This window comes from Arachis stenosperma, chromosome 1 (genome assembly GCF_014773155.1).
Source record: "Arachis stenosperma cultivar V10309 chromosome 1, arast.V10309.gnm1.PFL2, whole genome shotgun sequence".
Lineage (NCBI taxonomy): Eukaryota > Viridiplantae > Streptophyta > Magnoliopsida > Fabales > Fabaceae > Arachis > Arachis stenosperma.
The window spans coordinates 135,967,961-136,040,049 of record NC_080377.1 but is presented as its reverse complement, the minus strand read 5'-3'; the positions used below and the strand labels follow the sequence as shown (position 1 = coordinate 136,040,049).

Sequence of the window (72,089 nt, the reverse complement as noted above, 5' to 3'; positions counted from 1 at the left end):
ATCAGCACTCTCAGGTGTCTGATTCCCCATTGGTGTTTGAACGCCAGGGTTGGGTGGAAAATGGGCGTTTAACGCCAACTTTTCTCCCTTTTCTGGCATTTGAACGCCAAAATTGGGCAAGGAATGGGCGTTTAACGCTAGCTTTCCCCCCTTTTTTGGCGTTTGAACGCCAAGAGTATTCCTCTCTGGGCTCTTACTGTCCTCAGAGGGATTTTGGATAGTGGTTTGGCTATCCTCTGTCAATTGCTCCTTTATTGGCTTTTTGCTACTTTGAGTAGTGTTATTCAATGTCTTCCCACTCCTCAGTTGAACTGCTTAGCATTCTTCTGTTATCTGTTTAGATAGCTGCTGTTTTGCCTGATTCAACTGTGATTCTATGTTCTTGTTAGCAATTTTAGTTTCTTGGAGCATCTCTTTAAATTCTGCTAACTGTTTTGTCATCAGGTGTAATTGCTGATTAAGCTCAACCATCTGTTCTTGAGGATTAGGATCATTGGCTACTGCCATAACTTCTTCTTTTGTAGAGAACTCATTGCTAGAGTACAAATGTTGATTTCTAGCAACAGTATCTATAAGCTCTTGAGCCTCCTCAATCGTCTTCCTCATATGTATAGATCCACCAGCTGAGTGGTCTAGAGACATCTGAGCTTTTTCTGTAAGCCCATAGTAAAAGATGTCTAACTGTACCCACTCTGAAAACATTTCAGAGGGGCATTTTCTTAGCATACCTCTATACCTCTCCCAGGCATTATAAAGGGATTCATTATCCTCTTGTTTAAAGCCTTGGATGTCCAGCCTTAGCTGTGTCATCCTTTTTGGAGGGTAAAATTGATTCAAAAATTTTTCTGATAACTGTTTCCATGTCTTTATGCTTGCTGTAGGTTGGTTATTCAACCACCTCTTAGCTTGATCTTTTATAGCAAATGAAAACAGTAATAATCTGTAGACATCCTGATCCACCTCTTTATCACGTACTGTGTCAGCAAATTGTAAGAATTATGCCAGAAACTCAGTAGGTTCTTCCTGTGGAAGACCGGAATACTGGCAATTTTGCTGCACCATGATATTGAGTTGAGGGTTTAGCTCAAAACTGCTTGCTTTGATGGGAGGTATACAGATGCTACTCCCATATGCAGCTGTAATGGGGTTAGCATATGACCCCAAAGTCCTTTTGGACTGCTCAATTCCACTTAGGTCCATGATGGAGAAAGGGAATATGATATGGATTCACAAGTAAAGTAGATTTTTTTTTGTTTAAAGTTGACCAAAAAAAAATTAAAATAAAATAAATGGAAAATAAAATAAAATTTCGAAAACTAAAAGAAAATAAGATCAAAACAAATTAAAAACTAAATCAATTAGTTAACTAAGAAGATTTTGGAATTAACAATTGAAAAGATATGATTGAAAATTATTTCGAAAAAGATTTGATTTTTGAAATGAGGAAAGAGAAAAAACAACAAGATGACACCAAACTTAAAATTTTTAGAAAGTCAAACACAAATTTTCGAAAATTTTAAAGGAAAACACAAAGAGGACACCAAACTTAGAATTTTTAAAGAACAAGAAAAGACTAAGAACATGCAAATTCGAAAAATTAAAAGAAAACAAAAACATGCAATTGACACCAAACTTAAAATGTGAAACAAAACTCAAATAAAAGACTCTAAACCAACAAAAATAAAATAGTCCTAATCTAAGCAACAAGATAGACCGTCAGTTGTCCAAACTCGAACAATCCCCGGCAATGGCGCCAAAAACTTGGTGCACGAAATTGCAATCACACTTTTGCAATTCCGCACAACTAACCAGCAAGTGCACTGGGTCATCCAAGTAATACCTTACGTGAGTAAGGGTCGATCCCACGGAGATTGTCGGCTTAAAGCAAGCTATGGTTATCTTGTAACTCTTAGTCAGGATATCAAAAATTACCAGGATTGATTGTGAAAAGCAAAAGAACATGAAATAAGTACTTGTTTTGCAGTAATGGAGAATAGGTTGAGGTTTTGGAGATGCTCTGTCTTCTGAACCTCTGCTTTTCTATTGTCTTCTTCTTTAAACACGCAAGGCTCCTTCCATGGCAAGCTATATGTAGGGTTTTACCGTTGTCAATGGCTACCTCCCATCCTCTCAGTGAAAATGTTCAACGCGCTCTGTCACAGCACGGCTAATCATATGTCGGTTCTCAATCGGGTTGGAATAGAATCCAGTGATTCTTTTGCGTCTGTCACTAATGCGCAGCCCTCAGGAGTTTGAAGCTCGTCACAGTCATTCAATCCTTGAATCCTACTCAGAATACCACAGACAAGGTTTAGACCTTCCGGATTCTCTTGAATGTCGCCATCAATTCTAGCTTATACCACGAAGATTCTGATTAAGGAATCCAAGAGATATCTACTCAATCTAAGGTAGAACGGAGGTGGTTGTCAGGCACACGTTCATAGTTGAGAATGATGATGAGTATCACGGATCATCACATTCATCAAGTTTAGGAACAAGTGATATCTTAGAATGGAAGCAAGCATGATTGAATGAAAAACAGTAGTAATTGCATTAATTCATCAAGACACAGCAGAGCTCCTCACCCCCAACCATGGGGTTTAGAGACTCATGCCGTAGAAGATACAATGAGAAACGTGTAAAGTGTCATGAGGTCCAGATACAATGTCAAAAGATCCTATTAATAGTGAATTAGTAACCTAGGGTATACAGAAATGAGTAAATGACGTAAAAATCCACTTCTGGGTCCACTTAGTGTGTGCTTGGGCTGAGCATTGAAGCTTTCATGTGTAGAGACTTTTTCTGGAGTTAAACGCCAGCTTTTATGCCAGTTTGGGCGTTTAACTCCAATTTTTATGCCAGTTCCAGCGTTAAACGCTGGGAATTCTGAAGCTGATTTGCAACGCCGGTTTGGGCCATCAAATCTCGGGCAAAGTATGGACTATTATACATTTCTGGAAAGCCCAGGATGTCTACTTTCCAACGCCATTGAGAGCGCCCCAATTGGGCTTCTGTAGCTCTAGAAAATCCACTTTGAGTGCAGGGAGGTCAGAATCCAACAGCATCTGCAGTCCTTTTCAGCCTCTGAATCAGATTTTTGCTCAGGACCCTCAATTTCAGCCAGAAAATACCTGAAATCACAGAAAAACACACAAACTCATAATAAAGTCCAGAAAAGTGAATTTTAACTAAAAATTAATAAAAATATAATAAAAACTAATTAAAATATACTAAAAATAATGTCAAAAAGCGTATAAATTATCCGCTCATCAAGAACCTTGAGTTGGAATACTCAAGTGTTAATCCTAATTGGGAGTTGTTGGCCGACTCTCTAGTCTCCGACTCTAATCCTTTCTTAGGAAAGGATTAGGACGCGAGCGATAGGGTTAGTTGGTTAGCTACTTGACTTTCCCTTATTATATAAGGGATAACCAAGTAGAACAACAACCTTTTATTATTACACTTGGAAAAATTTGACAAAGATAGAACTTCCAATTAATCTCCTCCCGGTCAAGACTTTTAATTGAATTATATAAATTCTCTTGTTAATTTCTATTGCTTGAATTCACTATTAATTATTTTTCTGTTTCTCAACTCAAAATTTTCTTGAAAAACCTCTGACCAATAAGCTGCACTCTTTTGTCAACTCGTTGGGAGACGACCTGGGACTCATATTCCCAGTATTTTTATTCTAAAATTGTGACAACCCTTTTCTAAATTGATAAGCGGATTTTAATCGGTTGAGAACTGTACTTGCAACGCTGTTTTCTCTATAAATTCTTAATCAGCCAATTTTCGCCACGTCACTTTTTGGCGCCGTTGCCGGGGAGTTGCAACAGTGTGCTAATTTATTGGTTGAAATTTATTTATTTGCATTTTATTTTCTTTTATTTTATTACCATGAGCTGTATGTTTCTTTCACTGAATGACGCGTTCACTACCTGATCCGAGCCTACCCGCATTTGATCCTGAAATTGAAAGAACTATTTCACGTATAAGGCGAGCTCGGCGTCGGTTAGTCCTATCGGAGGATGAATTTGAAATATCATTTAAGAAAGAAACAAGCTCCCTTTCTATTGATTTGGTTGATTTAAGTGCAGAGAACATGGCAGCTCCCAGGAGGATTACTCTCCAGGAAGCAGGAGCTCCGAACTTTACACTGCCACCTTTCCAAGCGCGTCATCCAAATCTGGGTACAGATATTAAACTGAAGACTGCACTAATCAGACATTTTCAGACAACCTGTTCTACTGTTAGGCATAATGGTGTAGCCGAGACTTCTATTCTGCTAATTGCCTTCCCGTTTTCTCTTGAGGGAAAGGTGAGGAAGTGGTACTACACTCAACCTGAAGTAGTTGTTACTAACTGGGATACGCTTAGAAGAGAATTCTTAGAAAAATACTTTCCGACTGAAGTTACTAATAGACTGAGAAAAGAAATTTCAATGATTATTCAAGGCGAATCCGAAACTCTTTACAAATATTGGGAGCGCTTCAATAATCTCCTAGACGCATGCCCCCACCACATGATTGACAAGTTGGTGTTGATAAGCTACTTCACACAAGGCATGAAACCTCAGGACAAGACTACATTAGATGGTGTGAGTAATGGTTCTCTGAAAAAGTACAAGACCGCGGAGGAAGCGTGGCAACTGATCAGCGACCTGGCTGAGTCTGCTCGAAATCACAGGCACAGGAACAACCATCCCAAGGCTGTGGCAGAGGTTTCCTCTAGCAGTGAGACTACCGCTCTCACACAGAGTCTATGTGAGATGACCAACCTACTGAAGCAGATACATCTGAGCCAGCAACAGTCTCAACGTCCCTCACCACAACATAGTCAACAACTGGTTCCTCAGAGAATATGCAGAATATGTGCTAATTATAGTCATTACATTGATGAGTGTCCACAGCTCCAACATGAGGATAACACATTGGCAACTACTCACAGTTTCTATGACCGCCCGAATCAAGGATACTATCAATAAGGCGGCAACTATAACCAAGGTGGAAACTTTAACCAAGGTTGGCAAGACAACTCCAACCAGGGGTGGAGAGATAATTCCAACCAAGGCTGGAGGGACAACCATAATAGAAGAGGCAAAGACAACCAAAAAAATCAGAGGTGGAATAATCATAACACCCAGCAAAACCGGTATCAGCAGAATCTTCCATATCAACAGCAGAACCAGAAGCAGCCTTACAGAGCACCTCACCTAAGGCAATCCCAAGCATCTCAGTAGAGCCATCAGATTACTTACCCCCCTTCCTCTTCTAATGAAGAGTTGCTACACTCTATTGATCAAAGACAGAAGACCATGGAGAATAACCTTACTTCTACCTTAAACGGTCTGAATTCTACTTTACAAGCTCTCGTCTCACAGATTAGATCAATGAATGCCTCCAGCAATCAGCCAGCCAGCTCAAATATAATTCCTTTTCAACCCTTACCCAACCCCAAAGAAGGAATCAATGCCATTACTTTAAGATCCGAGACTACACTACAAGAGAGGAATCAGGAGGAGCCAAGCCCACAAGATCACGCCCAGTTGAGGACATGATTGAAGTGGAGGATGTCGAAGAGGAAGATGAAGTACAAGACATGGTTGAGGAAGAAGCAACTCAACCAGAGAATACCGCACCTAAGGTAGCTGAAGCTACCAGAGACGCCATCCCTATTTCATTTCCACACCTTGCAAGGAAGTCCAGAAAGTAGATGGAACTCGATCCCTAAAATGGTAGAAATCTTCAAAAAGGTTGAGGTAATTGTTGCCCTTTTCGATGTTATTCAGCAAGTACCTAAATATGCAAAGTTTCTAAAGGATTTGTGCATGCATAAGGATAAGATCAATGAATTAAAAACTATCCCTTTAGGTAGTTCCATATTTGCTTTAATGGGAGGTATACCTGAAAAATGTAGTGACCCAGGTCCATGCATGGTTAACTGTACTATTGGAGGTGTAATATTTTCTGATTGCATGTGTGATTTAGGAGCGTGCGTGAGTATTATGCCTTTGTCTATATATGATGCTTTGATGATCCCTCCCTTAAAAAGGTCCGCAACTCATTTTGTGTTAGCAGATAAAAGCATTATTACAGTGGTTGGAATTGCTGAGGACGTGCTGGTGAGCATTAAGGGGCTCACATTTCCCATTGACTTCTACATCTTGGAGATGCCCCAAAATGACTCAGGCAGACTGTCATCCATCTTGCTCGGAAAACCATTCCTAAAGACCTCAAAGTTCAAGTTGGATGCATTCTCAGGAACTTATTCTTTTGAGATAGACGGCCGAGCAGTAAGCTTCAATCTGAATGAGGCTATAAAGCACCTTCAAGAAGACCATTCCATCTTCCAGTACGACATTATTGATGAGACCGTAGCTGTCGTTCACCAAGAAGAAGTGGAAGAGATGCACATGGAGCAAGGTCCAAGTGTGGGGAAACCCTCCAGACACAATAAGGATACTTTGCCATCATCACTAGCTCCAAAGGATCCAGTTCCAAGTCAAGAGCAGAGATTGGAGTTAAAGCCCCTTCTACCTCACCTCAAGTATGCTTACCTTGAGGATAATCAGAAACTTCCAGTTATCATTGCAAAGGAACTCACATCCCAACAAGAAGAGTAGTTGCTTAATGTGTTAAGAAGACACAAGAAGGCTATTGGGTGGATCTTGGCGAATATAGTAGGCATCATCCCTCAAGTTTGTGAGCACAGAATATTTTTAGAAGAGGGAGCAAGCCTGTCCGTCAACCACAAAGGAGAATGAATCCCACAATCTTAGAGATTGTCAAGAAGGAAGTGACCAGACTATTGGAGGCAGACATCATCTACCCCATTTCGGATAGCGAATGGGTCAGCCCAGTACAAGTGGTGTCCAAGAAGTCTGGAGTCACTACAGTAAAGAATGAGCAAAGAGAGCTCATAGAAACTAGAGTGCAGAATTCCTGGAGAGTGTGCATTGACTACAGGCGCCTCAACCAGGCCACTCGTAAGGATCACTACCCCCTGCCATTCATTGATCAAATGCTGGATCGCCTGTCAGGTAAATTGCATTACTGCTTTTTAGATGGTTACACAGGCTATTTTCAGATTCATATAGCTCCTGAAGATCAGGAAAAGACAACTTTTACATGTCCCTTTAGAATATATGCTTACAAGAGGATGCCTTTTGGCTTGTGCAATGCACCAGCTACTTTCTAAAGGTGCATGATGAGTCTTTTCTCTGATCTCATTGAGAGCTGTATGGAAGTCTTCATGGATGATTTTAGCGTATACGGTGATTCCTTTAGCCTTTGCTTGGATAGTTTATCTAGAGTATTAGACAGGTGTGTTAGTTCAAACCTTGTTTTGAATTTTGAAAAGTGTCATTTTATGGTCAAACAAGGTATTGTTCTGGGACATGTTGTCTCTAATACTGGTATTTCTGTAGATCCAGCAAAGGTAAATGTCATTTCTAGTTTACCTTACCCCTCCTCCGTGAGGGAAGTCCGTTCGTTCCTTGGCCATGCAGGTTTCTACCAGAAATTCATCAAGGACTTCAGTAAAGTAGCTTTACCCTTATCTAGACTGCTGCAGAAGGATGTTGAGTTCGAGATGAGTGAGGACTGCATGAAAGCGTTTGATAAGCTGAAGATCGCCTTGACTCAAGCTCCAATTGTGAGAGGACCAGACTGGAGCCAGCCCTTTGATATTATGTGTGATGCCTCCAACCATGCTGTAGGAGCGGCGCTGGCCCAGCGCGCAGGTGACAATGGCCAAAAGCATAGGTTAGGAATTTAATTATCAAAATAGAATCGGCGTTGTAAGTATAGTCTTAACCCAACAAATTGACCATCAATCAAATGTTATCACAATTCAAACCAAATATAGACTGGAAGTGTTTAATTCTCGAGTCGTTCTCCCTAGGAATCACTCAATGGCAATGCGTGTGCAAATTTTGGTTGTAGTGATCAAGGGGTTTTCAATGAAGAGATAAACATATAAAGTAATAAAAGGACATGCAAAATTATAATGATTGAACTAATGAAGCAATTAAAGAACCGAGTGTGTAATATAAACAAGTAAAGTATGAAAGAGATTAACATAACAAAATATGAAAGATTGAAAGCATAAAAAGGGGTCTTGGCTTGGAGTTAGCTAGGGATCCTTTCCTTGTTGGAACCACAACTATGACAATTATAATGGATTAATCTCACTTGATCAACCCTCACATTGGAAGATAAGTTAAATGAGCATAAGTGTCCTTAACCCACAAATTCTAAATTGCTTGCTAATTACCTTAGCAACAACTTAGCGTTAGTGGGAACAAGTGCAATTAACAATCCAAGAATTGACACTAAATGTTGGACATCCTAACTCTAGGAACCCAATTGCTCACTTTACCCAAGCCAAGACATGAAATTAAAAGCAACAATTGATCTCAATCAACAAGAATAACATAAGAAAGCATGAAATGAACATCAAACATCAAATTCATTAACAAGAAATTTAAATTGCAAGAGAGAAGTAAAATTGAACTATAACTTGCATTAGAAGAAAATGTAAGAACGAAGTAACTAGAAAGAGTAATAACAAGAGAATACTTACAATGAGACTTAGCAAAATCCAAGATCAAAAATGGAAAATGGCACTTGAATACAAAACCCTAATGAAAACCCTAGTAGAGGTTTAAGAAAACTTAGAGAAAACTAAACTAAAACTTCCTACTACTACTCCTAAAACTACCTTAATGATATGCTATGCTATTCCCTTCATTCTCCATCCAATATGAGCTAAGAGACTTCAGAAATAGGCCTCCAAAACCCTCAAATTGTGAGTCACGTACCTTTTTAATGAAGTCATGTGCGAACATCTGTGCGAACGCACAAGCGTGTGCGTCCGCACACTTTGCGAATTTTTCTTCCTGTGCGCACGCACACTAGGCGATGCTTGGCTGGACCACGACATGCTTTGATTGGTCCACGCGCTCTTGATTGGGTTCTTGTCGGACGCTGATGAGCGGATAATTTATACGCTTTTTGGCATTGTTTTTATATAGTTTTTAGCAAGTTTAAGCTACTTTTAGGGATGTTTTCATTAGTTTTTATGTTAAATTCACATTTCTGGACTTTACTATGAGTTTGTGTGTTTTTCTGTGATTTCAGGTAAATTCTGACTGAAATTGAGGGATTTGAGCAAAACTCTGAAAAAGGCTGACAAAAGGACTGCTGATGCTGTTGGATTCTGACCTCCCTGCACTCGAAATGGATTTTCTGGAGCTACAGAACTCCAAATGGCGCGCTCTCAACGGCATTGGAAAGTAGACTTCCAGGGCTTTCCAGCAATATATAATAGTCCATACTTTATTCGAAGAATGACGACGCAACTTGGCGTTAAACGCCAAGTTCATGCTGCTGTCTGGAGTTAAACGCCAGAAAAACGTCATGATCCGGAGTTGAACGCCCAAAACACGTCATAACTCAAAGTTCAACACCAAGAAATGCCTTAGCTCGTGGATTGATCAAGCTCAGCCCAAGCACACACCAAGTGGGCCCCGGAAGTGGATTTATGCATCAATTACTTACTCATGTAAACCCTAGTAGCTAGTCTAGTATATATAGGACACTTATCTATTGTATTAGACATCTTTGGTCTCAGTTTTGTTTTATTCTCCATCTTAGGAGATCATTGATCACGTTTTAGGGGGCTGGCCATTCGGCCATGCCTGAACCCTTTGCTTATGTATTTTCAACGGTGGAGTTTCTGCACACCATAGATTAAGGGTGTGGAGCTCTGCTGTACCTCAAGTATCAATGCAATTCTATCTTCTTTTATTCAATTCCTCTTTTATTCTTATTCCAAGATATTCATTCGTACTCAAGAACATGATGAATGTGATGAGTTAGATAACCCTCATTATTATTCTCACTTATGAACGCGCGTGATTGACAACCACTTCCGTTCTACATGCAAAGAAGCTTGAATGTATATCTCTTAGATTCCCCAACAGAATCTTCGTGGTATAAGCTAGATGGATGGCGGCATTTATGAGGATCCGGAAAGTCCAACCTTGTCTGTGGTGTTCCGAGTAGGATCCTGGGAATCCGGAAAGTCTACCTTGTCTGTGGTGTCCGAGTAGGATTCCGGTAATGAATGACTGTGACGTGCTTCAAACCTGTAACCTGCTGGGCGTAGTGACAACGCAAAAGAATCAATGGATTCTATTCCAGTAGGGGAGGGAACCAACCGGTGATTGGCCGTACTGTGACAGAGTGCGTGAGCATTAGCTTTCACTGCGAGGATGGGATGTAGCCATCAGCCATGGGTGATGCCTCCAGACTGGTTAGCTGTGCGAGTGACAGCCGCATAGGATATTTCCCCACGAGGAAGAAAGTAGCCACAGCTGATGGTGAACCCCAATACAAAGCTTGCCATGGAAAGGAGTAAGAAGGATTGAGTAGAAGGAATAGGAGAGCAGGCGTCCGTGAGCTCTACAGCACCTCCATTCCGCTTATCTGAAATTCCTACCAATGAATCTACATAAGTATTTCTATCCCTTTTATTATTCCCTTTTTATTTAATGATAATCACAATTACTCTTTAATCTCCCTAACTGAGATTTGCAAGGTAACCATAGCTTGCTTCATACCAACAATCTCTGTGGATTCGACCCTTACTCACGTAAGGTATTACTTGGACGACCCAGTACACTTGCTGGTTAGTTGAACGGAGTTGTGAATTTAACCGTGCCAATTTCTAAAATCCAATTACAATGAATAAGAATCACAATTTCGTCCACCAAGTTTTTGGCGCCGTTGCCGGGGATTGTTCGAGTATGGACAACTGACGGTTCATCTTGTTGCTCAGATTAGGTAATTTTCTTTTCAAAAATCTTTTTCAAAATTTTTCTTTTTATTTTTCGTTTTTCAACACTATTTTTTCGAAAAAAATTAATAAAAATACAAAAAACTCATAAAATCATAAAAATCAAAAATATTTTGTGTTTCTTGTTTGAGTCTTGAGTCAATTTTTAAGTTTGGTGTCAATTGCATGCTTTTAAAATTTTTCTTGCATTTTTCGAAAATCCCATGCATTCATAGTGTTCTTCATGATCTTCAAGTTGTTCTTGATAAGTCCTCTTGTTTGATCTTGATGATTTCTTGTTTTGTGTCTTATGTTGTTTTTCATATGCATTTTTTGTTTGTTAAAGTCCATGCATTAAAGATTTCTAAGTTTGGTGTCTTGCATGTTTTCTTTGCATCAAAAATTTTTCAAAATTATGTTCTTGATGTTCATCATGATCTTCAAAGTGTTCTTGGTGTTCATCTTGACATTCATAGCATTCTTGCATGCATTCATTGTTTTGATCTAAAAATTTCATGCATTGAATATTTTTGTTGTTTTTCTCTTTCATAATTAAAAATTCAAAAAATCAAAAAAATATCTTTTCCTTATTTTCCTCCAAATTTTCGAAATTTTGGGTTGACTTGGTCAAAAATTTTTTAAAATTAGTTGTTTCTTACAAGTCAAGTCAAAATTTCAATTTTAAAAATCTTATCTTTTCAAAATCTTTTTCAAAAATCATATCTTTTTCAATTTTCTTTATAATTTTCGAAAATTTCAAAAATATTTTTCAAATTATTTTCAAAATCTTTTTCTTATCTTTTATATCTAATTTTCGAAATTTAGCTAACAATTAATGTGATTGGTTCAAAAATTTGAAGTTTGTTACTTTCTTGTTAAGAAATGTTCAATCTTTAAATTCTAGAATCTTATCTTGCAGTTTCTTGTTGGTTAAGTCTTTTTAAAAAATTAAATCTTTTTCAAAATATCTTTTTCTTAAAACTTTTATCTTATCTTTTTATCTTATCCTTTTTAAAATTTTATATTTTTCAAAATTTGATTTCAAAATATCTTATCTAACTTCTTATCTTCTTATCTTTTTCAAATTTGATTTTCAAATCTTTTTCAATCAACTAACTAACTTTTTGTTTGTTTCTTATCTTTTTCAAAACCACCTAACTACTTTTCCCTCTCTAATTTTCGAAAATACCTCCCTCTTTTTCAAAAATTCTTTTTAATTAATTAATTGTTTCATGTTTTAATTTTAATTACATTTTATTTTTAATTTTCGAAAATCACTAACCACTTTTTCAAAAATTATTTTCGAATTCTCTCTTCTCTTTTCTTCTTCTATTTAATTATTTAATTACTAACACTTCTCTTCACCTCTCTTCATTCATATCCTAACATCTCATCTCACATCTCTGCCATCCTCACAGTTGTGTTTCTTTTTTTCAATCTTCTTCTACCCCCTTCTTCTTCTACTAACATAAAGGAATCTCTATACTGTGACATAGAGGATTCTTTTTTCTTTTCTTGTTTTTCTCTCTTTCATATGAGCAGGAACAGGGAAAAAGGCACTCTTGTTGAAATTAATCCAGAACCTGAAAGGACTCTGAAGAGAAAATTAAGAGAAGCTAAATTACAACAATCCAGAAGCAACCTTTTAGAAAATTTCGAACAAGAGGAAGAGATGGCCGAAAATAATAATAATAATGCAAGGAGAATGCTTGGTGACTTCACAAAACCAACGTCCAAGTTTGATGGAAGAAGCATCTCCATTCCTGCCATTGGAGCCAATGATTTTGAGCTTAAGCCTCAACTAGTTGCTTTAATGCAACAAAACTGCAAGTTTTATGGACTTCCATCTGAAGATCCTTACCAGTTTTTAACTGAGTTCTTGCAGATCTGTGACACTGTAAAGACAAATGGAGTTAATCCTGAAGTCTACAGACTCTTACTTTTCCCTTTTGCTGTAAGAGACAGAGCTAGAGTATGGTTGGATTCACAACCCAAGGATAGCCTGGACTCATGGGATAAGCTTGTCACTGCATTCTTAGATAAATTCTTTCCTCCTCAAAAGCTGAGCAAGCTGAGAGTGGATGTTCAAACCTTCAAACAAAAAGATGGTGAATCCCTCTATGAAGCTTGGGAAAGATACAAGCAGCTGACCAAAAGATGTCTATCTGACATGTTCTCAGAATGGACCATATTAGATATATTCTATTATGGTTTCTCTGAATTTTCGAAAATGTCATTGGATCATTCTGCAGGTGGATCCATTCACCTGAAGAAAACGCCTGAAGAGGCTCAAGAACTCATTGACATGGTTGCAAATAACCAGTTCATGTACACTTCTGAGAGGAATTCCGTAAACAATGGGATACCTCAGAAGAAAGGAGTTCTTGAAATTGATACTCTGAATGCCATATTGGCTCAGAACAAAGTGTTGACTCAACAGGTCAACATGATCTCTCAAAATCTGAATGGATTGCAACATGCATCCAACAGTACTAGAGAGGTAGCTTCTGAAGAAGCTTATGATCCTGAAAACCCTGCCATGGCAGAGGTTAATTACTTAGGTGAACCTTATGGAAACACCTATAACTCATCATGGAGAAATCATCCAAATTTCTTCTGGAAGGATCAACAAAAACCTCAACAAGGTTTTAACAATGGTGGACGTAATAGGCTGAATAATAGTAAGCCATATCCATCATCTTCTCAGCAACAGACAGAGAACTCTGAACAAAATAATTCTAATTTAGCCAATATAGTCTCTGATCTGTCAAAGGCCACTTTTAGTTTCATGAATGAAACAAGATCCTCCATTAGAAATCTGGAGGCACAAGTGGGCCAGCTGAGTAAGAAAGTCATTGACACTCCTCCCAGTACTCTCTCAAGTAATACAGAAGAAAATCCAAAAGGAGAGTGCAAGGCCATTGATTTAATCAAAGTGGCCGAATGCACTAAAGAGGAGGAGGACGAAAATCCTAGTGAGGAAGACCTCCTGGGACGTCCCTCAAGCAAGAAGGAGTCTCCTATTAAGGATCCTGAGGAATCTGAAGCTCATCTAGAGACCATAGAGATTCCTTTAAATCTCCTTCTGCCATTCATGAGCTCTGAAGAATATTCATCCTCTGAAGAGAATGAAGATGTGACTGAAGAGCAAGTTGCTCAATACTTAGGAGCTATCATGAAACTGAATGCCAAGCTGTTTGGTAATGAGACTTGGGAAAGTGAACCTCCCTTGCTCATTAGTGAACTAGATACTTGGATTCAGAGGACTCTACCTCAAAAGAAACAAGATCCTGGCAAGTTCTTAATACCTTGCACCATTGGCACCATGAGCTTTGAAAAGGCTCTATGTGATCTTGGGTCAGGAATAAATCTTATGCCACTCTCTGTAATGGAGAAGCTGGGAATCATTGAGGTACAACCTGCCTTGTTCTCATTACAATTAGCAGATAAGTCCATAAGGCAAGCTTATGGGTTAGTAGAGGACGTTCTAGTACAGGTTGAAGGCCTTTACATCCCTACTGATTTCATAATCCTAGACACTAGGAAGGAAGATGATGAATGCATCATCCTAGGAAGACCGTTCCTAGCCACAGCAGGAGCTGTAATAGATGTCAACAGAGGTGAGTTAGTCCTTCAATTAAATGGGGACTACCTTGTGTTTAAGGCACATGGCCATCCCTCTGTGACAAAAGAGAGTAAGCATGAAGAGCTTCTCTCAGTTCAGAGTCAAGAAGAGCCCACACAGTCAAACTCTAAGTTTGGTGTTGTGAGGCCACAACCAAACTCTAAGTTTGGTGTCCAAACCCCATATCCAAACTCTAAGTTTGGTGTTGGGAATACCACACTTAAGTTGACCTGATCACCTTGTGGCTCCATGAGAGCCACTGTCAAGCTATTGACATTAAAGAAGCGCTTGTTGGGAGGCAACCCAATTTTATTTATCTAATTTTATTTTATTTTGTTTCTTTGTTATTTTTGTGTTTAATTAGGTACATGATCATGAGAAGTCACGAAAAAAAATCAAAAAATTAAAAACAGAGTCAAAACGAAGAAAAAATTTTCACCCTGGAGGACGCACAGGCTGGCGTTCAACGCCCAGAAGGTGCATCTGGCCGGCGTTCAACGCCAGAACAGAGCACCATTCTGGCGCTGAACGCCCAAAACAAGCTACATCTTGGCGTTTAACGCCAGGATGCGCACACAGAGGACAATCTGGCGCTGAACGCCAGAAACAAGCTTGAAACTGGCGTTCAACGCCAGAAACAAGCATCACATGGGCGTTTAACGCCCAGAACATGCACCAATGGGCGTTTGAACGCCAGAATGATGCATGAAGGCATTTTACATGCCTATTCGGTGCAAGGATGGAATTCCTTGACACCTCAGGATCTGTGGACCCCCACAGGATCACCTCAAGGATCTGTGAACCTCACAGGATCCCCACATACCTCGCCCTATCTCTCTATATTCATGGTCATCCCTTCTGTTTTTCATTCACCACTCACCCTTTCCCATAAACCCCACTCACCTCCAAAATTCAAAATTCTTTCCCACCCAATCCCACCCATATAGCCAAATCCATCTCCCCTCACTCTCCTCCCTTCTCACTCTTTCCTCCATTTTCCATTACCATTAATGGCACCTAAAGCCAGAGAAACCTCAAAGGGAAGACAAAAAGCTTCCACCTCTGAGTCTTGGAGATGGAATAACTCATGTAAGCTGGAATAGCTCAGTTGGTTAGAACATGTGGCTGCAAATCAAGAGATCCCTGAGATACCTCAGGGGATAAGTTGTCCTCCACACAATTATTGGAAGCAACTAAGGGTGGAACATCATGAGCACTCCATCATTCTCCAAGAAATAAGAGAAGATCAAAGAGCAATGAGGGAGGAGCACAAAGGCAAGGAAGAGATATAGAGGAGCTCAAGAGCACCATTGGACCTTCAAGAAGGCACCACCCTCACTCAGGTGGATTCATTCCTTGTTCTTTATTTCTTTCTGTTTTCGGTTTTTAATTGTTGTGTTTATCTATGTTTGTGTTCATTTCATGATCATAGTATGTAACCATGCCTTAAAGCTATGAATAAATTCCATTAGTCCTTCACCTTTCTTAAAAAGAAAAATGTTTAATTCAAAAGAACAAGAAGTACATAATTTTCGAAATTATTATTGAATTTAGTTTGATTATATTGATGTGGTGACAATGCTTTTTGTTTTCTGAATGAATGAATGAACAGTGCATATGTCTTTTGATCTTGTTGTTTATAAGTGTTAAAATTGTTGGTTCTTGAAAGAATGATGAACAAAGAGAAATGTTATTGATGATCTGAAAAACATCATGAAATTGATTCTTGAAGCAAGAAAAAGCAGTGAAAAAGAAGAAGCATTCGAAAAAAAAAATGGAGCTAAAAAGAGTATATAGAAAAAGAAGGAGCAGTAGAAAAAGCCATAGCCCTTAAAACCAAAAGGCAGGGTAGCAAGGATCCAAGGCTTTGAGCATCAATGGATAGGAGGGCCCAAGGAATAAAATCCGGCCTAAGCGGCTAAATCAAGCTGTCCCTAACCATGTGCTTGTGTCATGAAGGTCCAAGTGAAAAGCTTGAGACTGAGTGGTTAAAGTCGTGATCCAAGCAAAGAGTGTGCTCAAGAGCTCTGGACACCACTAACGGGGACTTTAGCAAAGCTGAGTCACAATCTGAAAAGGTTCACCCAGTTATGTGTCTGTGGCATTTGTGTATCCGGTGGTAATACTGGAAGACAAAGTGCTTAGGGCCACAGCCAAGACTCATAAGTAGCTGTACGTGTTCAAGAATCAACATGCTTAACTAAGAAAGTCAATAACACTATCCCAAATTCTAAGTTCCCCCAGAGACGCCAATACCTCTAAACTACAAAGGAAAAAAGTGAGATGCCAAAACTGTTCAGAAGCAAAAAGCTACAAGTCCCGCTCATGTAATTAAATTAATATTCATTGATATTTTGGACTTTATAGTATATTCTCTTCTTTTTATCCTATTTGATTTTCAGTTGCTTGGGGACAAGCAACAATTTAAGTTTGGTGTTGTGATGAGCGGATAATTTATACGCTTTTTGGCATGTTTTTATATAGTTTTAGCAAGTTAAGCTACTTTTAGGGATGTTTTCATTAGTTTTTTATGTTAAATTCACATTCTGGACTTTACTATGAGTTTGTGTGTTTTCTGTGATTTCAGGTAAATTCTGACTGAAATTGAGGGATTTGAGCAAAACTCTGAAAAAGGCTGACAAAAGGACTGCTGATGCTGTTGGATTCTGACCTCCCTGCACTCGAAATGGATTTTTGGAGCTACAGAACTCCAAATGGCGCGCTCTTAACGGCATTGGAAAGTAGACTTCCAGGGCTTTCCAGCAATATATAATAGTCCATACTTTATTCGAAGAATGACGACGCAACTTGGCGTTAAACGCCAAGTTCATGCTGCTGTCTGGAGTTAAACGCCAGAAAAAGTCATGATCGGAGTTGAACGCCCAAAACACGTCATAACTCAAAGTTCAACACCAAGAAATGCCTTAGCTCGTGGATTGATCAAGCTCAGCCCAATCACACACCAAGTGGGCCCCGGAAGTGGATTTATGCATCAATTACTTACTCATGTAAACCCTAGTAGCTAGTCTAGTATATATGACACTATCTATTGTATTAGACATCTTGGTCTCAGTTTGTTTTATTCTCCATCTTAGGAGATCATTGATCACGTTTTAGGGGGCTGGCCATTCGGCCAGCCTGAAACCCTTTGCTTATGTATTTTCAACGGTGGAGTTTCTGCACACCATAGATTAAGGGTGTGGAGCTCTGCTGTACCTCAAGTATCAATGCAATTCTATTTTTATTCAATTCCTCTTTTATTCTTATTCCAAGATATTCATTCGTACTCAAGAACATGATGAATGTGATGAGTTAGATAACCCTCATTATTATTCACTTATGAACGCGCGTGATTGACAACCACTTCCGTTTACTGCAAAGAAGCTTGAATGTATATCTCTTAGATTCCCCAACAGAATCTTCGTGTGGTATAAGCTGATGGGCGGCATTTATGAGGATCCGGAAAGTCCAACCTTGTCTGTGGTGTTCCAAGTAGGATCTGGGAATCCGGAAAGTCTACCTTGTCTGTGGTGTCCGAGTAGGATTCCGGTAATGAATGACTGTGACGTGCTTCAAACCTGTAACTGCTGGGCGTAGTGACAACGCAAAGAATCAATGGATCTATTCCAGTAGGGGGGCCATCAGCCATGGGTGATGCCTCCAGACTGGTTAGCTGTGCGAGTGACAGCGCATAGGATATTTCCCCGTGAGGAAGAAAGTAGCCACAGCTGATGGTGAACCCCAATACAAAGCTTGCCATGGAAAGGAGTAAGAAGGATTGAGTAGAAGGAATAGGAGAGCAGGCGTCCGTGAGCTCTACAGCACCTCCATTCCGCTTATCTGAAATTCCTACCAATGAATCTACATAAGTATTTCTATCCCTTTTATTATTTCCTTTTTATTTAATGATAATCACAATTACTCTTTAATCTCCCTAACTGAGATTTGCAAGGTAACCATAGCTTGCTTCATACCAACAATCTCTGTGGATTCGACCCTTACTCACGTAAGGTATTACTTGGACGACCCAGTACACTTGCTGGTTAGTTGAACGGAGTTGTGAATTTAACCGTGCCAATTTCTAAAATCCAATTACAATGAATAAGAATCACAATTTCGTCCACCAGACGCACAGGGGGCTGTACGCACGCACACATCTCAGAACTCTTCTCCTTTGATTCTTCATATTTCCTCCACTTTGCATGCTCTCTTTCCATTTTCTCCAACACATTCCTACCTTATACACCTAAAATCACTTGCAAACAACATCAAGGCATCGAATAGAAGGCAAATGGAATAAAAATAGATCAAATAAAGCATAAAAGAGCATGTTTTCACAATCAAGCACAATTTAGGAGGAAAGATCAAAAGCATGCTATTCAAGGGAATAAGTACAAGTTTATGTGATGAAATCCATTGAATTCTAGCAGAAAATCATCATCAATTATGGATTCATCAATTCTTCCACACTTAAACACTAGCATGTCCTCATGCTAAACACATTCAAAGGAGATAGATGAAAGGAAAAAATGACTTATTCTATAAACTACTTAGATGTATGCAACTATCCTAAGCTAATCACCTACATGCGCTACAATGAGAGTTGGTGGAAACAAACCATGAAATTCCAATCCATCACAAGAAAGCTTTAGGGCTAATACAAAGAGTGCATTCGCTAAGATCAAAATCCAAATAATTGAATTGAAATTTCCAAAATTAAACAATCAAACAACTTGCAAGAAGATACAATATAAGGCGTAAGAACATAGAATTGAGCGATCGAACCCCTCACCGGATGTGTATGTACTCAATTCGCTCAGTGTTTAGGGTTTAACCACTCAATTCTCCTTTTTTTCATGCTTTTCAAAGATTTGCAAGTCATATAACAATTGACTAGTATTTAATGCATGAATAACAATTATCATGAGGTCTTTGGAGGGATGTAATGGGGCTAGGGTTTAGGTAGGATGAGGTATGGTCAAGTGGACTTAAGGAATTAGTTCTCTGATTAGCTTGAATGTCCACCTAATCTTATATCACCTATATACACATATTAGCATACCCTATTTACCCATTTTCTTTTCTCTTCTCTTTTTTTAACTCACCTCACTCATGCATTTTCTTTTCAAACATGGCATATGCATCCTTTATTTAGCTCTTTATTTCATACTTTGTTATGCACAAGTTGTTTTTTTTTTTCTAAATTGAACTATGAATGCATATGTCTTCATTAGTGAAATGCATGAGCTTTACCTAATTGCCAAAACTTTTTGAATTAATGCTTCTATCACCAATGTGTTCCTAAGTTTCCCCTCACACTTAGAATTTACACACTAATCCACCCAAGCTAATCAAAGAGTAATTCAAGGACATCAATGGTTTTTCGCGTAAGGGGAGCAATGTGCTATTATCATAACAAAGGGGATTCATAGGCTCAAAGGGGGTTCACAAAGGTGCATGCAAGGGTTGGCCATCTAGGTTAATGAGGTTATCATCAAACATGGCCTCAATCATGCTAAATACATTCAAACACAAATACAGGACATAAGGAATCATGCAAATCAATGATCACAATAAAAAAGGAGTAATAACCACACAAGAACAACATTATGGTTGAAAAGTGAAACCATCTATTAAGGCTCAAAACTCACAAGGTATGTTGTTCGAGCTCTTTCCCATGTTCTACAAACAAAATACTTCAAGCAAGTTGGAAAACACAACATTTCTTCAATTCAATCAATGGTACGCCCTAGAAAAGATCTCATGGACATTCCTTGGTGTTTCACCAACTTATTCATTCTATCATGCAACATGTAAATACTAACTATTAAGGATCCATACGAAATAGAAATATTTATAACTAACCAAGCGAAATACAATAAAAATAAAACTACTCAAAATGAGGAAAAGTACTACAAAAAGAACATTGCAAAAGTGTTTTGAAAGGAGAAATTTTTACCCCCTTGGAATCATAGATCCTCCCCCACACTTAGTATGTGCACGGTCCTCCGTGCATGCTTATGCTCTAGGAGAGTGAAGAAGGGGGCCACCTTTAGCTGGTGGACTCGGAAGTAGGTTGATCAACCACATCATACTCCTCCCCAGCTGGCTTGAATGAGGATCTAGGAATTGGGCCGGGGTCTCTTCCTTCTAGCCTTGCCGCTATCCACTTGAAATGCTTTTGCTCCAAATGCTCCTTGCAGTGGATATCATGCAAGATGTCTTCGAACAATTCGGGAATAGGACGGAGAATGGGTAAAGCAGTTGATGAGGTTGGTAGACTTGGTGGTGGTGTTGTGGGTGTCTTCCTCTTGGAGGGGCTGGTTAATTTTTCCAAATCGCCCCTCGGGATGAACTTGTTGCCTTTAGGAACCATGAACATGATATCTTGCGGATGCCATTCTACCCCTGCTGCTATTGATAAACGCATCACCATCGATGGAAAAGGAATGCTGACGTTCTTTTTCTCAATCAGTTTCCATATCGATGTGCGTAATAAAGGCACAATGGCTATGCTCTTTCCTTCCATGATAGCCCAAAGTAGCAACGCAGTCTTGAATCTCACATGGGTAACATGAGTACTGAGAATGATATAGTCCGCTACAATTTGATGCCATATATGAGCTTCAGCATTCAAATCAGAGTAAGCTATAGTCGTTGATGAGCGGATAATTTGTACGCTTTTTGGCATTGTTTTTAGTATGTTTAGTAGTTTTAGTTAGTTTTTAGTATACTTTTTATTAGTTTTTAGTTAAAATTCACTTTTCTGGACTTTACTATGAGTTTGTGTGTTTTTCTGTGATTTCAGGTATTTTCTGGCTGAAATTGAGGGACCTGAGCAAAAATCTGATTCAGAGACTGAAAAGGACTGCGGATGCTGTTGGATTCTGACCTCCCTGCACTCAAAGTGGATTTTTTGGAGCTACAGAATCCTAATTGGCGCGCTCTCAACGGCGTTGGAAAGTAGACATCCTGGGCTTTCCAGCAATATATAATAGTTCATACTTTGCCCAAGATTTGATGGCCCAAACCGGCGTTCAAAGTCACCTTCAGAATTCCCAGCGTTAAACGCCGGAACTGGCACCAAAATGGGAGTTAAACGCCCAAACTGGCACAAAAGCTGGCGTTTAACTCCAAGAAGAGTCTCTACACGAAAATGCTTCAGCTCAGCCCAAGCACACACCAAGTGGGCCCGAAAGTGGATTTTTATGTCATTTACTCATCTCTGTACACCCTAGGCTACTAGTTCTCTATATATAGGACCTTTTACTATTGTATTTACATCTTCTGATCTTTGGAATCTTTTGATCTTTAGATCTTTTGATCACTTTGGGAGGCTGGCCATTCGGCCATGCCTAGACCTTGTTCTTATGTATTTCAACGGTGGAGTTTCTACACACCATAGATTAGGTGTGGAGCTCTGCTGTACCTCGAGTATTAATGCAATTACTATTGTTCTTCTATTCAATTCCGCTTGTTCTTTGTCCAAGATATCACTTGTCCTTCAACTTGATGAATGTGGTGATCCGTGACACTCACCATCATTCTCACCTATGAACGTGTGACTGACAACCACCTCCGTTCTACCTTAGATTGGGTGAATATCTCTTGGATTCCTGATACACGATGCATGGTTGATCGCCTGACAAACGAGCCAGCCATTCCGTGAGATCAGAGTCTTCGTGGTATAGGCAAGAACTGATGGCGGCATTCAAGAGAATCCGGAAGGTCTAACCTTGTCTGTGGTATTCTGAGTAGGATTCAATGATGAATGACTATGACGTGCTTCAAACTCCTAGCAGGCGGGGCGTTAGTGACAGACGCAAAAGAATCAATGGATTCTATTCCGGCCTGACCGAAAACGACAGATGGATAGCTGTGCCGTGACAGGTGCGTTGAAACATTTCCACTGAGAGGATGGGAGGTAGCCACTGACACTGTGAAACCCTTGCATAAGCTTGCCATGGAAAGGAGTAAGAAGGATTGGATGAAGACAGTAGGAAAGCAGAGAGACGGAAGGGAAAGCATCTTCATACGCTTATCTGAAGCTCACCAATGATATAATAAGTATCTCTATCTTTATCTTTGTTTTATTCATTCATCATCTATACCCATTTGAGTCTGCCTGACTAAGATCTACAAGGTGACCATAGCTTGCTTCATACCAACAATCTCCGTGGGATCGACCCTTACTCGCGTAAGGTTATTACTTGGACAACCCAGTGCACTTGCTGGTTAGTTGTGCGAAGTTGTAGTGATCACGATTTCGCGCACCAAGTTTTTGGCGCCGTTGCGGGGATTGTTTCGTGTATGGACAACTGACGGTTCATCTTGTTGCTTAGATTAGGTATTTTCTTCAGAGTTCTTAAGAAAGAATTCTAGTGTTTCATGATGATCTGTTGAAGTCTGGCTGGCTGTTAAAGCCATGTCTAATCTTATTGGACCGAGGTTTCAACTGATCATCACAAGAGCTTGTTGATTTCTATCAATCTTGCTATTGGAGCAATGATTGCTAAGGCTTGGCTGGCCATTGGCCATGTCTAGTGTTTGGACCGAAGCTTTTTTTGAAAGCTTGGCTGGCTGTGAAGCCATGTCTAATTCCTGGACCGGAGTCTTAGACTAGCATTGCAATGATTCCTGGAATTCAAATTGAGAATTCTGAAACCTTCATTTCTATTTCATATAATTTTCGAAAAAGCACAAAAAAATCTTCAAAATCATAAAAACCAAAAAATATTTTATGTTTCTTGTTTGAGTCTAGTGTCTAATTTTAAGTTTGGTGTCTTGCATGCATTGTTTATTTGATCTTGGTTCTATTTTCAAGTCAATAGTACAGGGAACTGAAGATTCAGAACATGCAGCAGAGGAATTACACAGAAAAAGCTGGGCGTTCAAAACGCCCAGTGAAGAAGGACAGACTGGCGTTTAAACGCCAGCCAGGGTACCTGGTTGGGCGTTTAACGCCCAAAAAGGTAGTGCATTGGGCGTTAAACGCCAGAATGTGCACCATTCTGGGCGTTTAACGCCAGGATGGCACAAGGGGGAGGATTTTGTTTTCAAATCAATTTTTTTTCAAGTTTTCAAAGTTTTTTAAAACCAAATCTTTTTCAAATCATATCTTTTCAATCAAGTGTTCTCAAAATCAATTTCTTTCCTTTTTCAAAGATACTTGCTAACAATTAATGATTTGATTGAACAATTCAAGTATGTTGCCTTTTCTGTTGAGAAAGGTTTAATTTGAATCATATTTTCTTGTTAGGCAAGTCATTAATTTTTAAAATCAAATCTTTTTTAAAATGTTTTTCAAATCATATATTTTCAATCATATCTTTTTAAAAACCATAACTTTTTAATCATATCTTTTTTTATCACATCTTTTTTTCAAATTAGTTTTCAATCATATCTTTTTTATTTCTAAATTCAAAATCTTTTTCAAAAATCACTTGATTTCTTTTCCACTTTGAGTTTTCGAAAATTATCAATCAATTTTTCAAAATGTTTTTAAAATCTTTTTAAGTAATTTTCGAAAACTCTCTTCCCCTTTTCTCACATCCTTCTATTTATGGAGTACCACTCCTTCTCAATGCACAATTCGAACCCTATTTGACTAAGTTCAAATTCTTCTACCTCTTCCTTCTAATTTTCTTCCTCTGACACCTCAAGGAATCTCTATACTGTGACATAGAGGATTCCATATTTCCTTGTTCTCTTCTCTTTCATATGAGCAGGAGCAAAGACAAAGGTATTCTTGTTGAAGCTGACCCTGAACCTGAAAGGACCTTGAAGCGAAAGCTAAGAGAAGCTAAGGCACAACTCTGTAGAGGACCTAACAGAAATCTTCAAAGAAGAAGAAACCCATGGCAGCCGAAAACAACAACAATGCCAACAATGCAAGGAAGGTGGGTGACTTTACTGCACTACTCCCGACTTCTATGGGAGAAGCATCTCTATCCCTGCCATTGGAGCAAACAACTTTGAGCTTAAGCCTCAATTAGTTTCTCTAATGCAACAGAATTGCAAGTTCCATGGACTTCCATTGGAAGATCTCATCAGTTCTTAGCTGAATTCTTGCAAATCTGTGACACTGTCAAGACTAATGGGGTTGACCCTGAGGTCTACAGACTAATGCTATTCCCTTTTGCTGTAAGAGACAGAGCTAGGACATGGTTGGACTCACAACCTAAAGAAAGCCTGGACTCATGGGAAAAGCTAGTCAATGCCTTCTTGGCAAAGTTCTTTCCACCTCAAAAATTGAGTAAGCTTAGAGTGGAAGTCCAAACCTTCAGACAGAAGGATGGAGAATCCCTCTATGAAGCCTGGGAAAGATACAAACAATTGATCAGAAAATGTCCTTCTGACATGCTTTCTGAATGGAGCATCATAGGTATTTTCTATGATGGTCTCTCTGAACTATCCAAGATGTCTCTGGATAGCTCTGTTGGAGGATCTCTTCATTTGAAGAAGACGCCTACAGAAGCTCAGAGCTAATTGAATGGTTGCAAATAACCAATTCATGTACACTTCTGAAAGGAATCTGTGAATAATGGACAAATCAGAAGAAAGGAGTTCTTGAGATTGATGCTCTGAATGCCATATTGGCTCAGAACAAGATACTGACTCAACAAGTCAATTTGATTTCTCAAAGTCTGTCTGGAATGCAAAATGCACCAAGCAGTACTAAGGATGCTTCATCTGAAGAAGAAGCCTATGATCCTGAGAACCCTTCAATGGAAGAGGTGAATTACTTAGGAGAACCCTATGGAAACACCTATAATTCTTCATGGAGAAATCACCCAAATTTCTCATGGAAGAATCAAGAGAGACCTCAACAAGGTTTCAACAATAATGGTGGAAGAAACAGGTTTAGCAATGGCAAACCTTTTCCTTCATCTTCTCAGCAACAAACAGAGAATTCTAAGCAGAACCCCTCTGACTTAGCAACCATGGTCTCTGATCTAATCAAAACCACTCAAAGTTTCATGACTGAAACAAGGTCCTCCATCAGAAATTTGGAGGCACAAGTGGGACAGCTGAGCAAGAAAGTTACTGAACTCCCTCCAAGTACTCTTCCAAGCAATACAGAAGAAAATCCAAAAGGAGAGTGCAAGGCCATCAACATGGCCGAATATGGAGAGGAAGGGGAGGACGCGAACGCCACTGAGGAAGACCTCAATGGGCGTGCACTAGCCTCCACTGAGTTCCCTAATGAGGAACCATGGGAATCTGAGGCTCAAAATGAGACCATAGAGATTCCATTGGATTTACTTCTGCCATTCATGAGCTCTGATGAGTATTCTTCCTCTGAAGAGGATGAGTATGTCACTGAAGAGCAAGTTACTAAATACCTTGGAGCAATCATGAAGCTAAATGACAAGTTATTTGGAAATGAGACTTGGGAGGATGAACCCCCTTTGCTCACCAAAGAACTGGATGACTTGTCTAGGCAGAAATTACCTCAAAAGAGACAAGATCCTGGGAAGTTTTCAATACCTTGTACCATAGGCACCATGACCTTCAAGAAGGCTCTGTGTGACTTAGGGTCAAGTGTAAACCTTATGCCTCTCTCTGTAATGGAGAAGCTAGGGATCTTTGAGGTACAAGCTGCAAGAATCTCACTAGAGATGGCAGACAATTCAAAGAAACAAGCTTATGGACTTGTAGAGGATGTTCTGGTGAAGATTGAAGACCATTACATCCCTGCTGATTTCATAGTCCTAGAGACTGGAAAGTGCATGGATGAATCTATCATCCTTGGCAGACCCTTCCTAGCCACAGCAAAGGCTGTAATTGATGTTGATGGAGGTGAACTGATCATTCAAGTGAATGAAGAATCCTTTGTGTTTAAGGCTCAAGAATATCCCTCTGTCACCATGGAGAAGAAGCATAAAGAGCTTCTCTCAAATCGGAGTCAAACAGAGCCCCCACAGTCAAACTCTAAGTTTGGTGTTGGGAGGCCACAACCAAACTCTAAGTTTGGTGTTGAACCCCCACATTCAAACTCTAAGTTTGGTGTTCGGAGGTTCCAACATTGCTCTGAGTATCTGTGAGGCTCCATGAGAGCCCTCTGTCAAGCTACTGACATTAAAGAAGCGCTTGTTGGGAGGCAACCCAATGATTATATTTTATCTATTTTCCTTTGTTATTTTATGTTTTTTGTAGGTTGATGATCATAAGAAGTCACAAAATCAATTGAAAAAGCAAAAATAGAATGAAAAATAGGAAGAAAAATAGCACACCCTGGAGGAAGAACCTACTGGCGTTTAAACGCCAGTAAGGCTAGCAGGTGGGCGTTTAACGCCCAGTCTGGCACCATTCTGGGCGTTTAACGCCAGAAAGGGGCACCAGACTGGCGTTAAACGCCAGGAAAGGGCAAGAACCTGGCGTTAAACGCCAGAAATGGGCACCAGCCCGGTGTTTAACGCCAGAATTGGCTCAAAACGTGATTTTGCATGCCATTTGGTGTAGGGATGACTTTTCCTTGACACCTCAGGATCTGTGGACCCCACAGGATCCCCACCAACCCCACCACCCCCTCTCTTCTTTACCCTTCACCTATCAAATCCCATCTTTCTCTTCACCACTCACATCCATCCTTCATAAAACCCCACTTACCTTACCCTTCAAATTCAAACCACTTTCCCTCCCAAACCCACCCATACATGACCGAACCATGAACCCCCCTCTCCTCTATAAACCCTTCTTCACTCCTTCATTTTCACACAACCTAAACACCACTTCTCCCCCTCTTTGGCCGAACACAAGCCATTCCCTTCTTCCTCATTTCTTCTTCTTCTACTCTCTTCTTTCTTCTTTTGCTCGAGGACGAGCAAACCTTTTAAGTTTGGTGTGGTAAAAGCATTGCTTTTTGTTTTTCCATAACCATTTATGGCATCCAAGGCCGGAGAAACCTCTAGAAAGAGGAAAGGGAAGGCAAAATCTTTCACCTCCGAGTCATGGGAGATGGAGAGATTCATCTCAAGGGTGCATCAAGACCACTTCTATGAAGTTGTGGCCTTGAAGAAGGTGATCCCCGAGGTCCCTTTCTCGCTCAAAAAGAGTGAATATCCAGAGATCCGACATGAGATCCGAAGAAGAGGTTGGGAAGTTCTTACCAACCCCATTCAATAAGTCAGAATCTTGATGGTTCAAGAGTTCTATGCCAATGCATGGATCACCAAGAGCCATGATCAAAGTATGAACCCGAACCCAAAGAATTGGCTTACTATGGTTCGGGGGAAATACTTGGATTTTAGTCCGGAAAATGTAAGGTTGGCATTCAACTTGCCTATGATGCAAGGAGATGAACATCCTTACACTAGAAGGTCAACTTTGATCAAGGTTGGACCAAGTCCTCACTGACATTTGTGAAGAGGCGCCCAATGGAAGAGAGATTCAAGAGGGAAGCCGGTTCAATTAAGAAGGCATGACCTCAAGCCCGTGGCTAGAGGATGGTTGGAGTTTATCCAACGCTCAATCATCCCCACTAGCAACCGGTCTGAAGTTACTCTAGACCGGGCCATCATGGTCCATAGCATCATGATTGGAGAAGAAGTGGAAGTTCATGAGGTTATAGCCCAAGAACTCTATAAGGTGGCGGACAAGTCCTCTACCTTGGCAAGGTTAGCCTTTCCTCATCTCATTTGTCACCTCTGTTATTCAGTAGGAGTTGACATAGAAGGAGACATCCTCATTGATGAGGATAAGCCCATCACTAAGAAAAGGATGGAGCAAATAAGACCCCTCTCATGAGATCCCTGAGATACCTCAAGGGATGCACTTTCCTTCACAAGACTATTGGGAGCAACTGAACACCTCCCTAGGAGAATTGAGTTCCAACATGGGACAACTAAGGGTGGAGCATCAAGAACACTCCATCATCCTCCATGAAATTAGAGAAGATCAAAGACTCATGAGGGAGGAGCAACAAAGACAAGGAAGAGACATTGAGGAGCTCAAGCACTCCATAAGACCTTCAAGAGGAAGAACAAGCCGCCATCACTAAGGTGGACCCGTTCTTTAATCTCCTTGTTCTTTATTTTCTTGTTTTTCGAATTTTAGTGCTTATGTTTATCTATGTTTGTGTCTTATGATCATTAGTGTCTTAGTGCTATGCCTTAAAGTTATGAATGTCCTATGAATCCATCACCTTTCTTAAATAAACAATGTTCTTAATTGAAAAGGGAAGAATTGCATGAATTTTGAATTTTATAACAGTTTAATTATTTTGATGTGGTGGCAACACTTTTGTCCTCTGAATGTATGCTTAAACAGTGCATATGTCTTTTGAATTTGTGGTTCATGAATGTTGGCTCTTGAAAGAGAAAAAAAAAAGAAAAAGAAAGAAATAAAGTTGTGATCCAAGGCAAAAAGAGTGTGCTTAAGAACCCTGGACACCTCTAGTTGGGGACTCTAGCAAAGCTGAGTCACAATCTGAAAAGGTTCACCCAATTATGTGTCTGTGGCATGTATGTATCCGGTGGTAATACTGGAAGACAGAGTGCTTTGGGCCACGGCCAAGACTCATAAAGTAGCTGTGTTCAAGAATCATCATACTTAACTAGGAGAATCAATGATACTATCTGGATTCTGAGTTCCTAAAGAAGCCAATCATTCTGAATTTCAAAGGATAGAGTGAGATGCCAAAACTATTCAAGAGGCAAAAAGCTAAAAGTCCCGCTCATCTAATTAATACTGATCTTCATAGATGTTTTTGGAGTTCATTGCATATTCTCTTCTTTTTATCTTATTTGATTATCAGTTGCTTGAGGACAAGCAACAATTTAAGTTTGGTGTTGTGATGAGCGGATAATTTGTACGCTTTTTGGCATTGTTTTTAGTATGTTTTTAGTAGTTTTAGTTAGTTTTTAGTATACTTTTTATTAGTTTTTAGTTAAAATTCACTTTTCTGGACTTTACTATGAGTTTGTGTGTTTTTCTGTGATTTCAGGTATTTTCTGGCTGAAATTGAGGGACCTGAGCAAAAATCTGATTCAGAGACTGAAAAGGACTGCGGATGCTGTTGGATTCTGACCTCCCTGCACTCAAAGTGGATTTTCTGGAGCTACAGAATCTCAATTGGCGCGCTCTCAACGGCTTTGGAAAGCAGACATCCTGGGCTTTCCAGAAATATATAATAGTCCATACTTTGCCCAAGATTTGATGGCCCAAACTGGCGTTCAAAGTCACCTTCAGAATTCCCAGCGTTAAACGCCGGAACTGGCACCAAAATGGGAGTTAAACGCCCAAACTGGCACAAAAGCTGATGTTTAACTCCAAGAAGAGTCTCTACATGAAAATGCTTCATTGCTCAGCCCAAGCACACACCAAGTGGGCCCGGAAGTGGATTTTTATGTCATTTACTCATCTCTGTACACCCTAGGCTACTAGTTCTCTATATATAGGACCTTTTACTATTGTATTTACATCTTCTGATCTTTGGAATCTTTTGATCTTTAGATCTTTTGATCACTTTGGGAGGCTGGCCATTCGGCCATGCCTAGACCTTGTTCTTATGTATTTTCAACGGTGGAGTTTCTACACACCATAGATTAAGGTGTGGAGCTCTGCTGTACCTCGAGTATTAATGCAATTACTATTGTTCTTCTCTTCAATTCCGCTTGTTCTTTGTCCAAGATATCACTTGTCCTTCAACTTGATGAATGTGGTGATCCGTGACACTCACCATCATTCTCACCTATGAACGTGTGACTAACAACCACCTCCGTTCTACCTTAGATTGGGTGAATATCTCTTGGATTCCTGATACACGATGCATGGTTGATCGCCTGACAACCGAGTGCTCGCCTGACAAACGAGCCAGCCATTCCGTGAGATCAGAGTCTTCGTGGTATAGGCAAGAACTGATGGCGGCATTCAAGAGAATCCGGAAGGTCTAACCTTGTCTGTGGTATTCTGAGTAGGATTCAATGATTGAATGACTGTGACGTGCTTCAAACTCCTAGCAGGCGGGGCGTTAGTGACAGACGCAAAAGAATCAATGGATTCTATTCCGGCCTGACCGAGAACCGACAGATGGATAGCCGTACCGTGACAGGGTGCGTTGAACATTTCCACTGAGAGGATGGGAGGTAGCCACTGACAACGGTGAAACCCTTGCATAAGCTTGCCATGGAAAGGAGTAAGAAGGATTGGATGAAGACAGTAGGAAAGCAGAGAGACGGAAGGGAAAGCATCTTCATACGCTTATCTGAAGCTCTCACCAATGATATACATAAGTATCTCTATCTTTATCTTTATGTTTTATTCATTCATCATCTATACCCATTTGAGTCTGCCTGACTAAGATCTACAAGGTGACCATAGCTTGCTTCATACCAATAATCTCCGTGGGATCGACCCTTACTCGCGTAAGGTTTATTACTTGGACGACCCAGTGCACTTGCTGGTTAGTTGTGCGAAGTTGTAGTGATCACGATTTCGCGCACCAGTCGTAGGAACATAATTTCTCCTTTTGCTAAACTCTCATGAAGCACCAGGACGGCCAATTCTTTGAAGTATGGGAGTCAGAGACATCCTCCCCTTGGACGCCTTCGCCTTAATCCAAGGATAGTCATCATCTTCGGGCGGAATATAGGGGATCTTCAGAATAGTTTCAAGAGCCCGGTTGGAAGTATCCAACCTCTTTCCCCGGAGGAATACCGACTCTGCTTCCCATCCTTGGTAGTTGGCGTAGAATTTCCGCACCATGGTTTCATTGACTTCGATTGGGTCTTGCTCTAACAACTCCCAATGAAGTGAGGCAATCCGCTCATGGATAACCGCTTTGTACTTGATCGGAACCTTGAGTGTCTGTTCCTAATGGATTGACCTTTTCTTAAAGCTGTCATATTGGAACTGTGCTCTTTGGTTGATCAAGATGTCTGGTTTGTTACTCGGTTGATCCATGAAACATGGTAGTGATGCGTGGGTTGAAGGTTCCACAACCGGTAAAGCGACCGGTTTCTTACCCTTTTTCCGCATCCTACGAGAAAGCATAAGAAAATTCAGGTTACAGGACAACAACAAATTTAGAACAAGGAGGAAACACTTAATAAAATCAAGAAAACTTAATTCTTAATTGGAAGCTTGAAGATAGTGTGATTCACAAGAATGACGGTGTATATATTCCAATGGTGTCCGCGGTTGGAACATACACACCGACCACACACAACGGTGATCACACTATCAATTCAATTAAAGGCTCAAAGCTTCACAACTAAGTGCTCATGTTGCAAGAAAGTGAAACATAGACATGCAAGCAACTCTAAGCAAGCACCAAAAGAGAAAGGTCAATTGTTCATCATTGACAAATGGTAATCACATATACAATGTTCTTTAATTTGAGGCCAAAAGATGTTTGATCAAGACATCATTACAAGTTGAACGTTTGTAAAAGGATTACTCAATTTAGATTCCAAGATAAACACTGAACTTAAATTCTATCAATACAATGCAATTGCTACTTATGCTCACCCATTGATAAAATACACAATTTCTTGGTAAACATGGGTGGTTGAACTCAAAGTATGTGAGCATGGAAATGCATTGGTGACACAAATTTATCAACATCAAAATTCACAAATGAAGTTGCACAATTCATACATAATGCCTAACAAAAGATAAATTGAAAACATATGATGGCCAAGTCATATGAATCAAACAAGACGTTCATTGAGGCATTTTATCGAACATACGGTATGCAATGTGCAAGCCCATCACAATTAAGCTCAAAATTGATAACAAGCAACTCAATAATCAAGAAATAACACTTTGCAATACAAGAATACAATAAGAAAAAAGCAACAAATTTAATCCAAACAACGTAAAAGAAATGAAAGCGAATGCAACAATATTAGCAAAAATAGGAAAAAAAAGGAAAAAGAAAAATAAAACCAAGAACCTTTGGTATGAAGGTTGAGTAGAACAAGAACTAGGCGGGAACAATGGCACTTCTTATAGCCACTGCGAAATCACGGCCGTTGGCTTGACCGGAAGAGAAAATTCACCGATGGTGAATAGAGAGAAAAGAAGAAAAGAGAAGAAGGAAAGAAGAGAGAAGAGAAATAAGAGAAAAGTAGAGATATCGTGGTGGTGGCCGGTGGCTGACGGCGGCGGCGTTCGGCGGCAACTGACCGGCGAGACTGGGTGGAGAAGAGGGGAAGAGAGAGCAAGAAGAAGAAAGGAAAAGAAAAGAATGCTACCTAGTGCACGAAATTGTGATCATCAATGGTGCCATCAACATGGTACGCTCAATTACAATCTCAACTCTTTATCACAACTTCGCACAACTAACCAGCAAGTGTACTGGGTCGTCCAAGTAATAAACCTTACGCGAGTAAGGGTCGATCCCACAGAGATTGTCAGTATGAAGCAAGCTATGGTCATCTTGTAAATCTCAGTCAGGCGGATTCAAATGGTTATGGAGGATTAAAAGATAAATAAAACATAAGATAAAGATAGAGATACTTATGTAATTCATTGGTGAGAATTTCAGATAAGCGTATGGAGATGCTTTGTCCCTTCCGTCTCTCTGCTTTCCTACTGTCTTCATCCAATTCTTCTTACTCCTTTCCATGGCAAGCTGTATGTAGGGTTTCACCAATGTCAATGGCTACCTCCCATCCTCTCAGTGAAAATGTTCAACGCGCTCTGTCACAACACGGCTATTCAGCTGTCGGTTCTCGATCATGTCGGAATAGAATCCAGTGATTCTTTTGCGTCTGTCACTAACACCCCACAATCGCGAGTTTGAAGCTCATCACAGTCATTCAATCCTTGAATCCTACTCAGAATACCACAGACAAGGTTTAGACCTTCCGGATTCTCTTGAATGCCGCCATCAATTCTAGCTTATACCACGAAGATTCCGATTAAGGGATCCAAGAGATATCCACTCAATCTAAGGTAGAACGGAGGTGGTTGTCAGGCACACGTTCATAGGTGAGAATGATGATGAGTGTCACGGATCATCACATTCATCAAGTTGAGGAACAAGTGATATCTTAGAACAAGAATAAGCCGAATTGAATAGAAGAACAATAGTAATTGCATTGATACTCGAGGTACAGCAGAGCTCCACACCTTAATCTATGGTGTGTAGAAACTCTACCGTTGAAAATACATAAGAACAAGGTCTAGGCATGGCCGAATGGCCAGCCTCCCATAATCTAAGAACTAGACGTCCAAAGATGATCCTAAGATCTAAAGTGATCAAAAGATGAAAATACAATAGCAAAAGGTCCTATTTGTAGAGAACTAGTAGCCTAGGGTTTACAGAAATGAGTAAATGACATAAAAATCTACTTCCGGGCCCACTTGGTGTGTGCTTGGGCTGAGCATTGAAGCTTTCATGTGTAGAGACTTTTCTTGGAGTTAAACGCCAGCTTTTGTGCCAGTTTGGGCATTTAACTCCCATTCTTGTGCCAGTTCCGGCGTTAAATGCTAGAATTCTTGAGCTGACTTGGAACGCCTATTTGGGCCATCAAATCTCGGGCAAAATAAGAACTATTATACATTGCTGGAAAGCCCAGGATGTCTACTTTCCAACGCAGTTGAGATCGCGCCAATTGGGCTTCTGTAGCTCCATAAAATCCACTTCAAGTGCAAGAAGGTCAGAATTCAACAGCTTCTGCAGTCCTTTTCAGCCTCTGAATCAGATTTTTGCTCAGGTCCCTCAATTTCAGCCAGAAAATACCTGAAATCATAGAAAAACACACAAACTCATAGTAAAGTCCAGAAAAGTGAATTTTAACTAAAAATTAATAAAAATATAATAAAAACTAACTAAAACATACTAAAAATATACTAAAAACAATGCCAAAAAGCGTATAAATTATCCGCTCATCACAACACCAAACTTAAATTGTTGTTTGTCCCCAAGCAACTGAAAATCAAATAAGATAAAAAGAAGAGAATATGCAATGAATTCCAAAAACATCTATGAAGATCAGTATTAATTAGATGAGCGGGGCTTTTAACTTTTTGCCTCTGAACAATTTTGGCATCTCACTCTATCCTTTGAAATTCAGAATGATTGGCTTCTATAGGAACTCAGAATCCAGATAGTGTTATTGATTCTCCTAGTTAAGTGTGATGATTCTTGAACACAGCTACTTTATGAGTCTTGGCCGTGGCCCAAAGCACTCTGTCTTCCAATATTACCACCAGATACATACATGCCACAGACACATAATTGGGTGAACCTTTTCAGATTGTGACTCAGCTTTGCTAGAGTCCCCAATTTAGAGGTGTCCAGGGTTCTTAAGCACACTCTTTTTGCCTTGGATCACAACTTTATTACTTTTTTCTCTTTCTTTTTGTTCACTGCTTTTTCTTGCTTCAAGAATCATTTTTATGATTTTTCAGATCCTCAGTAACATGTCTCCTTTTTCATCATTCTTTCAAGAGCCAACATTCATGAACAACAAATTCAAAAGACATATGCTCTGTTCAAGCTTACATTCAGAAGTCAAAGTATTGCCACCACATCAAAATAATTAATCTGTTATAAAATTCAAAATTCATGCAATTCTTCTCTTTTTCAATTAAGAACATTTTTCATTTAAGAAGGGTGATAGATTCATAGGACATTCATAACTTTAAGGCATAGACACTAAGACACTAATGATCATGTAATAAGACACAAACATAGATAAACATAGGCATAAAAATTCGAAAAACAGGAAAATAAAGAACAAGGAGATTAAAGAATGGGTCCACCTTAGTGATGGCGGCTTGTTCTTCCTCTTGAAGATCTTATGGAGTGCTTGAGCTCCTCAATGTCTCTTCCTTGCCTTTGTTGCTCCTCTCTCATGATTCTTTGATCTTCTCTAATTTCATGGAGGAGGATGGAGTGTTCTTGGTGCTCCACCCTTAGTTGTCCCATGTTGGAACTCAATTCTCCAAGGGAGGTGTTGATTTTCTCCCAATAGTTTTGTGGAGGAAAGTGCATCCCTTGAGGCATCTCAGGGATTTCATGATGAGTGAGATCTCTTGTTTGCTTCATCCTTTTCTTAGTGATGGGCTTGTCCTCATAAATGAGGATGTCTCTCTCTATGTTAATTCCAACCGAATAACAGAGGTGACAAATGAGATGAGGGAAGGCTAACCTTGCCAAGGTAGAGGACTTGTCCGCCACCTTATAAAGTTCTTGGGATATAACCTCATGAACTTCTACTTCCTCTCCAATCATGATGCTATGAATCATGATAGCCCGGTCTATAGTAACTTCGGACCGGTTGCTAGTGGGAATGATTGAGTGTTGGATGAACTCCAACCATCTCCTAGCCATGGGCTTGAGGTCATGCCTTCTCAGTTGAACCGGCTTCCCTCTTGAATCTCTCTTCCATTGAGTGCCCTCTTCACAAATGTCTATGAGGACTTGGTACAACCTTTTATCAAAGTTGACCCTTCTAGTGTAAGGGTGTTCATCTCCTTGCATCATGGGCAAGTTGAATGCCAACCTTACATTTTCCGGACTAAAATCTAAGCATTTTCCTAAAACCATTGTAAGCTAATTCTTTGGGTCCGGGTTCACACTTTGATCATGGTTCTTGGTGATCCATGCATTGGCATAGAACTCTTGAACCATTAAGATTCTGACTTGTTGAATGGAGTTGGTAAGAACTTCCCAACCTCTTCTTCGGATCTCATGTCGGATCTCTGGATATTCACTCTTTTTGAGTTTGAAAGGGACCTCGGGGATAACCTTCTTCATGGCCACAACTTCATAGAAGTGGTCTTGATGCACCCTTGAGATGAATCTCTCCATCTCTCATGACTCGGATGTGGAAGCTTTTGCCTTCCCTTTCCTCTTTCTAGAGGTTTCTCCGGCCTTAGGTGCCATAAATGGTTATGAAAAAACAAAAAGCAATGCTTTTACCACACCAAACTTAGAAGGTTTGCTCGTCCTCGAGCAAAAGAAGAAAGAAGAGAGTAGAAGAAGAAAAAATGGAGGAGATGGAGGGGGCTTTGTGGTTTGGCCAAGGGGGAGAAGTAGTGTTTAGGTTGTATGAAAATGGGATGGTGAAGATGGGTTTATATAGGGGTGGAGAGAGGGGTAGGGTTCGGTCATGTATGGTGGGTTTGGGAGGGAAAGTGTTTTGAATTTGAATGGTGAGGTAGGTGGGATTTTATGAAGGATGGATGTGAGTGGTGAAGAGAATGGTAAGATTTGATAGGTGAGGGGTTTTTGGGGAAGAGGTGTTGAGGTGATTGGTGAATGGGTGAAGAAGAGAGAGAGTGGTGGGGTAGGTGGGGATCCTGTGGGGTCCACAAATCCTGAGGTGTCAAGGATAATTCATCCCTGCACCAAGTGGCGAGCAAAATTGCTCTTTCTGCCAATCCTGGCGTTAAACGTCGGGCTGGTGCCCATTTTTGGCGTTTAATGCCAGCTTGATGCCCATTCCTGGCATTAAACGCCAGTCTGGTGCCCCTTTCTGGCGTTAAACGCCCAGAATGGTGCCATACTGGGCGTTAAACGCCCATTTGCTGCCCTTACTGGCGTTTAAACGCCAGTAAGGTTTTCCTCTAGGGTGTGCTATTTTTCTTTCTATTTTTCATTCTGGTTTTGCTTTTTCAATTGATTTTGTGATTTCCTATGATCATCAACCTACAGAAAACATAAAATAACAAAGGAAAATAGATAAATATAACATTGGGTTGCCTCCCAACAAGTGCTTCTTTAATGTCAGTAGCTTGATAGTGGGCTCTCATGGAGCCTCATAGATGTTCAGAGCAATGTTGGAACCTCCTAACACCAAACTTAGAGTTTGAATGTGGGGGTTCAACACCAAACTTAGAATTTGGTTATGGCCTCCCGACACCAAACTTAGAGTTTGACTGTGGGGGCTCTGTTTGGCTCTGTTTTGAGAGAAGCTCTTCATGCTTTCTCTTCATGGTATCAGAGGGATATCCTTGAGCCTTAAACACAAAGGATTCTTCATTCACTTGAATGATCAATTCTCCTCTGCCCACATCAATCACAGCCTTTGCTGTGGCTAGGAAGGGTCTGCCAAGGATGATAGATTCATCCATGCACTTCCCAGTCTCTAGGACTATGAAATCAGTAGGGATGTAATGTTTTTCAACCTTTACCAAAACATCCTCTACTAGTCCATAAGCTTGTTTTCTTGAATTGTCTGCCATCTCTAGTGAGATTCTTACAGCTTGTACCTCAAAGATCCCTAGCTTCTCCATTACAGAGAGAGGCATGAGGTTTATACTTGACCTTAGGTCACACAGAGCCTTCTTAAAGGTCATGGTGCCTATGGTACAAGGTATTGAGAACTTCCCAGGGTCCTGTCTCTTTTGAGGTAATCTCTGCCTAGTCAAGTCATCCAGTTCTTTGGTGAGCAAAGGGGGTTCATCCTCCCAAGTCTCATGACCAAATAACTTGTCATTTAGCTTCTTGCTCTTCAGTGACATCTTCATCCTCTTCAGAGGAAGAATACTCATCAGAGCTCATGAATGGCAGAAGTAAATCCAATGGAATCTCTATGGTCTCATTATGAGACTTAGATTCCCATGGTTCCTGATTAGGGAACTCATTGGAGGCCAGTGGACGTCCATTGAGGTCTTCCTCAGTGGCGATCACTGCCTCTTCCTCCTCTCCAAGTTCGGCCATGTGGGTCATGTTGATGGCCTTACATTCTCCTTTTAGATTCTTTTCTGTGTTGCTTGGAAGAGTATTAGGAGGGAGTTCAGTAATTTTCTTACTCAGTTGTCCCACTTGTGCCTCCAAATTCCTAATGGAGGACCTTGTTTCAATCATGAAACTTTGAGTGGTTTTGATTAGATCAGAGACTATGGTTGCTAAGTCAGAGTGGCTCTGCTTAGAATTCTCTGTTTGTTGCTGAAAAGATGATGGAAAAGGTTTGCCATTGCTAAACCTGTTTCTTCCACCATTATTGTTGTTGAAACCTTGTTGAGGTCTCTGTTGATCCTTCCATGATAGATTTGGATGATTTCTCCATGAAGGATTATAGGTGTTTTCATAGGGTTCTCCCATGTAATTCACCTCTTCCATTGAAGGGTTCTCAGGATCATAAGCTTCTTCTTCAGATGAAGCGTCCTTAGTACTGCCTGGTGCAGCTTGCATTCCAGACAAACTTTGAGAAATCATATTGACTTACTGAGTCAATATTTTGTTCTGAGCTAATATGGTATTCAGAGTATCAATCTCAAGAACTCCTTTCTTCTGATTCGTCCCATTGTTCACAGGATTCCTTTCAGAAGTGTACATGAATTGGTTATTTGTAACCATTTCAATGAGTTCTTGAGCTTCTACAGGCGTCTTCTTCAAATGAAGAGATCCTCCAGTAGAACTGTCCAGTGACATCTTGGACAGTTCAGACAGACCATCATAGAAGATACCTATGATGCTCCATTCAGAAAGCATGTCAGAAGGACACTTTCTGATCAATTGTTTGTATCTTTCCCAAGCTTCATAGAGGGATTCACCTTCCTTCTGTCTGAAGGTTTGGACTTCCACTCTAAGCTTACTCAATTTTTGAGGTGGAAAGAACTTTGCCAAGAAGGCATTGACTAGCTTTTCCCAAGAGTTCAGGCTTTCTTTAGGTTGTGAGTCCAACCATATCCTAGCTCTGTCTCTTACAGCAAAAGGGAATAGCATAAGTCTGTAGACCTCATGGTCAACCCCATTGGTCTTGACAGTGTCACAGATTTGCAAGATCTCAGCTAAAAACTGATGAGGATCTTCCAATGGAAGTCCATGGAACTTGCAATTCTATTGCATTAGAGAAACTAATTGAGGCTTAAGCTCAAAGTTGTTTGCTTCAATGGCAGGGATAGAGATGCTTCTCCCATAGAAGTCGGGAGTAGGTGCAGTAAAGTCACCCAGCACCTTCCTTGCATTGTTGGCATTGTTGTTGTTTTCGGTTGCCATGTCTTCTTCTTGTTTGAAGATTTCTGATAGGTCCTCTATAGAGAGTTGTGCCCTAGCTTCTCTTAGCTTTCGCTTCAAGTCCTTTAATGTTCAGGGTCAGCCTCAACAAGAATGCTTTTGTCTTTGCTCCTGCTCATATGAAAGAGAAGAGAACAAGAAAATATGGAATCCTCTATGTCACAGTATAGAGATTCCTTGAGGTGTCAGAGGAAAAGAGAAATAGAAGGAAGAGGTAGAAGAATTCGAACTTATCAACAAAGATAGAGTTCGAATTGTGCATTGAGGAGTAGTGTTAGTCCATAAATAGAAGGATGTGAGAAGAGGGGAAGAAATTTTCGAAAATAAATTAAAAAGATTTTAAAAACATTTTGAAAATTTAAGAATGATTTTCAAAAAATATGATTGGGAAAGAAATAAAGTGATTTTTGAAAAAGATTTTGAAATTATAAATCAAAAAGATATGATTGAAAACTATTTTGAAAAATATTTGATTAAAAAGATATGATTGAAAAGTTATGGTTTTTAAAAAAGATGTGATTGAAAAGATATGATTGAGAAACAATTTAAAAAGATTTGATTTTTAAAATTAATGACTTGGCTAACAAGAAAAGATATGATTCAAACATTAAACCTTTCTCAACAGAAAAGGTAACATACTTGAAATGTTGAATTAAATCATTAATTGTTAGCAAGTATCTTTGAAAATGGAAAGAAATTGATTTTGAAAATATATGATTGAAAAGATATGATTTGAAAAAGATTTGATTTTGAAAAATTATGGAAACTTGAAAAAAAATCTGAATTAAAAACAAAATCCTCCCTCTTGTGCCATCCTGGCGTTAAACGCCCAGAATGGTATACATTCTGGCGTTTAACGCCCAAAACTCACCCCTTTTGGGTGCCTGGCTGGGCGTTTAAACACCAGTTTTCCTTCCTCACTGGGTGTTTTGAACGCCCAGCCTTTTTCTGTGTAATTCCTCTGCTGTATGTTCTGAATCTTCAATTCTCTGTATTAATAACTTGAAAAGACACAAATTAAAAAAAATTTTTAAATTTTTAATAATGAGGAATAATCAAAATGAAACTAAGATCAAATAAACAATGCATGCAAGACACCAAACATAGAAGTTTGTATACTATTGACACTAACAAAATGAGAATGCATATGAGAAACAACAAAACATTCAAGACAAGAGAATTTAAAGATCAGAACAAGGAAATCATCAAGAACAACTTGAAGATCAATTAAGACACATGAATGAATTCGAAAAATGCAAGAAGAATAGAAACATGCAATTGACACCAAACTTAAAATGAGACACTAGACTCAACAAGAAACATAAAATATTTTTGGTTTTTATGATTTTGTAATTTTTTTGTGCTTTTTTTTTGAAAATTGAGTGAAAAAGAAAATAAGGGTATCAAAATTCTTAATGAGAATTCTAGGAATCATGCAATGTTAGTCTAAAGCTTCAGTCTAAAGAAATTAGACATGGCTAGTGATGAGCGGATAATTTATACGCTTTTTGGCATTGTTTTTATATAGTTTTTAGTAAGTTTAAGCTACTTTTAGGGATGTTTTCCTTAGTTTTTATGTTAAATTCACATTTCTGGACTTTACTATGAGTTTGTGTGTTTTTCTGTGATTTCAGGTAAATTCTGACTGAAATTGAGGGATTTGAGCAAAACTCTGAAAAAGGCTGACAAAAGGACTGCTGATGCTGTTGGATTCTGGCCTCCCTGCACTCGAAATGGATTTTCTGGAGCTACAGAACTCCAAATGGCGCGCTCTCAACGGCATTGGAAAGTAGACATCCAGGGCTTTCCAGCAATATATAATAGTCCATGCTTTATTCGAAGATTGACGACGTAACTTGGCGTTAAACGCCAAGTTCATGCTGCTGTCTGGAGTTAAACGCCAGAAAAACGTCATGATCCGGAGTTGAACGCCCAAAACACGTCATAACTCAAAGTTCAACGCCAAGAAATGCCTCAGCTCGTGGATTGATCAAGCTCAGCCCAAGCACACACCAAGTGGGCCCCGGAAGTGGATTTATGCATCAATTACTTACTCATGTAAACCCTAGGAGCTAGTCTAGTATATATAGGACATTTATCTATTGTATTAGACATATTTGGTCTCAGTTTGTGTTTATTCTTCATCTTAGGATCATTGATCACGTTAGGAGAGGGCTGGCCATTCGGCCATGCCTGAACCTCTTTTGCTTATGTATTTTCAACGGTGGAGTTTCTGCACACCATAGATCAAGGGTGTGGAGCTCTGCTGTACCTCAAGTATTAATGAAATTCTATCTTCTTTTATTCAAATCTCTTATTCTTATTCCAAGATATTCATTCGTACCCAAGAACATGATGAATGTGATGAGTTAGATAACCCTCATTATCATTCTCACTTATGAACGTGCGTGATTGACAACCACTTCCGTACATGCAAAGAAGCTTGAATGTGTATCATGCAAAGAAGCTTGAATGTGTATCTCTTAGATTCCCAACAGAATCTTCGTGGTATAAGCTAGATAGATGGCGGCATTTATGGGGATCTGGAAAGTCCAACCTTGTCTGTGGTGTTCCGAGTAGGATCCTGGGAATCCGGAAAGTCTACCTTGTCTGTGGTGTCCGAGTAGGATTCCGGTAATGAATGACTGTGACGTGCTTCAAACTTGTAACCTGTTGGGCGTAGTGACAACGCAAAAGAATCAATGGATTCTATTCCAGTAGGGGAGGGAACCAACCGGTGATTGGCCGTACTGTGACAGAGTGCGTGAGCATTAGCTTTCACTGCGAGGATGGGATGTAGCCATCAACCATGGGTGATGCCTCCAGACTGGTTAGTTGTGCGAGTGACAGCCGCATAGGATATTTCCCCGTGAGGATGAAAGTAGCCACAGTTGATGGTGAACCCCTATACAAAGCTTGCCATGGAAAGGAGTAAGAAGGATTGAGTAGAAGGAATAGGAGAGCAGGCGTCCGTGAGCTCTACAGCACCTCCATTCCGCTTATCTGAAATTCCTACCAATGAATCGGCATAAGTATTTCTATCCTTTTTATTTATTATTTAATCCAATAAAATATCATGTTTAAATTCGCCTGACTGAGATCTACAAGGTGACCATAGCTTGCTTCATACCAACAATCTCTGTGGATTCGACCCTTACTCACGTAAGGTTATTACTTGGACGACCCAGTACACTTGCTGGTTAGTTGAACGGAGTTGTGAAGAAAATAAACAGTGCCATAAGAGTATACATCCTTTATAAACAAAATAACAAGTGATCACAATTTCGTCCACCAAGTTTTTGGCACCGTTGCCGGGGATTGTTCGAGTATGGACAACTGACGGTTCATCTTGTTGCTCAGATTAGGTAATTTTTTTTTCAAAAATCTTTTTCAAAATTTTTCTTTTTATTTTTCGTTTTTCAAAACATTATTTTCGAAAAATATTAATAAAAATACAAAAAAATCATAAAATCATAAAAATCAAAAATATTTTATGTTTCTTGTTTGAATCCTATGTTGATTTTTAAGTTTGGTGTCAATTGCATGCTTTAAAATTTTTTCTTGCATTTTTTTCGAAAATTCCATGCATTCATAGTGTTCTTCATGATCTTCAAGTTGTTCTTGACAAGTCTTCTTGTTTGATCTTGATGATTTCTTGTTTTGTGTCTTTTCTTGTTTTTCATGTGCATTTTTGCATTCATATTTTCCAAGCATTAAAGATTTCTAAGTTTGGTGTCTTGCATGTTTTCTTTGCATCAAAATTTTTTCAAAATTGTGTTCTTGATGTTCATCATGATCTTCAAAGTGTTCTTGGTGTTCATCTTGACATTCATAGCATTCTTGCATGCATCTTGTGTCTTGATCCAAAATTTTCATGTTTTGGGTCATTTTTGTGTTTTTCCTTAAAAATTTAAAAATCAAAAAAATATCTTTTCCTTATTTCCCTCCAAATTTTCGAAATTTGGGTTGACTTGGTCAAAATTTTCAAAATTAGTTGTTTCTTACAAGTCAAGTCAAAATTTCAATTTTAAAAATCTTATTTTTTTAAAATCTTTTTCAAAAATCATATCTTTTTCAATTTTTCTATTTTTCGAAAATTTCAAAAATCTTTTTCAAATTATTTCAAAATCTTTTTCTTATCTTTATATGTAATTTTTGAAAATTCACTAATAATTAATGTGATTGGTTCAAAAATTTGAAGTTTGTTACTTTCTTGTTAAGAAAGGTTCAATCTTTAAATTCTAGAATCTTATCTTGTAGTTTCTTGTTAGTGAAGTAAATAATTTCAAAATTTTTGAATTAAATCTTTTTATCTTTTATTTTATCTTTTTCAAAATTTTATCTTTTTCAAAATTTAATTTCAAAATATCTTATCTAACTTACTATCTTCTTATCTTTTCAATTTGATTTCAAATCTTTTTCAATCAACTAACTAACTTTTGTTTGTTTCTTATCCTTTTTCAAAACCACCTAACTACTTTTCCCTCTTCTAATTTTCGAAAATATCTCATCCCTTTTTCAAAAATTCTTTTTAATTAATTAATTGCTTCATGTTTTAATTTTAATATTTTCGAAAAACACTAACCTTTTTCAAAATTAATTTCGAAATCTCTCTTCTCTTTTCTTCTTCTATTTAATTATTTAATTACTAACACTTCTCTTCACCTCTCTTCATTCATATCCTAACATCTCATCTCACATCTCTGCCATCCTCACAGTTGTGTTTTTTTCTTCCACTCTTCTTCTACCCCCTTCTTTTTCTACTAACATAAAGGAATCTATACTGTGACATAGAGGATTCCTCTTTCTTTTCTTGTTTTCTTCTCTTTCATATGAGCAGGAACAAGGATAAAGGCACTCTTGTTGAAATTGATCCAGAACCTGAAAGGACTCTGAAGAGAAAATTAAGAGAAGCTAAATTACAACAATCCAAAAACATCTTTAAGAGAAACAACCTTTCAGAAATTTTCGAACAGGAGAAGGACATGGCAGCCGAAAATAATAATAATAATGCAAGGAGAATGCTTGGAGACTTCACAAAGCCAACGTCCAAGTTTGATGGAAGAAGCATCTCCATTCCTGCCATTGGAGCCAATAACTTTGAGCTTAAGCCTCAACTAGTTGCTTTAATGCAACAAAACTGCAAGTTTTATGGACTTCCATCTGAAGATCCTTACCAGTTTTTAACTGAGTTCTTGCAGATCTGTGACACTGTTAAGACGAATGGAGTTAATCCTGAAGTCTACAGACTCTTGCTTTTCCCTTTTGCTGTAAGAGACAGAGCTAGAGTATGGTTGGATTCACAACCCAAGGATAGCCTGGACTCATGGGATAAGCTTGTCACTGCATTCTTAGATAAATTCTTTCCTCCTCAAAAGCTGAGCAAGCTGAGAGTGGATGTTCAAACCTTCAAACAAAAGATGGTGAATCCCTCTATGAAGCTTGGGAAAGGTACAAGCAGCTGACCAAGAGATGTCCATCTGACATGTTTTCAGAATGGACCATATTAGATATATTCTATTATGGTCTCTCTGAATTTTCGAAAATGTCATTGGACCATTCTGCAGGTGGATCTATTCACCTGAAGAAAATGCCTGAAGAGGCTCAAGAACTCATTGACATGGTTGCAAACAACCAGTTTATGTACACCTCTGAGAGGAATTCCGTGAACACTGGGATACCTCAGAAGAAAGGAGTTCTTGAAATTGATGCTCTGAATGCCATATTGGCTCAGAACAAAATGTTGACTCAACAGGTCAACATGATCTCTCAAAATCTGAATGGATTGCAACATGCATCCAATAGTACTAGAGAGGCAGCTTCTGAAGAAGCTTATGATCCTGAGAACCCTGCCATGGCAGAGGTTAATTACTTAGGTGAACCTTATGGAAACACCTATAACTCATCATGGAGAAATCATCCAAATTTCTCATGGAAGGATCAACAAAAACCTCAACAAGGTTTTAACAATGGTGGACGCACAAGGCTGAATAATAGTAAGCCATATCCATCATCTTCTCAGCAACAGACAGAGAACTCTGAACAAAACACTTCTAATTTAGCCAATATAGTTTCTGATCTGTCAAAGGCCACTTTCAGTTTCATGAATGAAACAAGATCCTCCATTAGAAATTTGGAGGCACAAGTGGGCCAGCTGAGTAAGAAAGTCATTGACACTCCTCCCAGTACTCTCCCAAGTAATACAGAAGAAAATCCAAAAGGAGAGTGCAAGGCCATTGATTTAATCAAAGTGGCCGAATGCACCAAGGAGGAGGAGGACAAAAATCCCAGTGAGGAAGACCTCCTGGGACGTCCCTCAAGCAAGAAGGAGTCTCCTATTAAGGATCCTGAGGAATATGAGGCTCATATAGAGACCATAGAGATTCCTTTAAATCTCCTTCTGCCATTCATGAGCTCTGAAGAATATTCATCCTCTGAAGAGAATGAAGATGTGACTGGAGAGCAAGCTGCTCTATATTTAGGAGCTATCATGAAGCTGAATGCCAAGCTATTTGGTAATGAGACTTGGGAAAGTGAACCTCCCTTGCTCATCAGTGAACTAGATACTTGGATTCAAATAACTCTACCTCAAAAGAAACAAGATCCTGGCAAGTTTCTAATACCTTGCACCATTGGCACCATGAGCTTTGAAAAAGCTCTATGTGATCTTGGGTCAGGAATAAATCTTATGCCACTCTCTGTAATGGAGAAGCTGGGAATCATTGAGGTACAACCTGCCTTGTTCTCATTACAATTGGCATATAAGTCCATAAGACAAGCTTATGGAATAGTAGAGGACGTGCTAGTAAGGGTTAAAGGCCTTTACATCCCTACTGATTTCATAATCCTAGACACTAGGAAGGAAGATGATGAATGCATCATCCTAGGAAGACCTTTCCTAGCCACAGCAGGAGCTGTGATAGATGTCAACAGAGGTGAGTTAGTTCTTCAATTAAATGGGGACTACCTTGTGTTTCAGGCACATGGCCATCCCTCTGTGACAAAAGAGAGTAAGCAAGAAGAGCTTCTCTCAGTTCAGAGTCAAGAAGAAGAACCTCCACAATCAAACTCTAAGTTTGGTGTTGTGAGGCCACAACCAAACTCTAAGTTTGGTGTTATGATCCCATATCCAAACTCTAAGTTTGGTGTGGACCACCATACACTAACATTGACCTGATCACCTTGTGGCTCCATGAGAGCCACTGTCAAGCTATTGACATTAAAGAAGCGCTTGTTGGGAGGCAACCCAATTTTATTTATCTAATTACTATTTTATACTATTTTATTGTTATTTTGTGTTTAATTAGGTACATGATCATGAGGAGTCACGAAAAATTAAGAAAATTAAAAACAGAGTCAAAAACAGAAGAAAAAATTTTTCACCCTGGAGGACGCACGGGCTGGCGTTCAACGCCCAGAAGGTGCATCTGGCCGGCGTTCAACGCCAGAACAGAGCACCATTCTGGCGCTGAACGCCCAAAACAAGCAACAACCTGGCGTTAAACGCCAGGATGGTGCACAGAGAGGACAAACTGGCGCTGAACGCCAGGAACAAGCATGAAACTGGCGTTCAACGCCAGAAACATGCATTACATGGGCGTTGAACGCCCAGAACGTGCACCAATGGGCGTTTAAACGCCAGAATGATGCACGAAGGCACTTTACATGCCTATTTGGTGCAGGGATGGAATTCCTTGACACCTCAGGATCTGTGGACCTCACAGGATCCCCATCTACCTCGCCCTCTATCTCTCCATTCATGGTCATCCCTTCTATTTTTTCATTCACCACTCACTCTTTCCCATAAACCCCACTCACCTTCAAGATTCAAAATTCTTTCCCACCCAATCCCACCCATATAGCCGAATCCATCTCCCCTCACTCTGTTCCATCTCTTTTCTTCTTCTTCTTTTCTTTCTTCTCTTGCTCGAGGGCGAGCAATATTTTAAGTTTGGTGTGGTAAAAGCATAGCTTTTTTTGCTTTTCCATTACCATTAATGGCACCTAAGGCCAGAGAAACCTCAAAGGGAAGACAAAAGCTTCCACCTCTGAGTTATGGAAGATGGAAAGACTAAAAATATAAGCCATCATAGCTCAGTGGTAGAACATGTGGCTGCAAATCAAGAGATCCCTAAGATACCTCAGGGGATAAGTTATCCTCCACACAAATATTGGAAGCAACTAAGGGTGGAACATCATGAGCACTCCATCATTCTCCAAGAAATAAGAGAAGAGCAAAAAGCAATAAGGGAGGAGCAACAAAGGCAAGGAAGAGACATAAAGGAGCTCAAAGAGCACCATTGGACCTTCAAGAAGGCGCCACCCTCACTCAGGTGGATTCATTCCTTGTTCTTATTTCTTTCTGTTTTCGGTTTTTAATTATTGTGTTTATCCATGTTTTGTGTCTTTATTTCATGATCATTAGTATGTAACCATGCCTTAAAGCTATGAATAAATTCCATTAATCCTTCACCTCTCTTAAAAGAAAAATGTTTTAATTTAAAAGAACAAGAAGTACATAATTTTCGAAATTATTATTGAATTTAGTTTAATTATATTGATGTGGTGACAATGCTTTTTGTTTTCTGAATGAATGAATGAACAGTGCATATGTCTTTGAATCTTGTTGTTTATGAGTGTTAAAATTGTTGGCTCTTGAAAGAATGATGAACAAAGAGAAATGTTATTGATGATCTGAAAAACATCATGAAATTGATTCTTGAAGCAAGAAAAAGCAGTGAAAAAGAAGAAGCATTCGAAAAAAAAATGGAGCTAAAAAGAGTATATAGAAAAAGAAGGAGCAGTAGAAAAAGCCAATAGCCCTTAAAACCAAAAGGCAAGGGTAAAAAAAGGATCCAAGGCTTTGAGCATCAATGGATAGGAGGGCCCAAGGAAATTAAAATCCAGGCCTAAGCGGCTAAACCAAGCTGTCCCTAACCATGTGCTTGTGTCATGAAGGTCCAAGTGAAAAGCTTGAGACTGAGTGGTTAAAGTCGTGATCCAAAGCAAAAAGAGTGTGCTTAAGAGCTCTGGACACCACTAACTGGGGACTTTAGCAAAGCTAAGTCACAATCTGAAAAGGTTCACCCAGTTATGTGTCTGTGGCATTTGTGTATCCGGTGGTAATACTGGAAGACAAAGTGCTTAGGGCCACAGCCAAGACTCATAAGTAGCTGTGTTCAAGAATCAACATGCTTAACTAGGAAAGTCAATAACACTATCCGAAATTCTAAGTTCCTAGAGAAGCCAATCATTCATAAACTTCAAAGGAAAAAGTGAGATGCCAAAACTGTTCAGAAGCAAAAAGCTACAAGTCCCGCTCATGTAATTAAATTAATATTCATTGATATTTTGGACTTTATAGTATATTCTCTTCTTTTTATCCTATTTGATTTTCAGTTGCTTGGGGACAAGCAACAATTTAAGTTTGGTGTTGTGATGAGCGGATAATTTATACGCTTTTTGGCATTGTTTTTATATAGTTTTTAGTAAGTTTAAGCTACTTTTAGGGATGTTTTCCTTAGTTTTTATGTTAAATTCACATTTCTGGACTTTACTATGAGTTTGTGTGTTTTTCTGTGATTTCAGGTAAATTCTGACTGAAATTGAGGGATTTGAGCAAAACTCTGAAAAAGGCTGACAAAAGGACTGCTGATGCTGTTGGATTCTGACCTCCCTGCACTCGAAATGGATTTTCTGGAGCTACAGAACTCCAAATGGCGCGCTCTCAACGGCATTGGAAAGTAGACATCCAGGGCTTTCCAGAAATATATAATAGTGCATGCTTTATTCGAAGATTGACGACGTAACTTGGCGTTAAACGCCAAGTTCATGCTGCTGTCTGGAGTTAAACGCCAGAAAAACGTCATGATCCGGAGTTGAACGCCCAAAACACGTCATAACTCAAAGTTCAACGCCAAGAAATACCTCAGCTCGTGGATTGATCAAGCTCAGCCCAAGCACACACCAAGTGGGCCCCGGAAGTGGATTTATGCATCAATTACTTACTCATGTAAACCCTAGGAGCTAGTCTAGTATATATAGGACATTTATCTATTGTATTAGACATCTTTGGTCTCAGTTTTGTTTTATTCTTCATCTTAGGAGATCATTGATCACGTTAGGAGAGGGCTGGCCATTCGGCCATGCCTGAACCTCTTTTGCTTATGTATTTTCAACGGTGGAGTTTCTGCACACCATAGATCAAGGGTGTGGAGCTCTGCTGTACCTCAAGTATTAATGAAATTCTATCTTCTTTTATTCAAATCTCTCTTATTCTTATTCCAAGATATTCATTCGTACCCAAGAACATGATGAATGTGATGAGTTAGATAACCCTCATTATCATTCTCACTTATGAACGTGCGTGATTGACAACCACTTCCGTTCTACATGCAAAGAAGCTTGAATGTGTATCTCTTAGATTCCCCAACAGAATCTTCGTGGTATAAGCTAGATAGATGGCGGCATTTATGGGGATCTGGAAAGTCCAACCTTGTCTGTGGTGTTCCGAGTAGGATCCTGGGAATCCGGAAAGTCTACCTTGTCTGTGGTGTCCGAGTAGGATTCCGGTAATGAATGACTGTGACGTGCTTCAAACTTGTAACCTGTTGGGCGTAGTGACAACGCAAAAGAATCAATGGATTCTATTCCAGTAGGGGAGGGAACCAACCGGTGATTGGCCGTACTGTGACAGAGTGCGTGAGCATTAGCTTTCACTGCGAGGATGGGATGTAGCCATCAACCATGGGTGATGCCTCCAGACTGGTTAGCTGTGCGAGTGACAGCCGCATAGGATATTTCCCCGTGAGGATAAAAGTAGCCACAGTTGATGGTGAACCCCTATACAAAGCTTGCCATGGAAAGGAGTAAGAAGGATTGAGTAGAAGGAATAGGAGAGCAGGCGTCCGTGAGCTCTACAGCACCTCCATTCCGCTTATCTGAAATTCCTACCAATGAATCGGCATAAGTATTTCTATCCTTTTTATTATTCCTTTTTATTTATTATTTAATCCAATAAAATATCATGTTTAAATTCGCCTGACTGAGATCTACAAGGTGACCATAGCTTGCTTCATACCAACAATCTCTGTGGATTCGACCCTTACTCACGTAAGGTTATTACTTGGACGACCCAGTACACTTGCTGGTTAGTTGAACGGAGTTGTGAAGAAAATAAACAGTGCCATAAGAGTATACATCCTTTATAAACAAAATAACAAGTGATCACAATTTCGTCCACCAGCTAGCCAAGCTTCAGCAGGACATTGCATTCAAGAGCTAAATTGATGAGAATCAATCAGCTTTGGTGATGATAAGAACATCACCTTGAAACACTAGAATTCTTTCTTAAGAACTCTGAAGAAAAATACCTAAGCTAAGCAACAAGATAAACCGTCAGTTGTCCAAACTCAAACAATCCCAGGCAACGGCGCCAAAAACTTGGTGCACGAAATTGTGATCATCAATGGTGCCATCAACATGGTACGCTCAATTACAATCTCAACTCTTTATCACAACTTCGCACAACTAACCAGCAAGTGTACTGGGTCGTCCAAGTAATAAACCTTACGCGAGTAAGGGTCGATCCCACGGAGATTGTCAGTATGAAGCAAGCTATGATCATCTTGTAAATCTCAGTCAGGCGGATTCAAATGGTTATGGAGGGTTAAAAGATAAATAAAACATAAGATAAAGATAGAGATACTTATGTAATTCATTGGTGAGAATTTCAGATAAGCGTATGGAGATGCTTTGTCCCTTTCGTCTCTCTGCTTTCCTACTGTCTTCATCCAATCCTTCTTACTCCTTTCCATGGCAAGCTGTATGTAGGGTTTCATTGTTGTTAATGGCTACCTCCCATCCTCTCAGTGAAAATGTTCAACGCCCTCTGTCACATCAGGGCTATTCAGCTGTCGGTTCTCGATCATGTCAGAATAGAATCCAGTGATTCTTTTGCGCCTGTCACTAACGCCCCACAATCGCGAGTTTGAAGCTCGTCACAGTCATTCAATCCTTGAATCCTACTCAGAATACCACAGACAAGGTTTAGACCTTCCGGATTCTCTTGAATGCCGCCATCAATTCTAGCTTATACCACGAAGATTCTGATTAAGGGATCCAAGAGATATCCACTCAATCTAAGGTAGAACGGAGGTGGTTGTCAGGCACACGTTCATAGGTGAGAATGATGATGAGTGTCACGGATCATCACATTCATGAAGTTGAGGAACAAATGATATCTTAGAACAAGAATAAGCCGAATTGAATAGAAGAACAATAGTAATTGCATTGATACTCGAGGTACAATATAGCTCCACACCTTAATCTATGGTGTGTAGAAACTCCACCGTTGAAAATACATAAGAACAAGGTCTAGGCATGGCCGAATAGCCAGCCTCCCATAATCTAAGAACTAGACGTCCAAAGATGATCCTAAGATCTAAAGTGATCAAAAGATGAAAATACAATAGCAAAAGGTCCTATTTGTAGAGAACTAGTAGCCTAGGGTTTATAGAAATGAGTAAATGACATAAAAATCTACTTCCGGGCCCACTTGGTGTGTGCTTGGGCTGAGCATTGAAGCTTTCATGTGTAGAGACTTTTCTTGGAGTTAAACGCCAGCTTTTGTGCCAGTTTGGGCGTTTAACTCCCATGCTTGTGCCAGTTCCGGCGTTAAACACCAGAATTCTTGAGCTGACTTGGAATGCCTGTTTGGGCCATCAAATCTCGGGCAAAGTATAAACTATTATAAATTGCTGGAAAGCCCAGGATGTCTACTTTCCAACGCAGTTGAGAGCTCGCCAATTGGGCTTCTGTAGCTCCAGAAAATCTACTTCGAGTGCAGGGAGGTCAGAATCCAACAGCATCTGCAGTCCATTTCAGCCTCTGAATCAGATTTTTGCTCAGGTCCCTCAATTTCAGCCAGAAAATACCTGAAATCACAGAAAAACACACAAACTCATAGTAAAGTCCAGAAAAGTGAATTTTAACTAAAAACTAATAAAAATATAATAAAAACTAACTAAAACATACTAAAAACAATGCCAAAAAGCGTATAAATTATCCGCTCATCACTACCCCTCAACAGGGCAGCTCACCCTATTAACGCCCAATTCGCGACTTATGTGGACGCACAGCAGCGACACCTTAGAGAAGGAGCGAATGCACACAGCGTGCGATCGCTGCAACCAGAGAGGTTGCAAAAGGGCGTGCGAGTGCACCAAAAGGTGCGAACGCACAGAAGGACTCTCTCTTCTTTTTTTTTAACTTGTAGACAAAAGCACATGTGCGTGCGCACACAGGTCCATGTGCACGCACAGACGATAAGAAAGGGGAAGGTGTGCGCTCGCACAAACCGTTCCCTTGCTCCCATCAGAGGGGCTTACAAGCGATGTGCGGACGCACAAACAAGGCACGAAAGGGAACGTATGCATACGCACGCAGGTGTGCGCACGCACAGAGCAGAGAAAAGGGGCAGTGCGCACGCACATGCTGTGCTGGTGCTGCCACCAGAGGGCATGTCAAAGCGTGTGTGGATGCACAGGCTTGTGCACCCGCACAGATGGCGAAAAACACAGCTTTGTGCGCACGCGCAGGGTGGTGCGGATGCACAAATGCCCTGTTTCAGAAAATTATTTTCTCCATAAAACTAAGGTTCCTAACCTTGGAAAATCAACATATTAACCCCAAATCATTCAAACAAGCATACAATCATAGTCCACAAGAAATTCTAACCTCTTTAACTCAAAGTTATTAAATCCAACCTATGCAAATCATTATATTACAAGAAAATAAGTAATTCAAAAAGCTATAAACAAGAGATAGAGTTAGAAAAATGTCACCATAGTGGGTGTCTCCCACCAAGAACTTTGGTTTAGAGTCCTAAGTTGGACTTGCATGGCTTCATTGGTCACTTAAGAACTTCCCCAAGGAGAAAAATCTCCAACTCCTTGGCATTCTTGGATTGAGCATGATCCTTTGAATGTGACTTCTTGGCAACCTCATCTTTTCCTTGTTCCTTTATATCCTCAATCACTTTGTCTTCAACTATGTCACACCCAAAAATGGAATAGGCCTTAAGAATGGGTTTGTTGGACTCCTCCAGGGTGAACTTGACTAACTCGCCATCCGACTCAAAAGAATAGACTCCCGAGTGTGCGTCTAGCTTGAAACGGGCCGTCTTCAAGAATGTCCTTTGGTGCGCGAAATTGTGAACAATACTTTTCACAACTCTCATAATCCCCGGTCATGAACTCCAAGAACTTGGTAGTTCAATTCCATGGCATTACACAACTTCGCACAACTAACCAGCAAGTGCACTGGGTCGTCCAAGTAATACCTTACGTGAGTAAGGGTCGATCCCACGGAGATTGTTAGCATTGAAGCAAGCTATGGTCATCTTGTAAATCTTAGTCAGGCAAACTCAATTGTATATGATGATGAACGAAAATAACATAGAAGATAAAGATAGTGATACTTATGTATATCATTGGTGTAGGAGCTTCAGACAAGCGTATGAAGATGCCTTCCCTTCCGTCTCTCTGCTTTCCTACTGCCTTCATCCAATCCTTCTTACTCCTTTCCATGGCAAGCTCGTGTAGGGTTTCACCGTTGTCAGTGGCTACCTCCCATCCTCGCAGTGAAAGCTAATGCTCACGCACTCTGTCACAGTACGGCCAATCACCGGTTCGGTTCCCGCTCCTACTGGAATAGAATCCCTCTTTTGCGTCTGTCACTAACGCCCATCAGGTTAGAGTTTGAAGCACGTCACAGTCATTCAATCATTGAATCCTACTCAGAATACCACAGACAAGGTTAGACCTTCCGGATTCTCTTGAATGCCGCCATCAGTTCTTGCCTATACCACGAAGATTCCGATTAAAGAATCCAAGAGATATTCACTAAGCCTCAGATGCGTGTAGAACAAAAGTGGTTGTCAGTCACCTTGTTCATGGGTGAGAATGGTGATAGGCGTCAATCATCACCTTCATCAAGTTGAAGAACAAGTGATATCTTGGACAAAGAACAAGCGGAATTGAATAGAAGAACAATAGTAATTGCATTAATACTCGAGGTACAGCAGAGCTCCACACCTTAATCTATGGTGTGTAGAAACTCCACCGTTGAAAATACATAAGCATAAGGTCTAGGCATGGCCGAATGGCCAGCCTCCCAATGATCTAAGATAGCATATATCGAAGATAGCTACCAAAAGTCCTCTAATACAATAGTAAAAGGTCCTACTTATAGAAAACTAGTAGCCTAAGGTATACATAGATAAGTAAATGACATAAAAATCCACTTCCGGGCCCACTTGGTGTGTGCTTGGGCTGAGCAATGAAGTAATTTCGTGTAGAGACTCTTCTTGGAGTTAAACGCCAGCTTTTATGCCAGTTTGGGCGTTTAACTCCCATTTGGGTGCCAGTTCCAGCGTTTAACGCTGGGATTTCTTGAGGTGACTTTGAACGCCGGTTTGGGCCATCAAATATTGGGCAAAGTATGGACTATCATATATTGCTGGAAAGCCCAGGATGTCTACTTTCCAACGCCGTTGAGAGCGCGCCAATTGGGCTTCTGTAGCTCCAGAAAATCCACTTCGAGTGCAGGGAGGTCAGAATCCAACAGCATCTGCAGTCCTTTTCAGTCTCTGAATCAGATTTTTGCTCAGAACCTTCAATTTCAGCCAGAAAATACCTGAAATCACAGAAAAACACACAAACTCATAGTAAAGTCCAGAAAAGTGAATTTTAACTAAAAACTAATAAAAATATACTAAAAATTCAACTAAAACTACTAAAAACATACTAAAAACAATGCCAAAAAGTGTATAAATTATCCGCTCATCACAACACCAAACTTAAATTGTTGCTTGTCCTCAAGCAACTGAAAATCAAATAAGATAAAAAGAAGAGAATATGCACTGAATTCCAAAAACATCTATGAAGATCAGTATTAATTAGATGAGCGGGGCTTTTAGCTTTTTGCCTCTGAACAGTTTTGGCATCTCACTCTATCCTTTGAAATTCAGAATGGTTGGCTTCTTTAGGAACTCAGAATCCAGATAGTGTTATTGATTCTCCTAGTTAAGTATGATGATTCTTGAACACAGCTACTTTATGAGTCTTGGCTGTGGCCCAAAGCACTCTGTCTTCCAGTATTACCACCGGATACATACATGCCACAGACACATAATTGGGTGAACCTTTTCAGATTGTGACTCAGCTTTGCTAGAGTCCCCAATTAGAGGTGTCCAGGGTTCTTAAGCACACTCTTTTTGCCTTGGATCACAACTTTATTCTTTCTTTTTCTTTCCTTTTCTCTTTCTTTTTCGTTTTTTTTTTCTTTTCTCTTTTTTTTTGTATTCACTGCTTTTTCTTGCTTCAAGAATCATTTTTAATGATTTTTCAGATCCTCAGTAACATGTCTCCTTTTTCATCATTCTTTCAAGAGCCAACCTTCATGAACCACAAATTCAAAAGACATATGCACTGTTCAAGCATACATTCAGAAGACAAAAGTATTGCCACCACATCAAAATAATTAAACTGTTATAAAATTCAGAATTCATGTAATTCTTTTTCTTTTCAATTAAGCACATTTTTATTCAAGAAAGGTGATGGATTCATAGGACATTCATAACTTTAAGGCATAGACACTAAGACACTAATGATCACAAGACACAAACATGGATAAACATAAAGCATAAAATTCGAAAAACAGAAGAATAAAGAACAAGGAAATCAAGGAACGGGTCCACCTTAGTGATGGCGGCTCTTCCTTCCTCTTGAAGATCCTATGGAGTGCTTGAGCTCCTCAATGTCTCTTCCTTGTCTTTGTTGCTCCTCTCTCATGATTCTTTGATCTTCTCTAATTTCATGGAGGAGAATGGAGTGTTCTTGATGCTCCACCCTTAGTTGTCCCATGTTGGAACTCAATTCTCCTAGGGAGGTGTTTAGTTGCTCCCAATAGTTTTGTGGAGGAAAGTGCATCCCTTGAGGTATCTCAGGGATCTCATGATGAGAGGGGTCTCTTGTGTGCTCCATCCTTTTCTTGGTGATGGGCTTGTCCTCATCAATGGGGGTGTCTCCTTCTATGTCAACTCCAACTGAATAACAGAGGTGACAAATGAGATGAGGAAAGGCTAGCCTTGCCAAGGTGGAAGACTTGTCCGCCACTTTATAGAGTTCTTGGGCTATAACCTCATGAACTTCCACTTCTTTTCTAATCATAATGCTATGAATCATGATGGCCCGGTCTAGAGTAACTTTGGACCGGTTGCTAGTGGGAATGATTGAGCGTTGAATGAACTCCAACCATCCTCTAGCCACGGGTTTGAGGTCATGCCTTCTCAATTGAACCGGCTTGCCTCTTGAATCTCTCTTCCATTGTGCGCCCTCTTCACATATGACTGTGAGGACTTGGTCCAACCTTTGATCAAAGTTGACCCTTCTAGTGTAAGGATGTTCATCTTCTTGCATCATAGGCAAGTTGAACGCTACCCTCACACTTTCCGGACTGAAATCCAAGTATTTCCCCCGAACCATAGTAAGATAATTCTTTGGATTCGGGTTCACACTTTGATCATGGTTCTTGGTGATCCATGCATTGGCATAGAACTCTTGAACCATCAAGATTCCGACTTGTTGAATGGGGTTGGTAAGTACTTCCCAACCTCTTCTTCGGATCTCATGGCGGATCTCCGGATATTCACCCTTTTTGAGTGAAAAGGGGACCTCGGGGATCACCTTCTTCAAGGCCACAACTTCATAGAAGTGGACTTGATGCACCCTTGAGAGGAATCTATCCATCTCCCATGACTCGGAGGTGGAAGCTTTTTCCTTCCCTTTCCTCTTTTTAGAGGTTTCTCCGGCCTTGGATGCCATAAATGGTTATGGAAAACGAAAAAGCAACGCTTTTACCACACCAAACTTAAAATGTTTGCTCGTCCTCGAGCAAAAAGAAGAAAGAAGAGAGTAGAAGAAGAAGAAATGAGGAGGAGGGAGATGGTGGTGTATTCGGCCAAAGAGGGGGAGAAGTGGTGTTTAGGTTGTGTGAAAATGAAGAAGGGAAGAAGGGTATTTATAGGAGAGAGGGGAGAAGGAGTTCGGCCATGTATGGGTGGGTTTGGGAGGGAAAGTGGTTTGAATTTGAAGGGTGAGATTGGTGGGGATTTATGAAGGATGGATGTGAGTGGTGAAGAGAAAGATGGGATTTGATAGGTGAAGGGTTTATGGGGAAGAGGTATTGAGGTGATTGGTGAATGGGGGAAGAAGAGGGAGAGTGGTGGTGGGGTCCTGTGGGGTCCACAGATCCTGTGGTGTCAAGGAAAAGTCATCCCTGCACCAAATGGCATCAAAATTCACGTTTTAAGCCATTTCTGGCGTTAAACGCCGGGCTGGTGCCCATTCCTGGCGTTTAACGCCAGGTTCTAGCCCTTTTCTGGCGTTTAACGCCAGTCTGGTGCCCCTTTCTGGCGTTAAACGCCCAGAATGGTGCCAGACTGGGCGTTAAACGCCCAACTGCTAGGCTTACTGGCGTTTGAACGCCAGCAGCATCTTCCTCCAGGGTGTGCTGTTTTTCTTCCTGTTTTTCATTCTGTTTTTGCTTTTTTCATTGTTTTTGTGACTTCTTATGATCATCAACCTACAAAAAAGATAAAATAACAAAAGAAAATAGTTAACTATAAAACATTGGGTTGCCTCCCAACAAGTGCTTCTTTAATGTCATTAGCTTGACAGAGGACTCTCATGGAGCCTCACAGATACTCAGAACCGTGTTGGAACCTCCCAACACCAAACTTAGAGTTTGAATGTGGGGGTTCAACACCAAACTTAGAGTTTGGTTGTGGCCTCCCAACACCAAACTTAGAGTTTGACTGTGGGGGCTCTGCTTGGCTCTGTCTTGAGAGAAGCTCTTCATGCTTCCTCTCCATGATGACAGAGGGATATCCTTGAGCCTTAAACACAAAGGATTCTTCATTCACTTGAATGATTAGTTCACCTCTATCAACATCAATCACAGCCTTTGCTGTGGCTAGGAAGGGTCTGCCAAGGATGATGGATTCATCCATGCACTTCCCAGTCTCTAGGACTATGAAATCAGTAGGGATGTAATGGTCTTCAACTTTTACCAAAACATTCTCTACAAGTCCATGAGCTTGTTTTCTTGAGTTGTCTGCCATCTCCAATGAGATTCTTGCAGCTTGTACCTCAAAGATCCCTAGCTTCTCCATTACAGAGAGGGGCATGAGGTTTACACTTGACCCTAAGTCACACAAGGCCTTCTTGAAGGTCATGGTGCCTATGGTATAAGGTATAGAAAACTTCCCAGGATCCTGCCTCTTTTGAGGTAATTTCTGCCTAGACAAGTCATCCAGTTCTTTGGTGAGCAAAGGGGGTTCATCCTCCCAAGTCTCATTTCCAAATAACTTGTCATTTAGTTTCATGATTGCTCCAAGAAATTTAGCAACTTGATCTTCAGTGACATACTCATCCTCTTCAGAGGAAGAATACTCATCAGAGCTCATGAAAGGCAGAAGTAAGTCTAATGGAATCTCTATGGTCTCATCTTGAGCCTCAGATTCCCATGGTTCCTCATTGGGGAACTCAGTGGAGGTTAGTGTGCGCCCATTGAGGCCTTCCTCAGTGGCATCCACTTCCTCTCTTTCCTCTCCAAATTCGGCCATGTTTATGGCTTTGCACTCTCCTTTTGGATTTTCTTCTGTATTACTTGTGGGAGTACTAGGAGGGAGTTCAGTAACTTTCTTACTCAGCTGACCCACTTGTCCTTCCAAATTCCTAATGGAGGACCTTGTTTCATTCATGAAGCTTTGAGTGGTCTTTATTAGATCAGAGACCATTGTTGCTAAGTCAGAAGTACTCTGCTTAGAACTCTCTGTCTGTTGCTGAGAAGATGATGGGAAAGGCTTGTTATTGCCAAGCCTGTTTCTTCCACCATTATTATTGAAACCTTGTTGAGGTCTCTCTTGATTCTTCCATGAGAAATTTGGGTGATTTCTCCATGAAGAATTATAGGTATTTCCGTAGGGTTCTCCTAGGTAATTCACCTCTTCCATTGAAGGGTTCTCAGGATCATAAGCTTCTTCCTCAGATGAAGCTTCCTTAGTACTGCCAGGTGCATTTTGCATTCCAGACAGACTTTGAGAAATCAAATTGACTTGTTGAGTCAATATCTTATTCTGAGCCAGTATGGCATTCAGAGTGTCAATCTCAAGAACTCCTTTCTTCTGATTAGTCCCATTATTCACAGGATTCCTTTCAGAAGTGTACATGAATTGGTTATTTGCAACCATTTCAATTAGCTCTTGAGCCTCTGCAGGCGTCTTCTTCAGATGAAGAGATCCTCCAGCAGAGCTATCCAAAGACATCTTGGATAGTTCAGAGAGACCATCATAGAAAATACCTATGATGCTCCATTCAGAAAGCATGTCTGAGGGACACTTCCTGATTAATTGTTTGTATCTTTCCCAAGCTTCATAGAGGGATTCTCCATCCTTCTGCCTGAAGGTTTGGACTTCCACTCTAAGCTTACTCCATCTTTGTGGTGGAAAGAACTTTGCCAAGAAGGCATTGACTAGCTTTTCCCAAGAGTCCAGGCTTTCTTTAGGTTGAGAGTCCAACCATATTCTAGCTCTGTCTCTTACAGCAAAAGGGAATAGCATCAGTCTATAGACCTCAGGGTCTACCCCATTAGTCTTGACTGTGTCACAGATTTGCAAGACTTCAGCTAAGAACTGATGAGGATCTTCCATTGGAAGTCCATGGAACTTGCAATTCTGTTGCATTAGAGAAACTAATTGAGGCTTAAGCTCAAAGTTGTTTGCTCCAATGGCAGGGATAGAGATGCTTCTCCCATAGAAGTCGGGAGTAGGTGCAGTAAAGTCACCCAGCACCTTCCTTGCATTGTTGGCATTGTTGTTGTTTTCGGCTGCCATGTCTTCTTCTTCTTTGAAGAATTCGGTCAGGTCCTCTAAAGAGAGTTGTGCTTTGGCTTCTCTTAGCTTTCTCTTCAGGGTCCTTTCGGGTTCAGGGTCAGCTTCAACAAGAATGCCTTTGTCTCTGCTCCTGCTCATATGAAAGAGAAGAGAAAAAGAAAATGTGGAATCCTCTATGTCACAGTATAGAGATTCCTTGAGGTGTCAGAGGAAAAGAGAAATAGAAAGAAGAAGGAGAAGAAGAATTCGAACTTTAATTAGATAAGGTTCGAATTGTACATTGAGAAGGAGTGGTGCTCCATAAATAGAAGGATGTGAGAGGGAGGGAAGTAATCTTTTCGAAAATTAATTAGAAAATTTTGAAAACATTTTTGAAAAACACTTAATTGATTTTCGAAAATAAAAGTAAGAATGAAATCAAGTGATTTTTGAAAAAGATTTGAAATTAGAAGTCAAAAGGATTTGATTGAAAACTTAATTTGAAAAAGATGTGATTAAAAAGATGTGATTGAGAAGATATGATTTGAAAACAATTTGAAAAGATATGATTTGAAAACAAATTGTAAAGATATGATTTAAAAATTAATGACTTGCCTAACAAGAAAAGATATGATTCAAACATAAAACCTTCCTTAACAGAAAAGGCAAAAAATGTTCAATCAAATCATTAATTGTTAGTAAGTATCTTTGAAAAAGGAAAGAAATTGATTTTGAAAACATTTGATTGAAAGGATATGATTTGAAAAAGATTTGATTTTGAAAAACTTTGAAAACTTTGAAAAAAAATGATTTGAAAACAAAATTCTCCCCCTAGCACCATCCTGGCGTTAAACGCCCAGAATGGTATACATTCTGGCGTTTAACGCCCAAAATGCACCCTTTTTGGGCGTTAAACGCCCAACCAGGTACCCTGGCTGGCGTTTAAATGCCAGTCTGTCTTCTTCACTGGGCATTTTTGAATGCTCAGCTTTTTCTGTATAATTCCTCTGCAGTATGTTCTGGATCTTCAATTCTTGGTATCATTGACTTGAAAAGACACAAATTAAAAATATTTTTGGATTTTTAATAATCAAAATGCAATAAGAATCAAATAACAATGCATGCAAGACACCAAACTTAGCAGTTTGTATACTACTGACACTAACAATGTGAGAATGCATATGAGACACACAAAATACGTCAAGTCAATAGAATTTAGAGATTAGAACACAAAAATCATCAAGAATTACTTGAAGATCCATAAGACACATGAATGAATGCATGCAATTGACATCAAACTTAAGATGAGACACTAGACTTAAGCAAGAAACATCAAATATTTTTGGTTTTTATGATTTTGTAATTTTTTTTTTGTATTTTTCGAAAATTAAGTGGAAAAAAAAAACATCAAAATTCTTAATGAGAATTCCAGGAATCAGTGTAATGCTAGTCTAAGACTCCGGTCCAGGAATTAGACATGGCTTCACAGCCAGCCAAGCTTTCAAAGAAAGCTTCGGTCCAAAACACTAGACATGACCAAAGGTCAGCCAAGCCTTAGCGGATCACTGCTCCAAAAGCAAAATTGATGAAAATCAACAAGCTCTTGTGGTGATAAGTTGAAACCTCGGTCCAATCAGATTAGACATGGCTTCTCAGCCAGCCAGATTTCAACAAATCATCATGAAACTCTAGAATTCATTTTCAAGAATTTCGAAAAAAAAATACCTAATCTAAGCAACAAGATGAACCGTCAGTTGTCCAAACTGAACAATCCCCCGCATTGTTACCAAAAGCTTGCTCAAAACTTGAACAATCCCCGGCAACGGCGCCAAAAACTTGGTGCGCGAAATTGTGAACAATACTTTTCACAACTCTCATAATCCCTGGTCATGAACTCCAAGAACTTGGTAGTTCAATTCCATGGCATTACACAACTTCGCACAACTAACCAGCAAGTGCACTGGGTCGTCCAAGTAATACCTTACGTGAGTAAGGGTCGATCCCACGGAGATTGTTAGCATTGAAGCAAGCTATGGTCATCTTGTAAATCTTAGTCAGGCAAACTCAATTGTATATGATGATGAACGAAAATAACATAGAAGATAAAGATAGTGATACTTATGTATATCATTGGTGTAGGAGCTTCAGACAAGCGTATGAAGATGCCTTCCCTTCCGTCTCTCTGCTTTCCTACTGCCTTCATCCAATCCTTCTTACTCCTTTCCATGGCAAGCTCGTGTAGGGTTTCACCGTTGTCAGTGGCTACCTCCCATCCTCGCAGTGAAAGCTAATGCTCACGCACTCTGTCACAGTACGGCCAATCACCGGTTCGGTTCCCGCTCCTACTGGAATAGAATCCCTCTTTTGCGTCTGTCACTAACGCCCATCAGGTTAGAGTTTGAAGCACGTCACAGTCATTCAATCATTGAATCCTACTCAGAATACCACAGACAAGGTTAGACCTTCCGGATTCTCTTGAATGCCGCCATCAGTTCTTGCCTATACCACGAAGATTCCGATTAAAGAATCCAAGAGATATTCACTAAGCCTCAGATGCGTGTAGAACAAAAGTGGTTGTCAGTCACCTTGTTCATGGGTGAGAATGGTGATGGGCGTCAATCATCACCTTCATCAAGTTGAAGAACAAGTGATATCTTGGACAAAGAACAAGCGGAATTGAATAGAAGAACAATAGTAATTGCATTAATACTCGAGGTACAGCAGAGCTCCACACCTTAATCTATGGTGTGTAGAAACTCCACCGTTGAAATACATAAGCATAAGGTCTAGGCATGGCCGAATGGCCAGCCTCCCAATGATCTAAGATAGCATATATCGAAGATAGCTACCAAAAGTCCTCTAATACAATAGTAAAAGGTCCTACTTATAGAAAACTAGTAGCCTAAGGTGTACATAGATAAGTAAATGACATAAAAATCCACTTCCGGGCCCACTTGGTGTGTGCTTGGGCTGAGCAATGAAGCAATTTCGTGTAGAGACTCTTCTTGGAGTTAAACGCCAGTTTTTATGCCAGTTTGGGCGTTTAACTCCCATTTGGGTGCCAGTTCCAGCGTTTAACGCTGGGATTTCTTGAGGTGACTTTGAACGCCGGTTTGGGCCATCAAATATTGGGCAAAGTATGGACTATCATATATTGCTGGAAAGCCCAGGATGTCTACTTTCCAACGCCGTTGAGAGCGCGCCAATTGGGCTTCTGTAGCTCCAGAAAATCCACTTCGAGTGCAGGGAGGTCAGAATCCAACAGCATCTGCAGTCCTTTTCAGTCTCTGAATCAGATTTTTGCTCAGAACCTTCAATTTCAGCCAGAAAATACCTGAAATCACAGAAAAACACACAAACTCATAGTAAAGTCCAGAAAAGTGAATTTTAACTAAAAACTAATAAAAATATACTAAAAAATCAACTAAAACTACTAAAAACATACTAAAAATAATGCCAAAAAGTGTATAAATTATCCGCTCATCATCCTTCCAAGGAGTATTGATGATGGGTTAGTGGAATCAATAGGTTGAGTCTCCAAGATGTGAAAGTCAACCAGAAAAAGCAAACCTTGAATGTTGATTATGACGTTCTCTGCAATTCCAACCACAGACACAATACTCTTGTCAGCCAAGACAAACCTTGCCTTGGATCTCTTGAGGGGTGGTAAGTTCAATCTTTGGTATACGGGCAGTGGCATGATGCTCACACATGCTCCCAAATCACACATACAATCTATGAACTTAATCCCACCAATCAAACAAGTCACTAAACATGGGCCGGGATCATTACATTTTTCAGGAAGCAAAGAAGAGATAGAATCATCTACCGGTTTTTCGTTAAGATTGCCAAGCTTGCCTTTGTGAGGGCACACATCTTTAAGGAACTTGGCATATTTCGGCACTTGTTGAATGGCTTGAAAGAGGCGGACGGTAACTTCGACTTTCTTAAAAACTTCCACCAAAGTGGGGTCAAGATCTTCTTGCTTCTTTGCTTTCTTGGCCAAAGTTGGGAATGGAATGGGTGAAGGCTCTTCAAGCAAGGTCTTTCTTTTTATCTCCTTGACTTTTGGTGGCTCCTCCTCACTTTTGTCAACATTTTCATCTTCACCCTTTGTCATCTCTACCTCTTCTCATACCTCATCATTGTTGGTCTCGTCACTCACCTTTGCGGGTATAGCAACATTCTTGTCCAACTTAGTACCATTTCGGAGAGTAATTGCATTTATGCTCCCCTTAGGGATGGGTTGAGGTTGAGAGGGTAAAATACTTGAGGTTGAAGCTTGTTGGGTGCTTTGTGCGGTTTGAGGAGGGAGAGTCAAATGGGTAAGGGCTTCGGTTATTGTAGCCATGTATGCATCTTGCTTCTTATGAAATTCTCTTTGCTCTTGCATGAAGGTGATTATTAAGGCCTGAGTCATTTGTTGCCCCTGGGCGATTTGTCTCAACAAAACTGCAATCTTCCCAAGGGTCTCAATCGCATTGTCATCACCATCGGGAGGAATTTTGCTTAAAGCTAGAGGTTGCGGATCCTACACTCTTGAGTGTTTAGCCGAGTTTGCTAATTCTGACATAACTTTCCAGGCTTCCGTAACAGTATTACTTGTGATCAACGATCCTCCACTTGCGGAGTCTAGGAAAAGCTTATCTTGGGGATGCATCCCTTCATAGAAATAACTAATAAGAAACGGCTCACCAATCCGATGGTGAGGGCAGTCTTCTAATAATTTCTTGAATCTTTCTCAGTATTCATACAAGGTCTCCTCATTTTGTTGCACAATACAAGAGATCTCTCTTCATAACTTGTCTGTTTTCTGAGGAGGGTAGAACTTTTCCAAGAACTCCTTACGCAACAAGTCCCAGTTGGATCTAATTTCACTCGGCTGAGTATAAAACCATTCCTTTGCTTTCCCCTCCAAAGAGAAAGGGAAAGCAAAGACCAACATTGCGGATTCATCCGCCCCATGTCTCCTTGCGGTTGCACATGCAACTTGGAAATTCTTAAGGTGCTTCAGCAGATCTTCCCCAGGTAGCCCATTGTACTTGGGAAGTAAGTTGATTGTGCCAGACTTAAGCTCAAAATTTGGGTCCACGGCCGGATACAAAATCTGAAGTGGTTGCAAGTTAAGATCAAGAGGAACCTCAAACCCTACCGATTCGGATAACTGGATACAAGCCATTGAGTGACCATTACAGGCTCAGCAGGTTTCTGATGAACATTGGGTTAAGTTTGGAACCTACTGATGAGCGGATAATTTATACGCTTTTTGGCATTGCTTTTAGTATGTTTTTAGTATGATCTAGTTAGTTTTTAGTATATTTTTATTAGTTTTTAGTTAAAATTCACTTTTCTGGACTTTACTATGAGTTTGTGTGTTTTTCTGTGATTTCAGGTATTTTCTGGCTGAAATTGAGGGACCTGAGCAAAAATCTGATTCAGAGACTGAAAAGGACTGCAGATGCTGTTGGATTCTGACCTCCCTGCACTCGAAGTAGATTTTCTAGAGCTACAGAAGCCCAATAGGCGCGCTCTCAACGGCGTTGGAAAGTAGACATCCTGGGCTTTCCAGCAATATATGATAGTCCATACTTTGCCCAAGATTTGATGGCCCAAACCGGCGTTCAAAGTCACCCTCAGAATTCCCAGCGTTAAACGCCGGAACTGGCACCAAAGTGGGAGTTAAACGCCCAAACTGGCATAAAAGCTGGCGTTTAACTCCAAGTAGAGTCTCTACACGAAAATGCTTCATTGCTCAGCCCAAGCACACACCAAGTGGGCCCGGAAGTGGATTTTTATGTCATTTACTCATCTTTGTAAACCTTAGGCTACTAGTTTCCTATAAAAGGGACCCTTTACTATTGTATTAGACATCTTGGTTCTTCTGGTTCCCTCTCTGGGGCCGAAACCAATGATCACTCTTGTTCTTATGTATTTTCAACGGTGGAGTTTCTACACACCATAGATTAAGGTGTGGAGCTCTGCTGTACCTCGAGTATTAATGCAATTACTATTGTTCTTCTATTCAATTCTGCTTGTTCTTGTTCCAAGATATCACTTGTTCTTCAACTTGATGAATGTGATGATCCGTGACACTCATCATCATTCTCACCTATGAACGTGTGACTGACAACCACCTCCGTTCTACCTTAGATTGGGTGGATATCTCTTGGATTCTTTAACCGGAATCTTCGTGGTATAGGCAAGAACTGATGGCGGCATTCAAGAGAATCCGGAAGGTCTAACCTTGTCTGTGGTATTCTGAGAAGGATTCAATGATTGAATGACTGTGACGTGCTTCAAACTCCTAGCAGGCGGGGCGTTAGTGACAGAAGCAAAAGAATCAATGGATTCTATTTCGGCCTGACCGAGAACCGACAGATGGATAGCCGTGCCGTGACAGGGTGCGTTGAACATTTCCACTGAGAGGATGGGAGGTAGCCACTGACAACGGTGAAACCCTTGCATAAGCTTGCCATGGAAAGGAGTAAGAAGGATTGGATGAAGACAGTAGGAAAGCAGAGAGACGGAAGGGAAGGCATCTTCATACACTTATCTGAAGCTCTCACCAATGATATACATAAGTATCTCTATCTTTATCTTTATGTTTCATTCATCATCTATACCCATTTGAGTCTGCCTGACTAAGATCTACAAGGTGACCATAGCTTGCTTCATACCAACAATCTCCGTGGGATCGACCCTTACTCGCGTAAGGTTTATTACTTGGACGACCCAGTGCACTTGCTGGTTAGTTGTGCAAAGTTGTGTTTATGCCATGGTAGTGAGCACCAAGTTCTTGGGGCCATTACTAGGGATTAATTGAGTTGTGAAAAGTAATGATCACAATTTCGCACACCAAGTTTTTGGCGCCGTTGCCGGGGATTGTTTTGTGTGTGGACAACTGACGGTTCATCTTGTTGCTTAGATTAGGTATTTATTTTTCTTCAGAGTTCTTAAGAATGAATTCTAGTGTTTCAAGGTGATGTTCTTATCATCACCAAAGCTGATTGATCCTCATCAATTTAGCTCTTGAATGTAATGTCCTGCTGAAGCTTGGCTAGCTATGTCTAATTCCTTTAGACTAAAGCTTTAGACTAACATTGCATGATTCCTGGAATTCTCATTAAGAATTTTGATATCTTTATTTCTTTTCCACTTAATTTTCGAAAAATCCAAAAAAAAATTACAAAATCATAAAAACCAAAAATATTTCTTGTTTAAGTCTAGTGTCTCGTTTTAAGTTTGGTGTCAATTGCATGTTTCTGTTCTTCTTGCATTTTTCGAATTTATGCATGTGTCTTCATTAATCTTCAAGTTGTTCTTGATGATTTCCTTGTTTTGATCTTTGAGTATTTCTGTTGTTTGTCATATGCATTCTCATTTTGTTATTGTCAATAGTATACAAACTACTAAGTTTGGTGTCTTGCATGCATTGTTATTTGATTTTCGTTGCATTCTTCATTATTAAAAATCCAAAAATATTTTTAATTTATGTCTTTTCAAGTCAATAATACAGAGAATTGAAGATTCAGAACATACTGCAGAGGAATTATACAGAAAAAGCTGGGCGTTCAAAACGCCCAGTGAAGAAGGACAGACTGGCGTTTAAACGCCAGCCAGGGTACCTGGTTGGGCGTTTAACGCCCCAAAAGGTAGTGCATTGGGCGTTAAACGCCAGAATGTGCACCATTCTGGGCGTTTAACGCCAGGATGGCACAAGGGGGAGGATTTTGTTTTCAAATCAATTTTTTTTCAAGTTTTCAAAGTTTTTTAAAACCAAATCTTTTTTAAATCATATCTTTTCAATCAAATGTTCTCAAAATCAATTTCTTTCCTTTTTCAAAGATACTTGCTAACAATTAATGATTTGATTGAACAATTCAAGTATGTTGCCTTTTCTGTTGAGAAAGGTTTAATGTTTGAATCATATCTTTTCTTGTTAGGCAAGTCATTAATTTTTAAAATCAAATCTTTTTAAAATGTTTTTCAAATCATATATTTTCAATCATATCTTTTTAAAAAACCATAACTTTTTAATCATATCTTTTTTTTATCACATCTTTTTTTCAAATTAGTTTTCAATCATATCTTTTTTATTTCTAAATTCAAAATCTTTTTCAAAAATCACTTGATTTCTTTTCCACTTTGAGTTTTCGAAAATTATCAATCAATTTTTCAAAATGTTTTTAAAATCTTTTTAAGCAATTTTCGAAAATTCTCTTCCCCTTTTCTCACATCCTTCTATTTATGGAGTACCACTCCTTCTCAATGCACAATTCGAACTCTATTTGACTAAGTTCGAATTCTTCTACCTCTTCCTTCTAATTTTCTTCTTCTGACACCTCAAGGAATCTCTATACTGTGACATAGAGGATTCCACATTTTTTTGTTCTCTTCTCTTTCATATGAGCAGGAACAAAGACAAAAGCATTCTTGTTGAAGCTGACCCTGAACCTGAAAGGACCTTGAAGCGAAAGCTAAGAGAAGCTAAGGCACAACTCTCTGTAGAAGACCTAACAGAAATCTTCAAAGAAGAAGAACCCATGGCAGCCGAAAACAACAACAATGCAAGGAAGGTGCTGGGTGACTTTACTGCACCTACTCCTGACTTCTATGGGAGAAGCATCTCTATCCCTGCCATTGGAGCAAACAACTTTGAGCTTAAGCCTCAATTAGTTTCTCTAATACAACAAAATTGTAAGTTCCATGGACTTCCATTGGAAGATCCTCATCAGTTCTTAGCTGAATTCTTGCAAATCTGTGACACTGTCAAGACTAATTGGGTTGACCCTGAGGTCTACAGACTTATGCTATTCCCTTTTGCTGTAAGAGACAGAGCTAGGACATGGTTGGACTCACAACCTAAAGAAAGCCTGGACTCATGGGAAAAGCTAGTAAATGCCTTCTTGGCAAAGTTCTTTCCACCTCAAAAATTGAGTAAGCTTAGAGTGGAAGTCCAAACCTTCAGACAGAAGGATGGAGAATCCCTCTATGAAGCTTGGGAAAGATACAAACAATTGATCAGAAAATGTCCTTCTGACATGCTTTCTGAATGGAGCATCATAGGTATTTTCTATGATGGTCTCTCTGAACTATCCAAGATGTCTTTGGATAGCTCTGCTGGAGGATCTCTTCATCTGAAGAAGACACCTACAGAAGCTCAAGAGCTAATTGAAATGGTTGCAAATAACCAATTCATGTACACTTCTGAAAGAAATCCTGTGAATAATGGGACAAATCAGAAGAAAGGAGTTCTTGAGATTGATACTCTGAATGCCATATTGGCTCAGAACAAGATACTGACTCAACAAGTCAATTTGATTTCTCAAAGTCTGTCTGGAATGCAAAATGCACCAAGCAGTACTAAGGATGCTTCATCTGAAGATGAAGCCTATGATCCTGAGAACCCTTCAATGGAAAAGGTGAATTACTTAGGAGAACCCTATGGAAACACCTATAATTCTTCATGGAGAAATCACCCAAATTTCTCATGAAAGAATCAAGAGAGACCTCAACAAGGTTTCAACAATAATGGTGGAAGAAACAGGTTTAGCAATGGCAAACCTTTTCCTTCATCTTCTCAGCAACAGACAGAGAATTCTAAGCAGAACCCCTCTGACTTAGCAACCATGGTCTCTGATCTAATCAAAACCACTCAAAGTTTCATGACTGAAACAAGGTCCTCCATCAGGAATTTGGAGGCACAAGTGGGACAGCTGAGCAAGAAAGTTACTGAACTCCCTCCTACTACTCTTCCAAGCAATACAGAAGAAAATCCAAAAGGAGAGTGCAAGGCCATCAACATGGCCGAATATGGAGAGGAAGGGGAGGACGTGAACGCCACTGAGGAAGACCTCAATGGGCGTGCACTAGCCTCCACTGAGTTCCCTAATGAGGAACCATGGGAATCTGAGGCTCAAAATGAGACCATAGATATTCCATTGGATTTACGTCTGCCATTCATGAGCTCTGATGAGTATTCTTCCTCTGAAGAGGATGAGTATGTCACTGAAGAGCAAGTTGCTAAATACCTTGGAGCAATCATGAAGCTAAATGACAAGTTATTTGGAAATGAGACTTGGGAGGATGAACCCCCTTTGCTCACCAAAGAACTGGATGACTTGTCTAGGCAGAAATTACCTCAAAAGAGACAAGTTCCTGGAAAGTTTTCAATACCTTGTACCATAGGCACCATGACCTTCAAGAAGGCTCTGTGTGACTTAGGGTCAAGTGTAAACCTTATGCCTCTCTCTGTAATGGAGAAGCTAGGGATCTTTGAGGTACAAGCTGCAAGAATCTCACTAGAGATGGCAGACAATTCAAAGAAACAAGTTTATGGACTTGTAGAGGATGTTTTGGTAAAGATTGAAGACCATTACATCCTTACTGATTTCATAGTCCTAGAGACTGGGAAGTGCATGGATGAATCTATCATCCTTGGCAGACCCTTCCTAGCCACAGCAAAGGCTGTGATTGATGTTGATGGAGGTGAACTGATCATTCAAGTGAATGAAGAATCCTTTTTTGTTTAAGGCTCAAGGATATCCCTCTGTCACCATGGAGAGGAAGCATGAAGAGCTTCTCTCAAAGCAGAGTCAAGCAGAGCCCCCACAGTCAAACTCTAAGTTTGGTGTTGGGAGGCCACAACCAAACTCCAAGTTTGGTGTTGAACCCCCACATTCAAACTCTAAGTTTGGTGTTGGGAGGTTCCAACATTGCTCTGAGAAAATATGAGGCTCCATGAGAGCCCTCTGTCAAGCTACTGACATTAAAGAAGCGCTTGTTGGGAGGCAACCCAATGTTATATTTTATCTATTTTCTTTTGTTACTTTATTTTTTTTTTGTAGGTTGATGATCATAAGAAGTCACAAAATCAATTGAAAAAGCAAAAACAGAATGAAAAACAGGAAGAAAAACAGCACACCCTGGAGGAGAATTTGCTGGCGTTTAAACGCCAGTGAGGCTAGCAGTTGGGCGTTTAACGCCCAGTCTGGCACCATTCTGGGCGTTTAACGCCAGAAAGGGGCACCAGACTGGCGTTAAACGCCAGGAAAGGGCAAGAACCTGGCGTTAAACGCCAGAAATGGGCACCAGCCCGGCGTTTAACGCTAGAATTGGCTCAAAACGTGATTTTGCATGCCAATTGGTGCAGGGATGACTTTTCTTTGACACCACAGGATCTGTGGACCCCACAGGACCCCCCACCAACCCCACCACCCTCTCTCCACCCCTATATAAACCCATCTTCACTCCTTCATTTTCACACAACCTAAACACTACTTCTACTCTTTGGCCGAACCACAAAGCCACCTCCATCTCCTCTATTTCTTCTTCTTCTACTCTCTTCTTTCTTCTTTTGCTCGAGGACGAGCTAATCTTTTAAGTTTGGTGTGGTAAAAGCATTGCTTTTTGTTTTTCCATAACCATTTATGGCATCCAAGGCCGGAGAAACCTCTAGAAAGAGGAAAGGGAAGGCAAAAGCTTCCACCTCCGAGTCGTGGAAAATAGAGAGATTCATCTCAAGGGTGCACTAAGACCACTTCTATGAAGTTGTGGCCTTGAAGAAGGTGATCCCTGAGATCCCTTTCAAACTCAAAAAGGGTCAACTTTGATCAAAGGTTGAACCAAGTCCTCATAAACATTTGTGAAGAGGGCGCCCAATGGAAGAGAGACTCAAGAGGGAAGCCAGTTCAACTGAGAAGGCATGACCACAAGCCCATCACTAAGAAAAGGATGGAGCAAACAAGAGATCCCACTCATCATGA

At 40.0% G+C, this 72,089-nt stretch overlaps 4 non-coding genes across 4 annotated transcripts; 2 read left to right on the top strand and 2 right to left on the bottom strand.

The window, feature by feature from the left end:
• Window positions 1–24,724: 24,724 nt before the first annotated feature.
• LOC130956906 (small nucleolar RNA R71) lies at window positions 24,725–24,832 on the bottom strand. The gene has a single exon (XR_009077228.1). It is a non-coding gene; the product is annotated as a small nucleolar RNA R71 (small nucleolar RNA).
• A 14,026-nt stretch (window positions 24,833–38,858) lies between these two features.
• Window positions 38,859–38,966, top strand: LOC130950159 (small nucleolar RNA R71). Its single transcript, XR_009073532.1, has one exon. It is a non-coding gene; the product is annotated as a small nucleolar RNA R71 (small nucleolar RNA).
• Window positions 38,967–65,021: 26,055 nt separating this feature from the next.
• On the top strand, window positions 65,022–65,128 carry LOC130947459 (small nucleolar RNA R71). The gene has a single exon (XR_009072685.1). It is a non-coding gene; the product is annotated as a small nucleolar RNA R71 (small nucleolar RNA).
• A 4,135-nt stretch (window positions 65,129–69,263) lies between these two features.
• On the bottom strand, window positions 69,264–69,371 carry LOC130956294 (small nucleolar RNA R71). The gene has a single exon (XR_009077066.1). It is a non-coding gene; the product is annotated as a small nucleolar RNA R71 (small nucleolar RNA).
• Window positions 69,372–72,089: the final 2,718 nt, after the last annotated feature.